Source organism: Barbus barbus, assembly GCF_936440315.1.
Source record: "Barbus barbus genome assembly, chromosome: 2".
Taxonomy (NCBI): Eukaryota; Metazoa; Chordata; class Actinopteri; order Cypriniformes; family Cyprinidae; genus Barbus; species Barbus barbus.
The window spans coordinates 22,068,946-22,141,034 of record NC_136730.1 but is presented as its reverse complement, the minus strand read 5'-3'; the positions used below and the strand labels follow the sequence as shown (position 1 = coordinate 22,141,034).

Sequence of the window (72,089 nt, the reverse complement as noted above, 5' to 3'; positions counted from 1 at the left end):
AAATAGAAGCATTTCAGTAGCACAGATATTTTCCGTTCCCATTAGTCAGCACGCTCCAGAATCACAAACAGTGGATTATATGATCTCCTAAATACTGCATACTTTTTAAAAATACATTTGAGGTTTTTAACATTATGTACAAAGAAATACAAAAAAGCAACAACCACAATGATAGCTAAATAAATAAATAGATAATAAAAAAAATATACAATTTTTTTTAATCCCCCCAAAAACATGGACTAACATAAGTCAAGCACAGACTTGAAAATAAAAGGTTCAAAAAAGGTTACAGGGAAGGTAGGCTACATTATGCATACTTGAGGAAACCCGGAAATTGCTGTCCATTTCAGACAATAATTGAGGAAGGTATGCTTGGTTGTTTAATGATTTACGGTATATACAAAAATTAAAATCTTATATTTAACTCTAAAACAAACAGGGAGCCAGCGCAAGTTTGCAAGTACTGGGGAAATAGAGTTATATTTCTTTACCCTTTTTAGAAGCCTCGCTGCCGCATTCTGGACTGATTGTAATCAAGCCAAGGATGCAGTGGAGATGCCCTCATACAGCAAATTACAAAAATCCAGACGTGATAAAACAAGTGTATGAATAACTCTTTTAAATCGGCATTTGACAAAAAATGGTTTTAGCTAAGAGGCGCAGATTATAAATGCATGCACATACTACAGAATTTATTTGCTTTTCCATTTTAAATGATCATCAATTTGAAAACCTAAATCTCTTACCAATGTTTTAAAATATGGTGCCAATGTGCTTACGTCTAAAAGTGTTTTAGTAGAGTCTTTTGGCTGGCCAATAACAATGAAGCTATATGCAAGAACGTGTTTAAATATATTTATGTATTGAAAATAATGGTAAGATATTTTAATATATATTCAAGTGTTTTTTCAAAAAATATGCAAGGAAATTATTCCAGCAATTAAAGAGAGTTTTTTTTTTTTTTGATGCGAATCGCTAGAAGACTGAATTGAGATTCATATGTGAATCAATTTTTCCCCCGCCCCTCAAAATTTCAACTCATTTCAGAACTGTTGAAGAAGGTATGTACAAAATTGATGCCTAAGAAGTGTTTCAAATATAGTATTATTTTGGGCAGTTATTTATGTAGGGTATTGAGAGGTTACTATGTAAAACATAGATAGTCTACTAAAACATTTTTTCAAACACCAGGTGACTTATTAAAGTCTTATTGCTTAAAAAAAGCAATATCACAAATATCTTATAATAATAATAATATATGAAATCTGAGGTACCATTCATGTCTGTAGCATAAATGGTGTGGGACATTTTTTGCTGTTTTGCTGTCGCTCCCTCCCTGGTCATCTGTCACGCTCTGGTGTAGCAGCATCACTTTTGTAATTTTTCAGGATTGTAGTTCCCAGAAGCAGATGGTGGGAGATTATGTAGACCAATGCACTGTGAGGTGCAGGGTCAGCACTGAGAGGTGGTACTAGGACATCACAGGTCTGTAATTGGGCTTTAGGTCAGTGTTACCTGACTGTATTACAGCCTGAGGTGATTTTTGCATATGGTGTTGAATTTGTCACATCTGTCTAACCAAAGCCATTTACAGTACTGCACAAAAATAAATAAATAAATACAATTTATTTTATTTTAGAGTTCCAAGTTTAAACATAAGAAACAAGTCTTCTTATCTTGCACAATTTTGCTTTTTAAAACAAATGTACCTTCTTCAAGGATGCCCAAGTATTTTCACTGGAAAGCCATGTGAAAATATGTATTAGGATTTTTTTTTTTTTTTTTGCAGTTTTTCAGTTTAGCAGGGAGCACTTAAAAACCCACATATGAAATGTGCTTTCACACATACTACTGCAACTATCTGAGAAAGTCTTAGAATCCTTTCATGCCTCATTTGTTTAGATGGTTTTCTCAAATTCTTGCAGATTTCCTGACTATTTTTTTCCCATGCTTTAGTGAGAGTGAAAGCTTGAAACTCAGGTGCAGGCTAAATATTTGAATTCTGGCTTTCAAAGAAAGAACAGCCTGGGAGAAAATCTATATGGAGGTAGTTTGTTTTATCTACGTGAGATCTAAACCCTAGAAGTAAATTGTATAAAACACTTGGAAATAATGGATGCCCTGTCTAACATCAACTTCAGAGGGTGAGAGTAAACGGCAAACAGGCATATTTCATTATGATTTGACATAAATCATCATCACCTCCAGGTTGTTTATAAACTCTACCCTAGATGATCCGTAGATCAGTCCAGGGTGTTGCACTTCACTGGACATTCATATTTTCTTTTGGATATGTTTTAATTAGAGAATATCGCACAAGAACGAATTCTGCACCATAAAGATAACAGTTCAATAATTAAGAATTGTGTAACCTACATTTTACACACATGATCTATTTTTGCTCTGCCAATGAAAATAGTTCTAAATGAGGCTACTACAAAATCAATCAAATCAGTGAAAAACAAAAACTAGCCTAATTTCCAATCAAAAATATCTAAAACGCCCAATGACCCTTTCCTAAATAACAAAACTCAAAATATGCCACCATCATATAAAATACTTATTTCACAGTAACTGTTAGACACAGCGAGTTATACATGATTTCAACTTAAAAATCTGTATTTTTTATTTTTTATCTTTTTTTTTTTTTTTTTTTTTTTTTTTTTTAATGATTGGTAGTAATCATAAACAGTGTATGTTTTCATAATATTTAGGCTCCCTACCAGTTCCCACCTCTGGCACAAAACTCATAATCTAGCACAGTTTATCAATGATATAATTTAAAATGGGTAAACTATTTCAATACAAGCATTTTATTCATATACAATTTATGCAATATGTCAAACCATAAATCAGCATGCAGCAACAGTTTAACAGTAATTCTGCAGGCAAACTGTGGACTCCACTTACCAAAAACTAGTATACTTCAAGTTGATTTTATTAAGTATACTTTATGTAGTAAGTATACAAATATCTTACTTACAAATATCTCAAATAGTGTACTTGTAGTATACTTGTAAGTGTACTATTTCAATACTCCTTGGGACTAAATTGGCCCACTTTCTAGTATATAAAAGTATAATTTTAAGTATACTTTAATAACAGTAGTAAACTTTGAGTACACAACTAGTTTACATCAGTGATTTTAGCTCGTACTGCAACTATACTAAAAGTGAACTTAAAAATATACCGATAGTTTAGTAATTAAATACTTGTAGTAGCATTTTAGTACACTTTGAATTGTAGTCTCAGTAAACTACTAGTTTAGTAGTTTTATACTGCAAGTATACTTGTAACTTTACATCATACTTTAAGTATACTACTATGTCCCTATTTAGGAATTAATCTGTATATATTTTGTTATATGAATACCTGAACATATAAAACATCAAAAGAAAGAACAGGGTATCCGCTTGTAAACAAAAACATTTATTGTAGCTTCATGCATTCTTTTTTAAACACTTGAATGTGGGTAAATTTCATAAATAAAAAATAAACAACATTTTGAACAAAAAGCTGAAAAAAGACTATGAATTGGATTCAGAATGATAATCAAAACTTAGACGGAGTCAATCAACACCCCAAAGCTTGACAGCCTTTATTACCTCTTCATCGGTCGACATTTTATTCCATAACGTTACACAGTTCTGATGCTGTTTTATGTCTGATGAACATGTTAGATTACATGTTGGAAGCATCTGTTGTTTCAGTTTCTTCTTCACTTTTGGAAATTCTGTAAAAAAGATGTGTACTACCATATAACAATGAAAACACGGATTCTTGGAGCACATATATTCAGACATTTTCTAAATATAAGTCAAGTATACATAAATGTAATTTTAAGTATATTTCTAAGAAGTACATAAAGGCCATTTTTGAGAAGTACAAAAAAGTAGACAAAGTATACTTTCATATGTTTAGTTTAAAAGAAGTATACTAATAGCACACTTGAATAAACTTCTTTTTCGTAAGGGCTGGCAACCATTCTCCGAGCAAACTCTTAATGAATCAGAACTTTCATGTATTTTCTGTTTCTTTAACTGACCACAAGGGCATGATGCAGCTCTCCCTGTTTCTTCACTACTGCTAATTAAAACCCTCAAGGGCAAGCAAACTTGCTACAAGTTTCTATCAAACAAAAATGATCACAGCAGGTGCTCCACTGAGGACCGCTACAGAGAAAACCGAACAAAACAATGCCAATAAACAAGTTGCTGTTTTTGTGTTTTGCATCAGCTGAGTGACAGATGTAAAGTGGTTGCAGGGGAGAGGTGCTGTGGGTTTCTCAGTGTAACCGCGCCAACTCTCTCTCATCAGATAAATGCTTTGAACTCAGCGGCCAATGAAACTGACACTAATGAATGTGATTCCCCAACACTGGCTGCCAACAGCAGGAATAAAACTAATAAAGCATGTTCAGTTCAAAGGTAGACAGCTCAATATGGACAAAATGATAGAGAGACTTGGCTCACTCGAGTCTGGACCGAAGTACATGAACGAGTAAAGATTAAACTTATGCGGACAGTAGCCTGGCAAGCACTCTCGGTCGACTACCTTTACCCACAATGCACCATGCACAACTCTCCTAGCTTCACCCTTGTCCAATTAATGTTTCCTGTTAGGGACCTTTTGAAAATCTTGTAACTCTCTGGTGTATGAACAATTTCTCAAATAAAATAGTCTGAGAGAACACTATCGTACTGTATACACCAGGGCAGAATGGGGCAAAGAGGGCCTCTCTTATTGACCACTTCTTGCATCAGCCATTGCGCATCTGTAAGCAATTGAGACATTGGTGTATGACTCAAGACCTGTGCCATCGCAGCAAATACACACCTGGAGTGCATTATTCATTGAGATGTGAGGTCAGACAGTTTGTAAATGGAATAAATGTTGTGTCAGAGAGGTAATTGGGCCACCTCTTTTACCTCCAAACTAAAACAAAGATAAATTATAGATACGACCATGTTAGTTTGCAACCTTCAATGTAAGGCAGCAAAATCAAAAACACTAATTTATGCGCTCAGTGGAGTCAGTGCACTATGAATAAAAATATGAACGTAAACACATTGCAATTCCCAGGCACAAACATATCAGGAGTTTTTTTCCCCTTCTTTTTCCTAGAAATGTATGTAAACATGCAAAATTAATAAACAGAGAGCTCCCAAATAAATGCTTGATTATTACGTGTAAAATGTTGCTGATCAGTCAGCTGAAAAACTAATTTCATTTTCTCATTAGGAGCCTGAGCCTGAGGCACATTCTCATGTCAATGTTTATTACTCTGAAAACAGAAAATTAAAATCATCAGCTTGTTTAGCTCTGGAGCAGTGAATCACCACATTTATAAGAGCATGAGGGAGAGAGAAAGAGAGAGAACAAAGCTACTGCAGAATGGAGATGATAATAGGGAACCACCTCGTTCTAACCGAAGCAATGAATTTATAGCCACTATGACCTTTTCCTTCCCTGGAGATTTGTTGCCATGCCAACTTAGATCACATTTTTCGACATGGTATGAAGTACAGACAGTGTATTTTGTCAAGGCAATTTCATTTTTTATAGTATGGAGAAGAATGGGCTGTGTGTCTGGGAACACAGTCGACCCTTGCAGCTTTCGGTTTTAAATCTGATGACTAGTCGGCACTCAAAACACAAAATTCCTCTTAATATTTACTGTTCGCTTCCATACGAGGTCTTGAAGTCCAAGGCTAGATATATTATTTATTACGCTGAACAACTCTTCAAAGCTGCATGAAATGCCAGGGCACTTTATTAAATGTGACAGCTACACAAATGTTTACCTTAATTTGGAGCTGATTTATACTGTCAGGATAACATTATTTTGCAACAATCTCCCAGCTTCTCTCTTGCTCAAAGGCAAAGCATTTTATACATCCCACAGAGAAAAATGTAGACAACATAAAAAAACAAAACAAAAAAAAACATTCCTTAAAACATTGTATTGTAAACTACAGTATATCATATATGACTCCAATGTGGTGCAGGGTGACATAAACAAAAGGAATAGATGTGACTTGTATTCCTTTAAGTTTCTCCATCAAATGTTGCAGCCTTGCCTATAAATAATCCTTGAAGATTTTAAGGATTCTTATTTATTTATTTATTCATGCAGGCTGCAAAAGATGTGATTCAGCATCAGAACCATTTAATCTGATGAAAATAAACCATGACGTTCAGGCACACAGAAGATAGTCCCTCTCCACTAATGTGCAGAGAAATCTTATTTAGAAGCAAAGAAAGGTTATTCTGCAGGTTTGAGCTAAACAGATGCTGTTTATCAACACTAATCAGTACACCACACCATCATCATCATGCACTCTCAACATTACATAATCAACATGTATGTAAGGTTGCAATCCCTGTTGTGTTTGTGCACTCTGCTGTGTCTAATGAATTACAAGATATGACAACAGCACTGCCCAAACAAAAGCCAACCGTACATCACTTCCAATGAAGCCTAATGATTTGAGTTTGCCAATCCAGTGAGGGGGAAAAAGACGGCAAAGCCAGATAACAATAACGAAAAGTTCATCAGGGCTTGGTCACTTCATTTGGCAGGCTGAGAACAGGGCAGCTGTTGAAGAGCCTCTATTGTATTAGGACTCTGGTGCTCTACAAAAGACCCTCATCCCCCAAAAACCAGGCCACTGACCCAGAAACACACAACACAACCCCAACAGTTAGTCACAGAGAGATGAGAGCCGGGTCAGATTGTGTAACTGTGAATCGTGCTGTGGTCCAGGTGAGCCAGGAGCTCTTTACAGAAAGCTTTTTTGCCCCCCACCCCACCCCAATTCAATTCAATTCAATATGTGCTTTATTGGCATGACAATTGTTACAATGTAGTGCCAAAGCATAGTGTTTACATTGAATCTACAACAGAGATGTATTAAAAAATAAATAAAGTGAAGTGAAGTGACATTCAGCCAAGTATGGTGACCCATACTCGGAATTCGTGCTCTGCATTTAACCCATCCAACGTGCACACACACACACAGCAGTGAACACACACACACACCGTGAACACACACCCGGAGCAGTGGGCAGCCATTTTATGCTGCAGCGCCCGGGGAGCAGTTGGGGGTTCGGTGCCTTGCTCAAGGGCACCTCAGTCGTGGTATTGAGGGTGGAGAGAGCGCTGGACATTCACTCCCCCCACCTACAATTCCTGCCGGCCCGAGACTCGAACCCGCAACCTTCGGATTACCAGTCCAACTCTCTGACCATTAGGCCAAGACTTCCCCCATAAATACATAAATAAATACATACATGTCTATATATAATTAAATAAAATAGAACAAATCAGTTCTATGAATTCTAGAATTCTATGAACAATTCAAAATTCAGTGTGTGTGTTTGTGGGTGTATCACTGATTTGTTGACTCCTCCCTCTTTTTGTGACAGGCATCAATGTATCTTGCTGCAAGTAAGGTTTTCCCTAATAAATATCTCTCTATATAATAATATTATATAATTAATAAATTAATTAATAATTAGTTAATATAACTGTTGTGCTGCTTGATAATTTGTTTGGAACCTGTGATACTTTTTTCTTTGATTCTTTGATGAATAAAAGTTCAAAAGAACAACATTTATTCAAAATAGAAATATTTTCTAACAATATAGGTCTTTACATTACTTTTCATCCATTAAAATATCTGAAAAAAGTAATAATTTCTTTAAAAAAAAGAAAGAAAAACAAATTACTGACCCCAAATTTTTGAATAGTGTATTGTAACACAACATTTCTATTTTGAATAAACACTGTTCTTTTTAACATTTTATTTATCAAAGAATCCTTAACAAAAAGTATCACAGGTCCCAGATATTATCAAGCAGCATAGCTGTTACACTGATTATAAATCAGCATATTATAATGATTTCTGAAGGACCACGTGACACTGAAGACTGGAGTATGATGCTGAAAATCAGCTTTGCTTCACAGGAATAAATCATATTTTAAAGTATATTCAATTGCAAAAAGTAAGTATTTTAAAGTATATTTAATTGCAAAATTATTTCACAAATTTTGTTCTTTTGTTCTGTATTTTTTTGCATGATGAACATAAGAAACTTCTTTAAAAAACATTAAAAATCTTACTGACCCCAATGTTTCTTGAGCAGCAAATTAGCATCTTAGAATGATTTCTGAAGGATCATATGACACTGAAGACTGAAGTAATGACTGCAGAAGTCTTAGCTTTGTCATGGCAGGAAGAAAAATATTTTCAAAATATATTCAAATAGAAAATAGTCCGTTTAAATTGTAAGTTTTCACAATATACACTTTTTAGAGTCATCTTTTTATATCTCACTAAAGTTTTCATTAGTTTAAAACTTGTAGGTAAAATAAAACAGAGTGTGTATTTCAGTTACAGTACATGGTTCTGTACCTTTTACACGTTTTATTTGAAGCAAATGTCTAATCAAAATCTTCTCATGCTTCTTGGTCCACCTCATCATTAAGTACAAGTCATCTGTGGTAAAGCGTTCTCAAAAGACATCTCCACTACATGTGTTCTGACCTTTCCCCACAGCCAGCCTCTCTGTTTTCATTTTCTACTGTTGGAGAGAACATCATAGAGAGCGCTGCCATTTCATTTCTGCCACCTGGATCATTTTTCTCACCTCTCATATCCCGAAGAACACGCTTGCTCACAAGCAACACAATTGAATGACTAAGTAATGTTTAATACCATCATTATCAGCATGCTTTATTAATTACAAACTCTGTTCTAATTGTGTTTTGATTGCTCAGACCTCATTATTGTTCATAGCGGCAATTAACACCGCTGGGATGTAATAGAAGAGAATATGGAACCATTCAAATAGACGGGATCAGAATTCTCTAAAACAATATCCATACTCATAAAACAACATTATTTACTAAGCCATGCATGGATGTTTAATGCACCATGCACAATGCCCAAATAAATGAGGTCACTAGATTTAGAACATCGGTTCAGCTATGTTTTTCCAAAAATATGCAATTAATTGTATACAGTGTATTTTTGTTGTGCCCTTGGCCTGCGGCTTTACACACACACACACACACACACAGAGAGAGAGAGAGAGAGAGAGAGAGAGAGAGAGAAAAGCCACAAGCCAAGGACTTATATTTCTTAGCTTTATTTGGCTTGTGTCTATTTAGTTTTCAGTACATTTCTATATATATTCATCAATAATTTAAAGAAGCCATTCATTTAATAACTAATGGCATTTTGTCTGTATAGTCTGGTACATGTTTTTATGTCATTTATCAAATGTCCTATCCAGCTTGTTTGGATTCATAAGATGGAGTGATTGTGTGAAATTTAGGACACTGATGAGGCCCATATGTTTACAGGCGGCTTTTGGGGGAGGCGGGGTTAGGGACAAGGGGGTGGGGGTGGGGTTCTGTCAACCTTATGTTGATGGATGAACCCTCTGAAGATCATGAACACAGAATTAGTGCATTAGAAGCTGTGTGATAAATAGCCCCAGTACCTCCACAGCCTCATCAACACAGTCAAACACATGACAAATTGAATGGAACCATGAACATAGAAACCAGACTCAGAGCCGGGGCGACGTACGCAAACACACATTCACACACTCACACTCACACATCACCGGGGTGGTCGAAGCAAAGGAAAACAATAGAGAACTGATTTTGATTCAAACTCATTTAATATGCGTGGTGGCTCAGTCTTTTGCAGAATAAATGCAGAGATTGTTGAAGTAGAGAGATGGTAAATACAGTATTGTTTAGTGTTCGCTGATTTTAACATTTTTTCTCATTTGAAACTTGTGACAAATCAGCATAAGAAAAATGCATTAGATGTAATAACGGTGCCATTTGGAGGTAATGTTTTATCATTATGTACATATATATTCTTGAACATCATAAAATATCAAATACTTTTTGTAGACAATATTTCACATGAGGTTCAATCGAATCTAATTTACATAAATACATATTCTTTCCATGAAATTCCATTCTGTTATGAAACAGGATAAGGATTAAGTTGATGTGTCTTTATGCTGTCTTGCTGTCTGCAGCTTCATGTGGAATTCAGTGTACACTCTGACCAAACCAAATAACTTCACTAGTGAATTCATCATTGGCTGTATTTGTTGAGTATGATTCTGAGTAATTCACAGTAGAAGCAAAAGAGCATAACCTTTGGCATGCAGGTAGATCATCATTCCTTTATTTTCATCTCTCTCTCTCTCTTTTATTTTCTCTATTTCTGAATATTTTAAGAGCATATGGTGTTTCTATTGCAAATAGTTAATGCTTATCAAAACAGACCAGAAGTTATACTCTAATCATCGTGTAAATGAATGCCAACCATGTGACAAGCAACGCCGTTTCAAACGCCTTTTTAACAACACTACTGTACTTTATTTTTGAATGTAGTGCATGATAGCCTTGAAAAAAAAAATCATTGCATTAATATTGTTTTTGTGGGTCCCTTTGTGTCTGATAAACTGCAAAAACTGTAATAAACAAGAAGCAGACTGCAAGTAATGCAAAGCTCTCCTTAATTTAATGACTGTTTCTACAAACTACTTAGATAGCGGTGCTTTTGTGAAACGTAAAGATTAAATATGACTTACATCACTTTGTCTCCAGCGTGTATTAAAGGTATGGTAGGCAGTTTCTGTGCTACTAGTGTCTCCTATGGGCAATGCAAAAATGAAGCATGTTTACAAACAATCTTTGCAAACATCCTTTAGGAATACTTCCAATTAGGAATACTTTTAACTCGGAATTTAGATACATGTCGAGAAGAAACACTGCAAGTGTGACTAATCAACTGAAACCCAAATATTTAATCAAATGCTGCCAGTATTTACTCTTGTTTTACCCCATTGCTAACTGTCTCTGTGTATTTTGGCAATTTTTCGAAGTTTGGCTTGCGCTTCCATAACGGAATCTAAATGTCTTTTTCCACTCCAGCTAAACACCCTCTGGCTCACCCTACAGTAGCCACACCCCAAACTCTCGCTATTGGCTGCGCGGAGGACCAAATGCAATGACTGAACAAAGTTTGTATTTGCGTTCAGCTCGTAAATACGATTTATCCGACATGACTTGAACATATCACACTTTGCTATCAGGATGAGAATTGGCTTTCAACCAGTATAATAAAAAATGCTACTGGGAAAAAAACTGACTGCCCATATAAATTCATGCAAAATCACCACCTCATAAAAATAGTTACATTTTCACATGAGATTAGGTTGTCTGTGCCTACTGATGTTTGGACAGACTGTACAACTCATCATCTATTCTATATGCATGGGCAAAGACAACGCTGACTCTGTAAACTAGGCCTGATTTATATTTCTTATTTTCATTTATTCTTATTTATGTTTCATTAAAAAATGTGAGAGCTGAATGATGTTTCTGACTGTTCTAAATATCAAAAACAGGTTTAGTTCAGTATATAATTAGAACCTATTTTTCCCCTCATACAGTATGTCCTCTTCTTCAAAATGTTTAAACAATCAAATAAAAAAACATGATAATAATAATACTTATTATTATTAATATTTTTAAAATCCATCCATCAATTTTCCATACCACTTAACTTCTTTAGGGCTGTGGGTGGAATTATCATATTCCTTTGATGATGCAGACAGTATTTTTCACATCATCTACAGCACATTACTGAATATTTCTAATGGCCAAATATACAAACAAACAATAATAAAAATAAATAAATAAAACGTAAAATGGTGATTTTTCAAGCATTTATATATGTTTAGCCATCCTATCTGGTTTATATTTTAAAGTGCTGTGTAATTTGAACTCTTATTCTTTAGTTGCATTAGATTAGTCTGACTCATCAGGGCCTTCAAAAGACTAAGCATAAATACTGTTTCCTCTTTCTCCATTTGACAGCCGTAATGGAATCCACCAAGCTCATAGAGACAAGATGCAAGATTTACCATCTCATATTTAACTGTTTCTACTGCACCCATTGAAAAGAGCATTCCTCCTCATAATCTGTAAAAGATTTGTTTCTGACTCCCCTTTCATCGGAGCAATGCGTTTCCACCCTTCCCTCCCTCCCTCTTTCTCTCTCTTTCAAACTTGTGTGTAACCTTTCTCTGCCCCCATTGTTTGGCTTTTGTTTGGCAACAGCTGTTGGGGTGGTTTTTTTTGGTCAGCTGTGAGAGCTCCAGGCACAACAGGAGCAGATGGCGTTTTGCCCTGCATGAATGGAGAAACGGAGGAGAGGAGCTGAATAGAGTCTCTCTGAATGGTGTCTGTACAGCACCTGCCCCTTGTAGCTCCGCACAGACATCATAGAAGCATGATCTGCTATGGCTTCCTTACTGGCGTACAGAATTAGACACAGAGAGAGAGAGACTGATGTAGAGAAGAAGTAGAGAGAAAGAGAGAGAGATGGAGCATGGCTTGTTGGTTTGTGTCCACATTTATTGATTTCTCTCAGACCACTGGAATAATGTGCCGTATAGTAAGTTTGAGTTATTGGATATGACATAGCATGCACATGTAATCTATCACTTTGCTCTCCCAATACACTTTATCAGCTTTGTTGCTATAGTAACATCTGAGCTCAGTAATAGCTTACATTAACAGCCTAAGTAAGTCACAATAAAAAGCAATTTCAGAGAGTCAGGTTTCCCAGAAGAACACAAAGTCCACAGAAAACTGAAGAGGAATTGGAAAGAGGCAACTCGGGGGAAACGAGATATGGTTTTATATTCTGCAACCGAAGGAGAAGGAATTAATTCTCTCTCTCCCAGAGACGTCTGTCAGCAACGAAGTTTAGTTCTATGTCACAGCAAAGCAAAAGTTCCTCAATCAATGCCAGCTCACAATGCGATTTTAAAATTAATCTCTAATAAATGTAACAGTAACAGTAGTGCTGAGAAATTCCAGCTATGTGCAAACTGGTTCTGAATACCAAATCGCATTGTTTGTGTTGGCCTCAGAAATACTGACTGTACAGTAAACTATGTTTGGAGATTTCCTGAGAACTGCTGGCTTTTTTTCTGCCTGCAAGGTGAAACAGAGTCGTATTTCTGGGCTCGTTCACCCCAGTGATTTTGAAGCAGGATTGTTTGTTTGATGACCTTTAACTCTCAGAGTTGGACTTTGAGAGCGGTCAAGAGAAAACTGAGGGAATAAAGTAGTTTGTGAACAACTCACAACATATCTTGACTTTGGCTGTGCTATTTTCGTTGTAGCAATTAAAAATACACAGAAAATGCAGTATTTTTATAGTGACTCAGTCCATGGACTATTTATGAGCTGCAAAGAAAAAAAAAATCTTTTGGAGTGCTGTATTGCCGTATGCAAAGGTAACCTTGGTATATTCAAAGAACAGCACATTAAAATTATTTTGGCTGTGGAGAACAATGAATGGAGGTTGAAATTATACTCACTTAAATTCAGAAAGTTCATAATATGCTATAAAATGAACTTGCTGAAGTTCAAATATTGAGGGCTTCATTGTATTCGTCGTTGAAGCGTGAAATTTAGCTTCACAGAATAATCTCGCTTGACATTAATAAGTGCGTATAAGTATCCTGCTTTAGCGAAAACTATTTTCTGGGAATTTAAACTTCAATTTAGTGCAGTTCTGCTGTTTCTGGCAGAGCTGAGAGGGCTGCTGGGAACTCATTTGATCTGTTCTTGGGAGGAATCGGGCTTTGATAAAGTGGTGTTAAAAAGCAAAGGCTGGTGCTAACTGTACTGAGTAAACATAGCTACTGTATAACCATCATCTCACCATCGAGGCAATCAACTATACAAACTAGTACTAATTGTGAAACCAACACTTGTGAAAAGAAGTATTTTTCTACAGAAAGACTGTAAAGCATGGTAACAAATAAATAGTGAGTACAAATAAACAGCTTATGTTAACTAAAATGAATCTAAATATCAGATGAAAAATATCAATTAAAAATGAGAAGTATAGACTTGGTGCTCTGTGTGGCATAGGATAAAATTATTCAAATGAAAACAAATATAAAGGAATTAAAGCAAAATAGAAACATTAACAAAAAATACTAATTAAAATTACATGAATTATATTAATATATATATATATATAATTCAAAATGGTAATAAATACTATACTAGTTAGTGTACACATTATAAAAAACCTAGAATCTATTAAATGTGTTTTACAATGTAATATAATGTAAATCTAAATAAATAAACAGTTCATACAGTACATCACAGTGTTCTAGAAGATTGCTTTAAAGGTATTTTTTAATCAAAAGAAAGTAAATAAAAGAAAGAAAAGACGTTTGAAAGTCAAGTTCTGTACTTGGCCTCAGACCCAGCTGTTAGCCTATCATTCAGTCTGGGGAATCTTTCATACAAATGTTCACAGCAGCACCAGCAGGTCAACAGCACCTAAAGAAAGCTCTCTCTCTGACTGAGAGGTCAACATTGTGCAAACAAAAACTGCCAAGGATCAACGGGATCTTGCCCAAAGCTAGTCAGCGAAACTCTTCACTCACTGCAAGGCCAGGTGTCTGAAGTCAGGTCAAAGGTTGCATCTGTTGTTTGGGAGCTGGGTGGGAAGGGCTTCGTTTTGTTAATGGAGGGCAAGCGGCATGGCCTACCAGACAGTGTTACTGATGTTCCGTGGCTAGAGATGACCTTTGCCCTATTTAAGTTCTACCCTATTTGGTTATTGTTGCTAAGCTACACCAACAATGTCCACAACTAGAAACTCTCCATCTGTCATGTAGCTGCTTTATCAGTGATTGCTTTATCAGAAGCCAATAAATTGTATCAATGATTACCTTAAATTACAGATCACAAGCATTTAGTCAAATTTCATAAGACTGACTAGACTCAGTGAGGTAGAAAATGCTTGATTGCTAACTACAAATATGAAATGGTCTTTTCACAACAGCAGGCTTACAGCTTTGAATTTGGTAAAGCACAGTATAATCAAATGTGATATAATAGAAATGATGGTCATTTCTTTTCATGCTCTGATGGAAACTAGCTAGAGACCACAAGCTACTGAGGCCTCAGGACACAGACCTTTTGTCACACCGCTCCCACTGAATCTGTGCAGACAGCAGGGTAATGAAAGACACCAATCAATCATTGATTGATATTACAAAAATGGGACATTCACAATGCATATGACCTTTTCCTCTGTCTTTAACACAGACTAAATTAAAATGCATGTCTATGCACACACACACATACACTAGGAGTGTTGAATAGCAGTTGAATATTATGTTATATCCAATAAAACTACTGTCCGATCATGTGACTGTGGTTTGAACTAGATTCTATAAATAGACATCATATGATTACTGGAGGGTAATTCTAGTCGAGGTGGAATTTGTTTGCTTTGAAGAATTTATGGTAACATTTTACTTCAAGATATATATTTATTTATAAATTCTGTAATTTATTACTTACCATCATGTCATTTCAACCTTTCTTTTGTGTAACATAGAAAATACTATGTATATTATATGGACAAAAACAGCTGAAATATTCTTCTTTATATATGTATGTCTATATATAAAATAGACATAAAAATATATAAATGTATAATATATAATTTAAATAACACTGCTTTGCTTTATGTATAAAGAAAGCAATTCATGCAGGTTTGGAATTGCATAAGTGTGTGTAAATGACGACAGAAATTTCATTTTTAGATCAACTACTAGCACTGTATGGAAAATATATTATACATATAGGCTATACAATGAAATTTAAATGAGGTCTAGATGATGGTCAGTTTTTTCTTCTGTCCCTGAAACGGCACACGATTTCATTCAAAATCACTCGTGTGCTGTTGTTCATCAGCTGTTGTTAGGACATATAATCAATTTTGAAAATGTCTGCAAACCGTTATTTATTTATTCATCACAGGGGTGTGTCAGAGTTCCAACCCTTGTTGTGAGATATTTATCCTCACTGAGACCATGCGGATAACAAGGTTTACCAAATAACAAGGTACTGCATGCATTATTGATGCTGCCCTCCATGAGACTGTTCGGAATAATAAGCGCTATTTCCCGGCCCCTCATTACCGGCTGTTTTTAAAGGATGTGTTTGGTCGCCATGGACACCACTCTTACATTCTATGCTTAGCAATCTTCGCTCTCTCCCTCCTTCTCTCTCCCCACTTCTTGCCATTGAAATTCAGGGCATGTGGGGTACTCGCTGTTTTTAATTTTCATTTCATCATAGGCGCTTTAAGACTGTTGCCAGCACTTATTTGCAGTTTTCCTGCAGACCTCTCCACTACACCCTCTGACAGAACAGATGCTGCAATTAATCAAAGAGAGAGAGTGTGGGATTCTCTGTGACACAAAACCCGACTCGAGAGCCAATCACTGCAGCCTCTCTCATGCAAATTGCACAAGCATTCTCAAAATTAACTAATTGGGTACAAAATACAGATTGAGAATTCTATTAATGTGGAACAAGATATGCGCAGACACAGATTCCTTCCCTTCTGTTGCGTTCGGGCGTCTCTGTCTGGCGTAGCGTGTAAAGACACCAGCGCCTCTCAGCAGATAAAGGCGTTCCACTGTCCTCACGTGCTTATTGTGCGTTTATGATAATTAGCCTTTTGCAAATCCTACCTTCCCCCACAAATATTTGTGTCTGGGGGCTCAGAGGTCATTTTTAAAATGTGAAACACCATGGGAAAGGAGACCGGTGTAAACAGGAAAGAAACAAAAAACAGGAACACAGAAAATATTTGCAAAAATAAATCAATAAAAATACAACTGTATATCCCAAATCAACAGAATATTTTCAGTACTGATGTCTTTATTTTAAATCTTTCATAACTAACAAGGACACATTGAGGAAATATTTTATACAAAAGTATGGCTAATATAATCTTTGAAATGAATCAGTTCCTTGAAATAAATATTTTTGATTATTTTAATTGCAAACAGAGAGACACAGAGAAATATAATACAAAATTATGGCTAGTATCATATTGATGATGATGATGATGATGGAATGCCTCTTTTTAATGTTGTTGTTTTGGATGGCAAAAATAAAACTTAATAAATGACATTTATGACGTTTAAAAACAGATGGAGTTTCCAAATGACACAAACTGTATTTATTTTACTGTCAGGTTTTTAAAAGCAATTAATTTTGAAATGTAAGCAAAAATACAAACAAATGATTTGCTGCTACTGTAACTCATAAAAAAGTAGAAAAGAGCACTATGAGATAAAGCAGGTGACAGGTCAGCTTGCCAACGTCTGCATTTAAAGCCTCACATATTAAAACTTTACAACAAATGTACAACTTCATTTTCTTTTATCTTACCACTGATTCTTTTACAGCTGGCACAAAATACTTCCATGTCCTTTCTATGATAGTAAAAAAACACATGATAAGACTCCCATTTAACGGCCCTTGTTGTGAGATGTAGGGTATTATGAAATAAAAATTACCCCAATCAGAAAACCAACAGCCTAAATTCAGTAATTTAGCTTTTTCTCCCATAAAATAAGTTTTCATTACACAAAAGAAAACAACAGAAACATAACTTATTCAATAAAACTTCTGAGGTAAAGATAATTACAGAGAAGAAGTTTTTTGGAGTGCTGTTACTACATATGTTGAAGCGAATGCGCTTTTGTCCAGAGGAGAAGAACTCCAAAAACGTTCTCTCCTCTTTCCTAAGAACACATACAGCAGGTCACAGAAGGTGTTTGGAGACGTGATGACTGAAATGATCTATGGAAGTGTGTCAAATAGTCCAGCAAAACGCAGAGTGTTTTACATCTTTCGAAAATTTCCTGTTTGATGACACGGTATGAGATGTGTCAAACACCACTTGGTTCTAAAAGCAGGATGATTTGATTGAGAGCTTCCCAACATTGACTGTTTCATCCGTGGGAATGCCAAGAAGGACGATGGAAAAGTGAAGAAGAGAGGGCAGATTTGACGATACACTGGCCAGACAGTGCAAGAGCCATACAGCATGTCTCTGATGACCAGTTTAGTAGCAGTTCAGTTCATCTCTTTTGCGAAACAGTGCCTTCTTTAGAAATCCCCATCCACAGAAATCCGGTCTTCTATTTTGTCTGGTGGTGAAAGCCAATCCAACCTCATAAATAAAGCTGTTAAATAAAACAGTCAGGTGTTTCTGTGATCGTCTCTGAATGTTCTTCCCACGCCATCATGCTCTGACAGAGTTTAAACTCCACAACAGAGAGAGAGAGAGAGAGAGAAACCAAATGAACTAAATATACATACAAATGACTACTGGGCACTCAAGTCTATCAACAGACCTCCCGGTAGCTCAGCCTATCTTATAGACAAAAAATCCAGCTAAGACGCTTCGTCCTTTTAACACATATCTTATATCCATCTAGAACAAAGGACAGTTCTTTGTAAAACATTCATATTTCTTACACACTTCTTAAGTGCAACTTAAAAAAAGCAACCTTGTAACGATGCTTTTCAATAACAACTTCCTTCCGGCTTTCTTGTAGAGTCGCGACTGTGGGTCCGAGGGCTTTTGGTTCAGTAGATGCTCACTTGCGACAGGACCTGCGCATGAGCCTGTACCTGTGAGGGGTGAGGCTGGGATGCAGGAGGGGGCGGCGGGCTGCCGAGAGAAGCCGAGTGCGGTGTGCCAGGCGAGTGCTGCACAGGCGAACACTGCGACTGTGGGAGATGCTGCTGCATTTGATGCTGCTGCATCTGCTGCATGTGCTGCATTTGCATTTGCTGCTGCTGCTGCATCTGTTGGTGCTGCTGCTGCTGCTGCATGTGGTGCTGCTGAAGCTGCTGCTGCAGGTGATGCTGGAAATGCTGCTGCTGCATTTGCTGCTGAATCTGCTGGTGGTGCATTTGCTGCTGCTGCATTTGATGGTGCTGCAAGTGCTGCTGCATCTGCTGCTGTTGCATCTGCTGCTGCATGGAAGCGTGCCGGGGCTGCATCGGCGGACTCAATTGCGACAACACGCCCGACTGCGGACCGCCCGCTCCCATCTGCCCCAGCAGCTGCGACTGAACGCCGCCGGCCGTCATGTTCTGATGAGCTACCGTGACTGAGGTGACAATCTGGCTGCTGCCAACACGCATTTGCAGAGGTTTTGGGGCGATGGCTCGAGGCAGGGCCTGCTGGAGCGCCTGTGCCACGGCTGACATCGAGGGGTGCTGGGATAGAGGGGAAGGCAGCACGAGCGCTGGCGACAAGCTGGTGGAGGCGAGGGTCTGCTGCACCGAGCGGATTGTCTGGGCCTCCGCTGACTCTGCGGCAGCCTGAGACAGAAATAGCAAGTGGTCAAATGAATTCTAGTACTCAACAGATTCTTTCTTATGTAGTGCCCTCTCCTTTATTAGTGCTGATCCGGTGACTGACTCGACAGAAAAGCTGTTCAGAGAAAATTGCTGCTGTCTTACATTCTGTGATCTAAAGAACTTGCCAAGAGGGGAATTTACATTATTTAGTAGCCTAGTAGAAAAGATCTGAAATACGTCTTGCACACTGAAAATAACAAACTTTGTGCTTCAGAATTTCTGAAAAAATCTATTTACTCAACGCAATGTGATACTGTTGTCATAAATGTAGCATAAATCTCTAGTATCGGAGTTGCTTGGACTTTAACATACAGTACCGCTAAACTGTCTGTAAAATTTTAATTTTTTAAAAGAAGCCACAAATATGCAAATGCTCCCGACTGCCTGGCTGATACAGCAAGTTAATGAGGCATGATGAATCATAAGAATATCTCATTTTAATTAATTAGCTGTATTTAATGCTATTTTTACACCTCTAGTGTGATGGAACAAACACATTCACAGTCACATTCAAGTATGCAAGATAAATTTGTTTATGGAAAATACAACTTTAAAATCCTTTCCATCTGGTTTTATAAAGTTCAGTTTGAGAAAATCAATGAATGTTAACTAATGCACAAAGAAATAAACACTTCTCCTAGTTACAGAAGAACTGCTGTTTTCAATTGCCTTTCAGCTGGCAGTTCTACATTCGGTTCTTACATTGAAAAGTTTACTGTGTATAAGGTCTTGTCTTTTAAAAGTGGTTAAGGACTCAAGGCGAAAGCTATTGAGCCTGAAAGTGAGCTGAACTATTATTCGGATACAGGTAAATAGAAATATAACAGAAAACATGAAGAATGGCAAAAATGAAGACAACACAGTGAGCGGTAGTCTGAATTGAGGAAAGGAAAAACAGACAGACAGAAAGCCGTTTAATCAGAAAACATCTTCACCTTTGACACAAGGCTAGCGCGGTACGCTGCGAGAGCTTTCAGGTACTCTTTCTTTGCTGCTTCTGTTTTGCTTTTGTAAACCTGTGGAGAACAGAATACGTGAGGTGTGATAAACAGATAATTAGCGGAACGTTGACTGGCAAGCATGCGCTTCACAACAGGGAGAGCCTGCAGGCTTCATCTCAGCCGGTAATAAAAAACTAAAGAAGGGTGGAAATATCAAACAGTCTGTTAAAATACCTGACAAAAATCATTCTGTGCAAAAATGAGAGTAGAAACTAAGAACATTTGTTATTCTAGCTCAAGTGAGAAGACTCCAAAGCTATAGATGGTGTTCTTTGTGAGGTTAAAATGATCTTTTGTTATTACACAGGATTGCCGTTTGATACCTGTTTCTGCTCCTCTCCCAATCCATCCCACATAGAAGCTACTATCTTGGACACCTCTCCGAACGTGGCGTTAGGGTTCTGGCCTTTAATGGCCGCCTGGGTATCTCTGAAGAACAGGGCGTATGCAGACACTGGCTTCTGGGGCTCATTGGGATCCTTCTTCTTCTTTTTCTTGGGCGTCTTAGGCTTCTTACCCGCATCAGGGGCGGGACGCTTTTCACCAATCACCTGAAGGCGAGAAGGCAGCTTGTTATAAGATCTCACTAATTGGATGTTGATTTCATTCTCAAATAAATGTTATGATGAAAACCACACAAATGCATGGATTAAATGGCACTCACCCTGTTTCCTTCCTCTTGATCGTCTTCATTAATAGAGCTGGAGGGAGAGGGTGTGGCAGATTTGCTGGCGGGTGGGGATGGGGATGTGTGAGCAATGTTTGATCCGGTCATATTCAGCCCCAGCTGTGTGTTGATCTGGGACTGGTTGATGGTGGTAAACTGGTTTTGTGACATCATGCCATTGGGGTTATGCATGCTAATGATGGAGCGCATCACCATGGTGGGGTTTGGAGGGTACTGACGGAGGTGGGTCTGACCGACAGCCTGCAGAGCAAACAGACAACAAAAACTTGTTTAGATATACACTACCTTACAAACGTTTAGTGTCAGTATGACTTTTTTAAGGATGTATTAAATTGATTGTTACAAAACCATATTACAAAAGATGTTTTTTTTTTGTTTTGTTGAACTTTCTATCAATCAAAAAATTCTGAAAAAATCTGTCAAACAAATTTTTGTCTATATTATAGTGCTAGACACATTGTGTGTTTTATATGTATATTTTTTTTCAGACAAAATAGTACAGAACTTGATATTGGTCATTTATCAGCCATAACAAAAAGTAATTATCAGCTTATCTGTATTAGTCAGAGGTTTAGTATATTTGCAGTTAGGGGAAAATATAATTAGCTCAATATAGAAGAAGAACTGCAGTAAAAAGAAAGTCCCAATCAAAACTAAAACAAATGTATTGGGTGTGATTGAAGGTGGGGTACACAGGAACCTGATGTGTTTTGCATCGACTGAACAAACACAGTCACCAAAAGCAGATTACAGAACAAGAATCAACAGCTAGAGAAAACCAAGAGTTCATTTGATCTCCTTTGTTCATTTTTCATTCTACATCAACTCTCTCTCTCTCTCCATCTGGTATTCAGAGACTCAAGCTCAATATCTGTATGTGTCAACACATCATAAAGCTGTGCACCTGGCCTTATTGGCCAGACCTGCTGAACCCTCTCCCTTAGTACAATATTCTAACACTTTCCCTCACACACAGATTACATTTTCTCTGTATTAATTCCCTGGGTACACGCAGCTTCATATCGAATCCGTGCCTTATCAAAAAACACAATCTACAAAACAATAGCTGTTTTCAACATCTGTTAGGCTGATGCTGGAAATTTTGCCCCTTTTTTTTTTTTTTTTAAAGAAACATACTGTAAAAAATGAAGCAAGTAAACTAGATAGTTAAATGGATAAACAAAAGAATCTAACACATAATTGCACTGCCACAGAAATAAACACATTTGCATGAGTTTCATCGCTAGAATGCAGTGACAGAGCCAGCAGCAGTCTTTGTGTCAGACCGTGTTCATTAGTCACAACCATCTGTGTCTAACTCTTCAACACTAACAGTCAGCGATGCCCTGTATGCCTTCTGTAATGTAAAGAGCGAAGGGAATCACAGAGATGTAAGATTGATTATCATCAAAGTCTCTGGCTGGGCTTTGTGTTCTGGTGAACACTTCAACATGATCAATGATGAACATGCAACATTTGTCAGACGACCATATGCTAACTTACTCTTGATTTTTTTTCCATGTACTGACTACATTTGTGAATGAGGTCTCAGAAACGGTCAGAACTGGTCTTTAGTTTCAGGAGCACTTTGATCCGGTCGCACAAAGCAGAACAGATGTGGAAATAATTCCCGAGGCGGATTATGAAAAAGAGGCTGCAATTTATCTTGAAGCATCTAATGATTTGACAACATTATCTTCCAAATTCCCAATGATTATACAACAGAAAAAGAAAACATGAGATGATTTTGTATAAAACAGATATTTATGTGTAGAATCGGTAGATGGAAAAGAAAGAAGGCTGAATGGAGCATTCAAAGTAAAGCCGCACAAACAGCAGTCAGCTTTTGCTAATAGCAGCCTTTGTAGGCAATGAAAGAAATGTGATTTCTGCTGTCAGAGAGGTTTAGCTGGTAGAATGAGTGAGTCAGTATCCGATCTGTTTATTTATGTCCCTGCTACACACCCTCCATTTGCATTTTGATTGGAACATTGTCTGCTGACACACAGCTCACATCTACACAGATGCTTTTGATAGTCTTCATAAATCTGTAAATAACTTCTTATCTGAAGAGCAAAGAGGCCAGATGTGCCCTCTCCTCTCCTCTGTGTGTTTGCGTGTGCTTGTGCAAATGTTGCTATTATTCCAGCAATCAGCCCATCTCAGCTGACTGTATCCCAGCAAAAAATAACCTTTTTCTCCTCGTATCTTTATTCCGCGACATACTTTACTACAGGCACAAAAGCTTCCGACATTAAAAGGTGCCAAAAAGAGATGCTGACCAAACAGCCACGCCACACAACGAGACCCTTGTCTGACACACTGAGACGTTTGATGGATGACTGTTTGGTTCTGCCTCAAATAGTATCCTCAACCCTTTCATCAAAAGCAGGAACCGCAACTAAACAGTCAAGAAAATATACTGGGGGAAAAAAAAACAGCCCAGACCTCTTTTTTTCCAGCATGTGTTCATAACCATAACATAACCAATACTGCTTTCAGACGATCGGGATAAGAATCTGAAGATGCCGTGTCAAAGGCTGAGAGTCTCGGGTCTGCTCTTTAAGATACCAGCCTCAGGATTCTGTGGGGGGTGGGAATGGAATTGGAGAGTTTATTAAAAGCAGCTTGGTATGAGCTGTTCCATGCTGAAAAGAATGTTAACAAGTTCAATTTCCATTCAATCTTTCCGTGGAGCTCTTGGAAATGTTCCATAACAGAAAAAGGAGTAAAATCATCTATATGGTAATTATGAGGATGAATCGTACAAGTTTGGCCAGTGTGAAAAGGTCAGCTCTATTATGAATAGTTTATCAGCCCCCGGCACATATTCACAGCTGCACTGGAACCTTAACCAACATGCTGCTTTATTTTTCAACCATTTATGGGCACCTGCATAACTGGCTCCTCGAGAAAAAAAAAGAAAATGGAATTTTGAATGCTTGCAGAGACCATGGTAGCGTGAAGATAAATTGTTTTCTACTCCTATTCCTCCTCACTCTCTTCTCTAACTCCATCTACAAAATACACACACATTCTCTCGTTTCATGCAGCTCATATACCGTTCATGCTCAATGCACCCTGTACGAATTGTCCCCTTTGAAAAAAAGGCCCACAAACATTGTTGCCTTAAAAAAAAAAGACTAGTCTAAAACCTACCTCTCTCCTCACTCTCATTTATTTTCCTTACCTCCTCCCTCCCTTCACTTCTCCCGTTGCACTATGGGTATTTAAAACTTGTTCAACATGATTTCATTTCATTTCAAATACTGGCTGAGAAAACTAAATTACAGAATCAATCACATAGAAGGTCAGGCTGAGACTTCATTACAAGTATTGCATGCCTGCATGAATATCTTTCATTTCTTACTGGCCCAATGTCACAATGGCTGTCTGACAAAAAAAAGAAGAAAAAGAAAAACATGAAGGTGAAGGGGGAGAAAAAAAAATCCACTTTCAGAGATTGATGTACAACTGATGTCACAACTACTCAGCTTGGAGATAAGATAACAGAAACGTGTAAAGAGAAAGAGTGTGGGGGGGGGGGGGGGGGGGGGGGGTGAGAGAGAAAGTGCACGTGTGTGTGTGTGTGTGTGTGTGTGTGTGTGTGTGTGTGTGTGTCTGTGTGGTATTGGAGGAGAAGAAAAATATAGTTTCTGCAACACTGGTCATATTTTCCATTTTATTCACAGACACAGCAGTCAGATCCCATGCAGTCAGTTTGTGAAAAAAACTGTTCCACTGTAGATTGCTTCGAATCCCACAAACACCTGCTCTGTATAAATACACTGCTCGTTCATTATATTTTTCATTTAGGTAAAATAATAATGTTTATTTAATAATTTCTATACATCTATATATATTCTTTAGTCTCTACAAAAAACAAATGAACATCAATGCATTACATTGCAGTGTATCAAAAGAACAAATAAACCACTTTTGTTGCTATTGCATTTTAATTCATGCACACTGCTTAAAAAATTAGATGCAGGTAAAATAGGAATGCTAAACCTGCTCTGCACAACCTCCAAGAACATCTCTTCTGAACTAAATAGGTGATCACATAATTTGCGTCTTCATCGGTTTCCGTCTACACTGAGATCCAGTCAGAACCCAGATTCCAGCGAGTCTCAAACGAAATGCAGGAGCTTGTTAGGAGAACAGATTAAATAAATAATGACTTCACATTCTGAATCCTGCCAGACTTCTTCACAGCTGAGAAATGGATTTTGCCGAGTTGGGTTTGGCCAGCAGCATCTGCGGCTAATTTTTCCTGACATACGTGGAGCATTAGAGGGAAGGAATTAGAGGAATTGTTGGCTTTAATGCAGAAACACAAAGGGCAGATGAAACTAGCACAGGTACGCTGTTCTGTTTTGATCCCTCATAGATCTCTTTAAGTTGCACTTAAGAGTTGGAATAGATTTTTTGAGGTATAAATTCTCTTGACATGCATTTTTGTTTTATTGCTGCCCATCTGTCTTAAATATTAAAATTGGATCCCGAATTGTACTTAATGGCCTGTCTTTCTGCATTACATGTACAATTCTAAAACGCATCAAAATGACTGAAGGACGACGCTGGAGGTTACAGTGCTAACTTCTGCTAACCCTTAGCGAGTCCTTTATAAATGTGAGACATTGACTCAAAGGCACGACACTGTCTGTACCAGTCCCAGAGAGTAGGACAAACTGAGATCAATTCCATTAAGAGGAGAGAGACTGAGAGTCTTTCAGGAGGACAATGAGTGATGAGCGATAGAGAAGAATCAGAGGGACATCACAATGCCACCAGGCACAGACCAGAGTGCCCTCATTCTCCCCCAAACCCGCTAATATAGTCCCCACACAATCAGAACCACTATCCACAGAAAGAGCTGCTAAAGAGGAATAATGTTGGAGAATCAAATCTAATCCCTTCACAGCACAGTGAGAACAGGCCGTATTGTAATTGTGTCAAGGTTCCGTTTTTCTTCCAGATGCATACGAGCTTAACTGACCATGAAATGAAAATTCTTTAGGCAAAAAGCCTTCCGGCGGTCACTTATGCAGCACAGATATTTTAAAAGCTGCAATTATTTTACTCGCCAGCAGCACGGATGGCCAGGAAAAGAGCAATAAAATTTGATGGTGCCTATCCATATTGGAATGTAAATAAAGATATATTATTCCACATATACATTGTCAGTTAAGGGAAAGCGAGGGACTATTCAGAATGAAAATTAAATAAAAATAAAAACAGTTCATGAAAAATCTCAAAAACTGAAACATCAAAAGCCTGCCAACGCATCATCTGCTGGCTAATGTCACTTTGTGTCCTTTTATGTATTCAAATTTCTCTGATAGCAATTTCATTTCTATAATAGCGGTTTGAAAATATCTAGTCTAGCCATTGGCATTTTCAATACTTCCTCTTCGATGAATCCACGTCTGTGGCATTTAGGAGCCATTTCTCTATCTGAATTAACAGCCATAAAAGCTTGATCATAAAACATGATTATTATGAAGCAAATGCTTGCCTAGACCTTTATTTTATCTTACATGTTATTCATCACAGCAACACAAGGTTGAAAATAAATATATTCAGCTAAGCTGACCAATTTTATTGCATGCCTTCATTGTCATCTGTTGTCTTTTCAAAATATTGTCATTTGCTAATCCTCATGTTGTTCTAAGCACTTATGACTATTTCTTCCATGGCGCACACAAATAGAAACTTTAATCAATACTAGTCGCTCTTTTCTATGAAGTCACAATGAATGAGGATTGGAGCTTATAGTCTTCAAGAAGTTTGCAAAACAACCATTAAAATACCTTTACCATAGAAAAATCATGAAAGTGGTTCACATGTCTTCTGCACTGTAATCCAAGTCTTATGAAGCCATCCAATAGCTCTCTGTGTTGTTAATTATATTTTTTTTATCTAGTAAGCTGTTAACCATTACCAGATCACAGACTTGAACCTAAGAACTAAATGAGTCACATTTTTGAATGAATCATTCAGCCCAGTTTTGCAAACTGGATGAACGGATTTAATGAACAGATGCGGCACAGTTCTGTTCAAGAACTGATTATTGTTACTTGTCTCACAAACATTGTGGTAAGGGCTAGGGCAAAAATGCATGACATATAGGGAACTTATGTGTTTTTTTTTTGGGTTTTTTTGTCATTTTGGAGTTCTCCACCAGTTCTCATTCTCTTTCATAAAAAATGGAAAGTGTGGCCAGGATATTAACTTTTGAGCTCCATGGAAGATCATAAGAAATCATGACAGAATTTATATTTATGGATGTACAAATACAAATCCAGTTTTATGACAACAGCACGTATCGTCAGCCACCTCGATTTGTTTTGCACATAACACCTTTGTCAAACATATTTGCATTTAGAGGAGCACACCTACCTGGATTTAAATCCTCACTTAAATCCAGGTGGCTCTAAAAGCTAAATGTAACTGCCAGTGAATGATTTTGTGGAAATATTTTTTGTGTAGTTTTTGACTTTGCATAACGACTGCCTTCAACATCTGCAAACATTAAGATCTTTAAAATGTTCAAGCAAATAACCAGAGAATAACCACACACTTACTCCTGGATGTCCATTGTTGATTTGTCCTTCCTGCTCCATCATATTTCTGGAGATGGTGATTGAGGGCAGCTCCAGGCTCTGGGGTGGGAACTGAGGGGTAAACGACCCCCGCTGAGAGTTGGGGTGGTCAGGTAGCCCGGGGAAAGGTGAGTCCACCTCCTGGAGGCCCATACCAGGCTCAGTCTCAGGAGGAGGGGTGATGGGGGGTATTTCGAACTCCTCATCTCCAAGACTTGGAGTATGAAACGTCTAACAAAAAGACAAAGGAGAAAATCAGCGATGAATTTTGCTCAAAATTTGGTGAGGGCCTGCAAAGTTGAAAACCTGAAAATCACTATGATGTTACACTACAGAAATGTAACACAACTTACTGACTTCTCATAACAAAAGTTGGAAACACATTTCATTTCAGAGCTAAGAAATATCTGTTGACCAGAGCAGAAGAGATAAGAAAACCTATTTAATACTTGTACAAGAAATGGATGTATATTCTGACCCAAAGCATTACATTCTCCATGAAACAGGATGTGAAAAAAGATGTCTGAATCTGAAATGCAATATTGTGTGGCTATCACACTTGCAGGAGGACAAAATAAAAGCTGCTTAATCCAAGCTGGATGATGTTGGCTGGAGGAGAAAAGAAAGTGCAGGGAGTGATGGGTTTAGAGAACGTTCACGCAGATTATTTCGGCTGTCCAGAAGTGTCGCACTTTGTTCTTCTCAGTTGCACCTCCAAATCTGCTCATCAAACGACCAAATCCCTCCGCCTGTGAATTACAGCCTATCGTCACACTTAATTTGCTTATGTTGACTACCTGCTCTGGACTCCTCTTCGAGGAATTCACTGACCTCCGCATCTCTATTTATTTCTTTATTTCTCCCTCAATTTCTTGCTGTATGTATTCAGAACTTCTCGTTTCATGTTCAAACCTGTTCTCAGTCTTCACTTTAATACTCTCAACGTGTTTCCTTCACTGCCTCGAAAAACATATCAACATCATGTCAACACATCATCCATCCTCTAAAGCTGTTTGTCTTTCTTCCTGCTATCACTCTATATCTTGTCTTTCATATTCCCACTTCCTCATTCTCAACCACCTTTCCTTCCAGTTTTATTCTTTACTCTTTTGTAAAAGCATAATGTGCACAGGGAATCTGCCGACACATTCAAACACACATACAGACACAGCATGGTGGGACTTCTCCTACATCCAAACCAAACTCTCACAAAAACATTTCTGCATTTTAGATTTTAATTTAGACATTTTTAGTATCTTTATTAAGACATTTTCTTCATAGCCATTGAATGGTCACAATGTGGGTGATTTTGGGGTTCCTTACTACCCTAATGGGGACATTTTGGTTCTCAAAATGTAGGCAAAACCATCCCCCCATCCACACCCACACACACATATACTGGGACTCAAAGCTCATTCAGTGCCTGTATGATGAGATCCAGCCGAGGGGTAAGGCTAATAATCAGCTCTTTTTCGTCACCTCTCCCTCTTATTTCATTTTTTATGTGGCTCCATTCCAGCATTTAACTTGCAGCGTTTTTTCCACAGCTGTGAGCAGCGGATCTTGTAAAGGCAGTGGTGTGTTCTGTCATAGTGAAGGCCAGGGGCTTGCAGTGCCTAACACATGTTCACATTACCTCCAACTAAAGCCATTAGTGGCCAACCCAGCTCTGTTTCCCACTTCTCCATTAACACACAAGCTACAAACTCATTTTCCCTCCCTGTGGCATTGCAGCAGTTAACAGTGTGTTAATCAAAACAGCAGCGTTGAGGCATTAATAATCAAAAAATGTGTCATGAGAGAAGAACTCTTCGTATATCATGCACATGGCAGTGATCACAAGACATCACTGACACTGAATTTAAAGGCCAACAGGGAGGTAAAAAAAAAAAAAAAACTGCGAGGGAGAAGAACTAAATAAAAAATAAATACAAGATTGACACAACAGAGGGAAACAGGACGAATGAATGATGGCACAGCAGAGAAAACAGGAAGAGAGAGGGAGAGAGTGGTGCTCTTTTCATTTACTTTGCTTCATGACCTTTCTCTATGAATAAGACCTGCAGTGCCAGCATGTTTTCACAGTACAATACCACAGAGGGAAAGAAAGAGTGAGAAGGAGAGGGAAGGAGAGAAAAAGAGAGTGGCCCGACCTAAATGTCCCAACAACACACAGCTGTGCTGTAAGATCTGATACGACATTCAAAGATCAAATGTGAGGCACATATAGTCCCTTTCTTCATCTTTTTCACATCAGAGCATAACTAAAATGACACTGACCTTTACAAATAACAAAACAAAACACTGAACACCTGACTGAACACAATGAGATGAGCGAGAGAAGGCAGAGATTAAATTAACATCTGCTCTCGGAGACAGTGAGGTGGTGTGTGTGGTATGTGTAAATGAGAATTAAGATATGGTGGTAGCATGAGTGAAGTCTACAGAAGCTGTCAGCTGTCAGTGTAGCGCTGGTGTTGTGGGATGAGGAGTGGTGAAAGCTCCGGTCAGTGTGTGTAAAGTCTCAATTTGGGAGGAGGAAAGCACAGTTTTTAAGTATCTTCGCACGTTTTTTGTTTTATGTAAGCGGTCCTGGATCACTTTCAATTGTATGAGAAATTTTTAACAAATTAATTCCACTATAAATGAGCTAAACTGACCACAAAAAGAAAAAAAAAAAAAAAAGCTAAAACTGAACTGAGGCACTTTAAAACTACAGTTACTTACAATTTCAAATGTAAATGCAAGTTCAACTAGGTTCGTTTTCATTCGGTTCACTTTTTGGTCTACTTAAAAGGTGACCCAAACTCAGATGTCTTTGTTTAATAAAACAAAGACCTTATAGATCTTTAGGCATTGATACAACATTATAATATTTAGTTTTTTATTGCTTAGAGAATATGACTCCAATAAAACAGAATAGAACAGTTCATATGAATATATGTTTTGAGGCAAATTTTGGCAAAACCAATTGTGATAAATTAATAATGTTTATTAAAAAACATCATGAGATTAATCACAATTGATTTGAATTTACAAACAGCCTTAGGTTATACATATATCATCTGTATGCACAATACAATAGTGTAATATTTCTGTCATCATTTCCTCACTTTACCTGGCACTGCAAGGCAGTCCAACCCTCAAGCATTCATTAGTGCAGAATACTAAAGCAAGACCTTTGAGAGTCTGAGTGCAGTTTACAGTAGTGCTTATTATTCTTTAATCTCTGCAATTATTTTCATTTGTATGCTAATGTGTAAAGGCCAAAATATTTTTAAATACGTGAACTAAAAGACCCAAAAATGAAAATTCTGTCATTATTTACACAAGCTCACATCGTTTCAAACCCGTATGACTTACTTTCTTCTGTGGAACGTAAAAGAACATTTAAGCCATGTTTCTTTGTTTTTTATTGTCTGTACAATGAAGGTCATTGGTAACCAGAACTGTTTGTTTACCAACATATTTTAAAATAACTCCTTTTATGTTGCATGCAGGTTTTAAACAAAATGATGGCAGAATTTTAATTCTTGGATGAACTATACCTTTAATTCAACATAATCTAACAGATCTGTTCTAAACACCCACCTTGCATTCATTCATCAGCCCCAGTATGCTAAACTGAGATGACCAAGGTAAAGCAATAGCACCGCTTATGAAGCAATACGCCTTCACTTTGTAGATTTAGTGAACTGATTCAGCAGAGACATAAGCAGCAGTTGTTAAAAGGCAGTGCATCACAATTACTGAGCATGATGGTTAGGAGGATCGATAGAGCAAAGCTCCTAACATCAGCTGAGCAGAGAGAAAAGCGCTCCTCAGATGACAGTGGCAAAGACTCTCAGAGTCCAATAGCAGCCATTCCAAATCCATTTCTACATATACAGTAGTGATTACATGTGTGTAATGAGATTGTGTGTGATAAGTGATATTACTAAGTGGAACTGAATATGGCCGTATCAGTTTCAGTTCAACAGCAGGAAGGAAGAGGTCACCTTATCAAGCACTGTGATATACTGTTTCCATATCATGTTGCATCACAACGTTCACGATAATGTGGTTTACATATATAATCATATTTGAAATATGTGAATTGTCAATTAGATAAGGTAAATTAAAATTATATCACTTAAAAAACTGGTTATAAGTTGAAAAAATAATTCAGCTTTTAAATTTAAATACACAATTAGATAATACGAATTTAGGTCAACCAATTACCAAGCAATGCTTAATTTTGTTCAGTCTGTGGTGTAAAAAGTTCGCATTAGCAATTAAAGAAAAAACACTTCAGCAAAACAATGTCAGGTCAAAGTGTTTGAATCATTTTTGGTCCAAATGTTTTTGCAGTTTTACTGGTAGCCCACTGTATGAAGAATTTTTGGTATGATATATGGCAGTTCACTTTATTTTGCTATCACTATAGTGTCCTGCACCCACTTGTAAAATAAATATATATATATATTGTGGCGGGAGGAGCAAACGACAGACAGAGTGGGCGTGGCGTCAGGCCTCGGAGAGGTTTTTTATTAAACAATAATACTCAGAATAGTGTCCAAGGGGAAAAAGTGTCCAAAATAAATAGGGGATCTGGTGTCCTCGTCGTGCTTCGGGGTACGTGAAAGAGGGCAGTGTTCAGGAGGCTGACGGGCCAGGATGCCGGGCCGTCGAGTCCCCCGGAGGAGCCGCAGCCAGCAGATGGATTACGCTGCTCAGAAGAAGCCGCCGCCACTCGCGCCCAGGCCCCCGAGAGGGGAGCGCGTGCGGCCACCGGACTACGCCCCTTGCCTGGACCCTTCCCTCCTGAACACTGCCCTCCTTCACGTACCCCGAAGCACGACGAGGACACCAGATCCCGTTTATTTTGGACACTTTTTCCCCTTGGACACTATTCTGAGTATTATTGTTTAATAAAAAACCTCTCCGAGGCCTGACGCCACGCCCACTGTGTCTGTCGTTTGCTCCTCCCGCCACTATATATATATATATATAAATTATATCTGGTGTCTGAATAATTGTTGGTTTGACTGCATATACAGGCAAAAATATGCCATTCTGTAGTACTAATCATTATCATTTTTACAGTGAATGTCTGGCAACCACAGCTGCTGTTTTTTAACCCTAAATTAAACAGGATTTATTTTTTACCATGCACATTCTAAAAAAATAAAATGATGTGTATATAAAAACCCGGTTTACATTAAATCTAATGTCAAATACAGTATATTCAGGTCCATACACAAAGTGCAGAGTGTCAGACTCTGAGATACTTAGCCTCTCTCTCCCGGTCTCCCTCTCTCTCTCGCCTAAAGATGACACATTAAGCAGATTAATGAAAGAGCTAAAGCTCATGGAAAACCCATCACACTGTGAAATTACAGCACTCACTAGGGTAAAGTCCCTTTAATTTCTCTTCAGCTTGAGTTACAAGAAACAATATCCCCCCTCCCACCGCCCTACACTTATTTCAGGTATGTGAAAAAGAGGAATTTAAATGTTAATGCTTTTAATTTCATTGTGTCATAATACCAGCTGCAGTGTGAAGGAGGAAACGTTATTTCTTAGGAAAATATTCGACTGGGGGAAATTTTCCGTCAACACTCGACAGCTCTACTTCCCCTGCAGGTGCCAACATGGAGCTTGGCCTCGGCAAAGGAACACTTTTATCAGAAGAATTCATGGAGATTGCAACCGACTGGATCAGATGTGGGTACAACTGCCTGTGACAAAGCTGTGGCTTCACTGCCTAAACTTTAAATGAAAATGAAGCCAGATGCCCACACTAACACATTACCAACAAATGTGCAACAATTGCACTTCACATGCACAGACATTATCTTTGCTTAGCCTGCATGAGTCTATCGATGCCGTTGAGATTGCGAGAAGGAGATTTGCATTGGAAATGTGATGGAAATGAGGCAGTGGCAACAGTGAGTGTAACAGTGTAACAACACATACTGTAAAGCCCCTGTATACAATCACACGCAGATAGTGAGGCCAGCCTGAGATACACAACCTGTGATTTGCAGTATATATTGTCAGTCACTGACAGGGGATAAAAAAATGATGGAGAGAAAGAGTGACTTTTGTGAGAGGCGCCACTTTTCTTTCCTTGTCTAGCTTGATGGTATCTTTAAATGATCATGGGGACAGGTGTTTACATACACACTCCTTCAGCCATCACCAGAGCCTGACGGCAGCTTTAACCTGGAGCATATCAGCAGGATGTGAGCACCTGTGGTATATCACCCTGCAAAAGCAACCCTAATCCCATCTCAACGCTCAGCGCACCCTGTGCTCCTCAACCTCCGGTCAGCACTGAGCCAGTCTCTCTGTTAACACCAAGCACTGATACATAAACATACCAGATCCACTGGAGGAATCATTCAGTCAGATTATAACATTGCGAGCGTATGTGTATGAACATGTAGCCGCTGGCGTAACAAGCTCTAAGCTTTAAGGGTTTGGGTTGTGGAAAATCTCAAAGCAGTTCAGGAAGGCCTGTAGGGAGTTAATCATGTTTTATGTAAATGCAGAAGCTGCACACCTGCCGCTGAAATTAATCATTTTATTTGAACATACAGAGGCATGCATGCTAAATTAATTGACTTTGTTTAAAACAACAAATGGTTAGACATGGAAATGACTGTTTAGTGATTCCAGAATATTATGGCTCATGGCATGAGCTAACAATCCATGGAACGGTAAAGGTTATACTCAAGCGTATACTCACATCTCCTGCTAATAGAGCTCCATTGGCATCAGCCATGTTCATGTAGTTGTTGTTATTCCCAAACTGCAAAAGAAAAAAAAAAAAAAGAATACATCAGTTATTTCAGTTGTCACCTCCTCTGTGTTTATAATTTACTGTAGTCTTATTGTGCAGTCACCATATGAGAATAACATTTTTTCCCACGCACAAAATAGCAGGGCAGGGAGTTGAATTCTAAAATAATCGATTCTTTGATTATGAGGAGTCTGGATTGGAGACTCAATTTCAAAGCTTGCAAGTAATTCAACAGAATCATTCAAAAAGTCAGATTCAATCACTTTAATGAGCCAGACCCTGACTATTTTAAATGATTTGTTTATCTTCACTTACAAAAATCTGTGTTGCTTTGGTAAATAGTGCTGTTAAAAAATATATTAAATGAATATTATCAAACGAAATGATTAAAAGTTCCTGGTTTATTTTAACTATTAGATGTTGACTTTATTTTACTTCTTGCATGATATATTTTAAGTCGAAATTGGTCGAAATAATAATAAAAAAAGTCACAATGAAAACAGAGAATACAGATTTAAAAGTATGATAAGAATGACTAAACTTAGAATTTCAGAATTGATTCCAAAATTCTGGATTCAAACAGTCAGAAAATAGTAATGTACCTGCACATAAATTTGGAAAGCGGTACATTGATTAGTTCAGCCCTCATGTAAATGGGTAATAATGACACAGGAAGTATCCCAGTTGCTAATTTGCCTCACATCATCTTGTACTGTAATGCATCAGTGGGAAAGCTAGGTGTGGCTTGCTGTCTGTCATCTAGAGACTAGCTTTGCATTACAAGAGTGGGGGAGAGTCACACAGTCGTCTTACCAAACTGAAATGCCCACACAGGCTGATGAAAGATCACGGTTTATTACAGTAGGTGCACACAGAGCAGCTTTCAAAACAACACCCACACACAAAGACAACAGAAATGCTCTGATAATGTGAAAATAATAGAAAATTTGGGTACATACAGTATATTCAGGTCATTTTTTTTAACATGTGAAAATATGATTGGGTGGTGGTGGTGTTTACTGTAGATCCATGTAGTTTTCTACAGATTTCTTTCTAAATTGAGCTCTTTTCTTTATTCTGATCCTCTAAATCACACGTGATGGCAAATTGTTGAAATGGCAGGCATCCTATTTTTTCTTCAGAGACACAAACACACTGACAGGTAGGAACAATGGAAGAGCAAAATGAGGAATTATGGGTTAGCAGCTGGAGGGCCAGCACAGAGGGCCCTCTATAACCAGACAAATCATGCATACATACACAGACACACACACATACGAGGACCATGCGCACACACACAAACATCAACCACAACAGCCTCAAGGCCCTGATTCAACGGTGCATCCAACAGCAAGCTTTTGTCTGTTTAAAATAAAGTGATTACTTCTGATGTTACACAAGCAGAAGAGTTGAAATAAGAGGGAAAAGGGCTTTCTTATCTTATTGTGGAGGGCAAACAATTGCAGGAACAAATTAAGATCAGAGCAAAATGAGAAGAGCATTAATTTATTTTTCCCTTGCTTTGTTCTCTCTCTCCCTCTCATCTTTTTGTCTGAGTGGTTAGTATGTGAATGTAATTACCGAAGGAACTGTAGCTAATCAACTGCGAATGGTATCCATTAATTAGTCTATGCCCTGGAGAGAGAGTCAGCGACAGAAAGAGTGGGGGGACAGAAAAAGAATGAGCTGATATGCTAAAAGTCTAACCAGCAAATATACATGTGTACCCGTGCACAACGCAAACACACACACGCGGGCCTCGCAGCAGCTGCAAGACTTGAAGAGCAGGTGTTTTGGGCTGAGGAGTCCTTTTGAAGCTCTCACCTGGTGCATCTACACTAAAGAGGAACACCACGCTGTCTTGCACAATACAGCACCATCATGTCAGCGGCATAATGTCTCTCTGAAAATGGAAACCCTGAAAAATTGCCTTTTTTCCATACAGTGTTTGTCCTGTAGTTTTTTGTTGTTGTTATTAAACGTTCTTCTGATCACATCAGTGAGAGTCTGCTGTCAGTGGTCCTCATTTAAGTACAGGATGGTGAATTGGTGTTGCTTGAGAGTGGTGTGAGAAAAGCAAATGCTTCTGCTTTTTTAGCATGTGTCTCTGTAGAGGAGAATGAGTTTTTGGAGCAACCAATGGGGAGAGAGACATATAGAGAAGTCTTTGACTAAACATCTCATTAAAAAGAAACGAATTAGCCTACCCCTCACTCCGAAAAATAAAGAATATGAATACAACATGAAAAATTACAACTAGAAAGTAATACAACAAAACAATGTAACTGCAGCACTTTTTAGAGTCAAAATGGGCTTGCCTACTATTTTTCTGAAAGATTCATGAATGTGTCGTTCTGAAGAAACAAATGTTTCTCCATAACCTTGAAATAAAAAAATTATTTGCTCAATGTTAATTATCACTCTTAAAAAGAAGGATTTCACAGCAATGCCATGGAAGAATAATTCAGGGTTCCCCAAAGAACCTTCCAGTTCTTAAAATAACAATTTTTTTTCTTAGTGTGAAGAACATTTTATTAATCTAAAGATCGTTTTCCAAAATAAAGATATTTTTGTGCAATGGAAAGGTTCCATGGATGTTAAAGGTTCTTTGTGAAGCCACACATACCAATACAGAACCTTTATTTGTAAGACAAAATGGTCAAATATCAATGCATGCATTGTTTTAACTCACATTGGGTCTCGTTGTATTCTGGTATTGAACATATTTTTATGATCCAATTTATTCCACCACACACTTTTTCATTATTAAATATCCAGTTTCACTTTGAAATAAGTTACATTACAGAAAATGGGTTGTGAATGGCAATTCATATTGACTTTACCAATGAAATTTGAAAATATCACTTTTTGAGAGTTAAAAAGAAGAGAGAAATTAATAGAGTGTGTGAAAGAGAGAGATTTATCAAATCGGAGACAGAGAGAGAACAAGGTGGATTCTAAGATGGAAAAAAGTTCATGCCTCATTTCATCACTAATGTGGGTCTACATAATACAAACAACAAGGGGAAAGAAAGAAGTGTGTGTGTGTATACACTAGCACTGCTCCAGGCTTTAAGTTATTCATTCACACCATCAGCATTCACCCTGTTTTAAATCCTATTACCTGCCTCTCTGCCTCGCATCACTGACACATGCAGATCCACAACTCATGAATATTAATTGAACAAATATTCCTCTCAAATGGATATCACAGAAGGACTGCTTTAAATCACCTCTCACTTGTCAGCTGTACATTTAACAACTGATGCCGATAAACAGAAATACAGTGATCTGGAGCTTTTAGGAAACAGAAGTTAGCGTGAATGGAAACGGACACAGGGGGTGTTGCTGTCGCTCTTGGCTCTCTTCAGTGAGAGAGCAGACCCTCTCATGTTCATGGCAGAGTGGGATTGAGCCAGATGCCAAATGAGATTAGCCGTGATGGGAGGATGAGACAAACAGAAAGAATGAAAGAGAGAATGCTGTAAATGGGTCAGATCAGACAATGGAGCCTCTGTAATTAACAAGATGAGAGGAGTAATGCAAATGCTACCTCTGCCTCGTTAGTGAACAGTAACGCACTCAAGACACGCCCCTGTTAGGGATAAATTACAATAGATGACTAGTCAACAACCAACTAGTTGATTGATAACATCAAGTTTTTTTCTTTAGCATCTTATATCTGTAATGTCGATCATGGATCAAATTGATCCACCATGGCAAACAGCGAAGATATCTGTGCTGTTTAATGCATTTGAGACATTGTGTTTTCCTCAGTTTTCCTCAGATGCTACACAGCAAGATGCAAACCTCTGACCAGCACCAAAAATAGAAAGGCAAGATTAGAGTTTGTAAAAAAGCACAAAGGTGAGCCAGAAGAGTTTTGGAACTGTGTTTATGGACCGATGAGCCAAAGATGAACCTTTATCTAAGTGATGGGAAACCAAAAATGTGGAGGAAAAAAGGGAACTGCAATGATCCCAAGCATACAGCCTCATCTGTAAAGCATGATGGAGGTGTTGTCATGGCATGGGCATGCATGGCTGCCTATGGAACAGGCCCTCTCAACTTTACTGATGACTTAATGTATGATGACAGTAGCAGAATGAATTTGGAAGGGTACAAAAACCATCTTTCCTACCAATATTCAAAAAAATGCCACCAGATTCATTGGGAAGTGCTTCATATTGCATCAGGACAGTGACCCAAAACACCCTGCCAGTTCAGTCAAGGAATTTATAAGTGCAAAGAAATGGAAAGTCTTAGATTGCCCAAGTCAATCTCCAGATTTAAATCCAATTGAACATGAATTTCACCAGCTGAAGAGGAGAGTAAAGGCAGAAACTCCCCAAAACAAGCAACAATTGGAATTGGCTGCATTAAAGCCTGGGAAAGGTATTTCAAAGGATGAGACCAAGAGTCTGGTGATGTCTATGGGTCACAGACTCACTGCTGTGATTGTGCGCAAGGGATCTGCAACTAAATAATAGCTTTTAATCTTTTATATCTGCCTTATGTTCAGCTGTCCCAATACTTATGCTCACATCAATGAGTGGGATGAACTCTAAAAGTGCTGTTCTTTTTATTTGGTAAAACATATATGTGTTGAAACAGATAATAATAAAATGTGACATTCTGTAGTTTTGTGTCATATTCATCTTTGCAAATGTCTCGACTCCACAGCCAACAGAGCAATTTTGTCTTTACTGTTCCAATACTTATGGAGGGCACTGTATGTATATATGTATATATACAGTCAGGTCCATAAATATTGGGACATTGACACAATTCTAACATTTTTGGCTCTATACACCACCACAATGGATTTCAAATGAAAAGAACAAGATGTGCTTTAACTGCAGACTGTCAGCTTTAATTTGAGGGTATTTACATCCAAATCAGGTGAACGGTGTAGGAATTACAACAGTTTGCATATGTGCCTCCCACTTGTTAAGGGACCAAAAGTAATGGGACAATTGGCTTCTCAGCTGTTCCATGGCCAGGTGTGTGTTATTCCCTCATTATCCCAATTACAATGAGCAGATAAAAGGTCCAAAGTTCATTTCAAGTGTGCTATTTGCATTTGGAATCTGTTGCTGTCAACTGTCAAGATGAGATCCAAAGAGCTGTCACTATCAGTGAAGCAAGCCATCATTAGGCTGAAAAAACAAAACAAACCCATCAGAGAGATTAGTCATGACCAAAACAACTGTTTGGAACATTCTTAAAAAGAAGGAACGCACCGGTGAGCTCAGCAACACCAAAAGACCCGGAAGACCACGGAAAACAACTGTGGTGGATGACCGAAGAATTCTTTCCCTGGTGAAGAAAACACCCTTCACAACAGTTGGCCAGATCAAGAACACTCTCCAGGAGGTAGGTGTATGTGTGTCAAAGTCAACAATCAAGAGAAAACTTCACCAGAGTCAATACAGAGGGTTCACCACAAGATGTAAACCATTGGTGAGCCTCAAAAACAGGAAGGCCAGATTAGAGTTTGCCAAACGACATCTAAAAAAGCCTTCACAGTTCTGGAACAACATCCTATGGACAGATGAGACCAAGATCAACTTGTACCAGAGTGATGGGAAGAGAAGAGTATGGAGAAGGAAAGGAACTGCTCATGATCCTAAGCATACCACCTCATCAGTGAAGCATGGTGGTGGTAGTGTCATGGCGTGGGCATGTATGGCTGCCAGTGGAACTGGTTCTCTTGTATTTATTGATGATGTGACTGCTGACAAAAGCAGCAGGATGAATTCTGAAGTGTTTCGGGCAATATTATCTGCTCATATTCAGTCAAATGCTTCAGAACTCACTGGACGGCAATTCACAGTGCAGATCGGACAATGACCCAAAGCATACTGCAAAAGCAACCAAAGAGTTTTTGAAGGGAAAGAAGTGGACTGTTATGCAATGGCCAAGTCAATCACTTGACCTGAATCCGATTGAGCATGCATTTCACTTGCTGAAGACAAAACTGAAGGGAAACTGCCCCAAGAACAAGCAGGAACTGAAGACGGTTGCAGTAGAGGCCTGGCAGAGCATCACCAGGGATGAAACCCAGCGTCTGGTGATGTCTATGCGTTCCAGACTTCAGGCTGTAATTGACTGCAAAGGATTTGCAACCAAGTATTAAAAAGTGAAAGTTTGATTTATGATTATTATTCTGTCCCATTACTTTTGGCCCCTTAACAAGTGGGAGGCACATATGCAAACTGTTGTAATTCCTACACCGTTCACCTGATTTGGATGTAAATACCAAATTAAAGCTGACAGTCTGCAGTTAAAGCACATCTTGCTCGTTTCATTTGAAATCCATTGTGGTGGTGTATAGAGCCAAAAATGTTAGAATTGTGTCGATGACCCAATATTTATGGACCTGACTGTATGTATGTATGTATGTATGTATGTATGTATGTATATATATATATATATATTTTTTTTTTATTATTTTTTTTTACCATTACATTTTATTCACTTTTTTGGTAAATAAGTAGTTTTACATTTAAAAATAATTAAGCTGACTAAAAACGATCCTATCAGACAATGAATCTCGTCATTGTTACACGCACAAAAATGCGAGGCTTCACTTTTATGAAGCTCCTGACTGATTTTGGACACCAGCATCCATACTGAGCCGGGTTTCATAACCTGAGTGTGTGTATATTCTTATGCAAGTGTTTCCGGAGGGAAATAAGATATTATTACAACAGAGTGAATTCAATCACCCCGGGGGAAAAAAACAATATTACAGAACTAAGACCCGACACAACCCAAACACAATCCACTTGAGAAGAATGTGACCATGACCAACAGCCTGTTTGAAGAATTACTGAGGTCACATGGTCATTATCTATGAATGGGAGAGTTGAACAAAAATACTGGAGTGTGACACATATTCAAGTTTACTTTATTATAAAAATATAACACTTTGAGAAAGGAATTATCCTTGGTATTTTAAATGAGACAGTAAATCTCAGCCTCTAGGATGGTATGAATAACACACAATATAAGCAGCACACACAAACATAAAATGACAAAAGTACACACAGTTCAGGGAGGTAAATGTGTAAACTGACATCTTTGTCCAGCAGGCCCACACAAAGAGCCTAAAGCAGGGGTGTTCTGATCCGCAGGAGAAATCGATCACTAAAAGTCAGTTTAAAGCTAAAATCATTACATGAAAGCACTGCACACAGAGAGAATACAATCACACTGACAGAGACTCTCTTTAGACAGTCACCTCTTCCTCTCATCTCTCTCTTTCATGCTCTCGTTCTCTCCCTCACTTTCCTTCTCTCTTCTGCACTTTTTGTTCTGTTATTGCATTCTGCTATACACGTTTCTTTAAAAACAAGCACATCTGGGTGTATAAAGGGCCATTTATAAATTGTATTACTTGATATTTATTGCTGTAGAAGCTGGCCTTTTACAAACATATCAGCAAGAGAGATAAAGAGAAGATCTGGACTAGTTTACCATTGCCAAAAGAGCTACAAGTGGCAACAATGAAATCTGAGAGCTACTTGAGATTTTTCCCACTAGATGAGAGATATGAAATGGATCCATATATAAGTCCTTGAGTTTCTATCCACTGAGCTTTCAGTGTGACTAGCATTATACCACTGTAATACATAACGAGGGATGGTTGAATGCAAATTAAAAGGAGTAAATTTGACATTGAAAAATATTGGTTGACTCTAGTAACCTCAGCATGTATTACAAAACACTCAAAGTAGCAGCAGTGGTAGTAGTAGTAGCAGCAGTAGTAGTAGTAATTATTATTATTAGAATAAAAGCAATGATAATGCAACATGTCCTGTTTGGATACACATCTTTATGGAAAAACATGCCTTACAACATAAGATGTCACACAAGAACACACTAGGAATTGTGACCTCCTGCCACCCCAGCATCTGTTTCTGCTGTGTAATAGAGCCGGACCTACCATGGGGCTTGTCATTAATCTGAGGTATTTAGACAAGACAAAACGGTCCTGTTTTGTCTTGTCTAAATACCTCAGATTAATGTCAACCTCTGTAACTTTCAGTGCTGGAGTTATAGGTCAGTTATTCTATTTCAGTCCTTACAGAAAACCTTTAAAGAAAGCCCTGACTAGCTGAAGCTTCATCTTTGATCTCGATTGGTACAGCACTGGCTCTGTGCCACAGTAAAGCTTACACCCTGGATATAGCTTCAGAGATTCCCACAATAGAACAGAACATCCAGTTACACACTCTCACTCTCTCTCTCACACACACACACACACACACACAACTCCCTCACATATGGAAGTGAACAGTTTATGTGTATGCTGACTTGCACCTAATTTCATTTAGGGTTTTGGAATGTACCAACAAGCCCTGTATAATAAAAAAATAATGCAATAAAAAGTGTACCCTATAAAAATGTTAAATGCATTTTCATATTACCAAGAAACTCTCTGTGAAACTTCCAAAACAGCATTTTCTATTGTATTCATCATTTCCATGACTAATTTTTCCGAATGTGTATATTTAGCCGCTACATACTGTACATTTCCTTTATTGCTGTTTGGATACATCTGCAGTGGGCGCTCTGCCTGCCAGTTGTTCAGTCTTTGTAAGTCTGCGAAACACAAACTGTTAAGAGCCGGTTCATACATCAGCTTATTATTCTAGCGAATACTCCGCCATATTAAACAAATGGATCAGCCTACAGCTGCAGAGAGAAGCCTGCATGAGGGGCCAGAGGTTATTGTCTAATTTAAATCTTGGCTGTATTCCCGGGCCAGTGCCACATTCCAATTTGTGGCTGTGTAGCCTGGCGCCACTGACAGGAGTCCTTCTGAAAACACAGTTATGGCCGCTCTCCAGAAATGTGTCGAGGAACAAAGCAATCAACAGGTTGTGGAAGATTAACAATGTGGTTGATATAAATTAGCCTGAATAATGAAAACGGTTTATAGGTTTTTTGCCACACAGACCGTTTACACCTATTGTGTGTTCACACACAGCTGTATGGAAAGAGAGGTCTTGCTCATATATGAAAGATAAACAGTATTCCAGGCTAAATAATAGAAGAAATATGAAAAACAAACCAGTAGAGGCATTCAAATGAATCAACAGGCATCCCATTTATGTGTTTTCACCTGAACTGTCATCTTTCACATTGCATTTTCAAAGGAGGGCTAAGATTACGATGGCAGTGCTCCAGAAATGACAATTTCTAATGTTCTCTATTTACTTCTGGTCATTATGGTGACATTTTGAGAGCCCAGGAACAAAAGAGCACTAAGGATTTGCACATATATGCCCTAAAATTATTCCACTATTGAAGACAGTGCAACAGCACAGAGATCAAAGAGAAACTGAAATAAAACCGTGAATTAATGAAACTGTGCCACATCGTTAAACGGGTTTCATGCGGTGTGGATGGAGAGAACTGTTCTTCAGCAACAAAGAAGTTTTTGAGAGAACAGAAGAGACTGTGGAAATAAACTTGTGAGTGATTCTGGCACTACAACAAACAAGAAACTGAATCGGAGGAATCAATATACACGCCAATCACACATTGCACATGACAAAAATCTGACCTCAACATAACTTTTTAAATGCACCCTATGATAAAATCCTAATAAATATAAATATTTCAACCATGTAGCTTAAAGGGGTCATCGGATGCAAAATTCACTTTTCAAGTTGTTTGAACATAAATGTGTGTTGGAAGAGTGTTTACACATCCATCCTACAATTATAAAAATCCACCCAATATTTTTTTTTAAAGCCCTATTTTAAAATCCCCTTTCTCAAATCAGGCTGTTCTGAGAGCCCTGTCAGAATGACATAGTTCTGCACAGACCGCTCCCAAGATAGTTGACTGACAAGGGCGTCTTACCTTACACCCCCTTAGTGAGCTGTAAACAGTCCGACTACCATTGTGTCGACTCCGGTGCAGGGGAAGACAAGATGTCTCCGATTAAGCGATTGAGGTGTTTTGTTGTTGGATGTAATAATGAATAAAGTAGTCATAATTTACTCCCGACATCTGAGCTGCTGAAGACACAGAGGATTAACGTTACTTTCGCTTAGAAGTGAATGCGCCGATCCCCGATCTGCCTAAATGCGTCTATGTTTGCGTGAATCATTCGTGATCCAAATCACCCTTTCCTAATAATGTGCTAGTTAGCCAGTTTCGCCGCTTAAGTAAACAGTACTGCTCGTCACCCCACGGAAGAGAGGGGTGGGGTCAGCAGAGCTCATTAGCATTTAAAGCAACATGGATTAAAAAACGGCTTGCTGAAAACAGAGCTGATTTTCACAGGGTAAAGAAGGTGTTTTTTACACTACCATTGAGAAATTGTAACCAAAGTATGTTATAGACTTTTAATTAAGACCCTAAAGAATCATATCAACATGTGAAAAATGGGGATCCCATGACCCCTTTAAAATAAGTAATAAAGTAGCTGACAAAATGTGTCCATTATGCACTGTCTGTGGTCCAGAAAAATTTACAGTGTTTCACCGCAAGGACAGCGTGCAATTTTGCGGTGAAAAGTCTGAAAAGGGGGGTCAATAACCGATCCTATATTTGAGTCTTGACCTCTGTTAAAGGCCAAATGGGAGAAGTACTATACTAAAATAACAGATTGGCCAAAGCACACAAAACATTCCACAGGCAGACCATCATCCACAGCACATGTAGACACTGTCCACCTCCATCTGTCTTCATTAGGTCAGTGTTTGACCAATTTCTCTGCATCTGAAGAGGTCTTCTGGGACCTTCTGTGTACTCCTAACACTGTTAGCGTGGATATTTTGAAAGCAGTAACCTCAAAACAGCACAGCCAGCCAATTTACAGCAACAGCAGGTCCGGTGAAGACAACGGCAAGTGGCTAATCCGAGCCTAAGAGAAAAGAGATAGAGGAAAGGTCTGACATGGAATGCATCTGAGGATGGTGGGAAACGAGAGATGGACTGCTTCCATACTTTCTCTTGGGTGATGAAGATTGATAAAAAAACATGATGGAAACAAATTCATTAATTTACACAAAAGAGATCAGCGATAGTTTTCTGGTTAGTCCCAAACCCAGGACAGATCATGACTAGTCAATCTGGGGTCGACAATATAATTGGCCCGGTGGCCCGGACGTACTTTTAAAACCGTCAGGGCCACCAGATCGCTCCAACCACTAGCCCGGTGGGGCCAGTAAAAATAATGCCTCGATTAAAAAAAGGCTAATTTCACATTAATTACCTGTGGTTCTGTGTTTTGATTTCTGTTAAATCGTCTCGGTAACCACCGCTAACACGTTACGTGATCCCGACAGCCTTACAGATGCGCTCCGTCTGCACCGCCGTGCTCGCTCCCGCGGTTACGCGCGCAAACTGCACAGTGCACACTGCTGCTCAGCACCTACCTATAGCTACTATTAAGCTAGGCTACATGTTTCTGAAACCCCCATCACCCGGCCAAACGCCGGGTAAAAAAAGAGAAGGCAAGGAAGAGAAAATCACCAGAGGAATTGAGGGAAAGGGAATACGAAAAGAAAAGGCAGAGAAAGTTTCAGCCCCAGTGGCGAGACCGCTGGAATTGGCTGGGCTTAGGGGTGTGCGATATGACGATTTTAGATCATGGACGATAAAAATGTCTCCACGATCTGCTTTTGAAGAAATATGGTAGTATCGTGCTACAGCACACATTATGTCAAATACAGTTCTGGTGCCTCCGTCTCTATTTACTGTACAACACGACATACAGCAGTAGAGTTACTCTGACAGGACACTGCACTTATTCGCGATCGCAAAAGTACATTATTTGCACACAAGCCTTGCTGGTTAAATGTTTAATTCGCGCACTGGTCTGACGTGCGCTCATACACCTGAAGCACGCGCATTAAAAAGCCTGTCTAACAGCACCTGATTACTCAACTAACTTATCTTTTGCGCTAATACTGTCAAAACACACAAGGTTTACATACAGACTCAGTTGGTTATCTCTAAAATGAAAGTAAATAGTTAAGAGAGAAACAGATGCGTGCCTGTATATTAGATGCGTGCAGCTCTTAAAGGGACAGGACACTAAACATGCTGTCGACTGTCATTAAAGGGATAGTTCACCCTAAAATTTAATTTCTGTCATTATTTACTCACTCACATGTTGTCCCAAACCACTATTAATTTCTTGTGCTGAACCCAAAAGAAGATATTTTGAAGAATGAGGGCAACCAAACAGTTGCTGGTCCACATTGACTTTGATAGGAAAGAACAATCCTATGGAAGTCACTGAGGACCAGCAACTGTTTGGTTTTCCACCTTCTTCAAAATAGCATTTATGTTCAGCAGAAGAAAGAAACTCATTCAGGTTTAAAACAACTTTTGAGTAAATGATGGTATACAAATAAAACATTATGACAGAATTGACATACAGATGACAATATTTATTTTTGGGGGAACTATTCATTTAACGTTAATAAAACAACAAAACGCAAAGAGAAAAATCACTCTCTATTCTTGACTGAAAAACTTTAATACAGTTGCTTTAGGAATCAGTCTATCTAGTGTTTTATTTTTATATTTGTTCATTCAATCTCATTGAATTCTCTGCTAAATACACCTATTGTACCTGAAAATAAAGCACTGTTTGTTTTATTTGTATATTATGTGTTTTTGTAATGTGTATCTTTGTTCTTATTTTTTAATAAGAAAGATAGAATGATGACAAAGATTTTTGTCTTCGCCCACTTTGGCCTAAATATCTGCCATGCCTTTTTTTTTGTTTTTTTGTTACCTTGAAAGGCTTTGTCTTTCTAGTTTGGCTGTAATGCTCAGACAACTTGTAAAACCAACATGACAAAGAATCGTGATAAAATCGTGAATCGTGATATTTCTAAAAACAAATCGTGATATGATATTTTTCCCATATCGCCCACCCCTAGCTGGGCTACGATCAAGAAAAAAAAAGAGGTTTACTGTGAGCTCTGCAGATCAATGCCCACATATGCAGACAAGTAAGTTAGAGAAAAGTTAACGTGTATGAAACCTATGGTATGAACATAATATAATGAATTGCTGTGTGACTATGGAGAATGAATCCTATGCAATAGGTTTATTTGCACTTGTTTCATGTTTTTGCACAGTTTTGCTGCACTTTGCACTAAACCTACCTTAAAAAAATAAATGTTGTTCAAGCAAACTGTTCTTTTTCGTGATTATTGGGATCAATACCCGACGCGTTGACCTGGGCCAGTGAACTTCAAAAGACACTGGCCCAGAGGGCCAGTGGCAAATTTCCCTTATTGTCTACCCCTGTCAATCACAAGACTCATTATGACTAAACAAAAAAAACTGTCCTAAAAGAAACCATTTCAAAGAGACTTGGCAAACATGCATTTTTTTTTTCATTTAAAAGGATAATGCAGGATACTCTTCTTTGTAAAGTACAAATTTCAATTCCGAGCAGTTTGAGCACAGCCACACTTAAAACCTCCAAATTGACCACAGCAAAGATGAAGACTGTTTATTTTCATTCATGTCTCCCACTCATCCTCAACCATTTAAATTAAAATCAGAGTGACTGATTGAGTATAATCGTAGCCAGAGGCATGACGTTTAAACACTGGCAAACTCGCTGTCAGTGTGGACTTGTCATGTACAACAAAGCATGTTTAAAGCATAATTGAGGCCAGATGGCTGAATCCGGTGCCAAGACAGACAAGCAGTCCATATGCATGTCCACAGAGTATCAGTATGACTGTAATCAAGAATCGCACAAGTGTCTGTCAGACAAGTCTTTTCACTCAGCGTGCAATTTTTTTTAATCCGCAGACAACATTCAGTGCACCTCCAAGGCCTGCTGCGGTAGTGCAACAGAAGCCTTCAATTGGCACTACGTGGCAATACACAGTCCTTCACTTCAGCAACATGCTCTCTGTACGTGTACATGAGAGCACTCTGCTCCTTTCTGTGGCTAAATGATGAAAGTAGTCTTTTTGCAAGGGTTCTACAATGCTGGTGACTGGTCAGTCCAGGGGTTTTCAAAGTGGGATCCAGAGGCCCCCCCTGGGAGGGTCTGCTGAAAATTTTTAAGAAAAATTTGTATGGTTTAGTCAAAGTTAATTGTAAACTTGAAAAACATTTATGCTGAAAAGTGTAAAAGAAACATATTTTAAGTGAATTAAAAATTGATTTATGAATTAACATTAATAGAGGGTAGAAAAAAAGATACACTTAACAGAATTACGTGTACATTTTTTCGAGATTATAAATTAATACTGTGCTTTGACTTCAGGGCTTCAGTACAGTAACAATATAAAGTTAATTATTTGATTTAGCCAACAACAGGTTGCCTATGTATCATCATGCTGTTTTTCACATATAAATAGCTTTTTGCATTAAAAGTTTATTACAAATGAATCCCATAATGAAGTTCTAAAAATAAAATAAAAATCCCCCCTGAAAACTGAAAGAAAAAAAAAAACTGATGAAACAGAAGACTTATCAAGTTACACAGTAATTTCCCATCAAGAGTCAAAAATTTATACTTTATTGGCTGACCACAAATATGTTGGATGCCAAATATTTTGGTCGGCCAAATTGCTGAATTATGACTGACAGCGAAGCACAACATTAAGCATCCCTTCGTATTACTCTGTGACAAGAAACATATTCTAAACGGCCTCGTAAAATCCCATAGTCCACGTAATCCCATCTGGGTAATTCTGCAGTGAACACTCTGGCATCATTTCAGTAAACTTTTCTGCCAGCAACAGCAATCCCTGCATTAATCTCTCTCATCAAATCGACAGGACCGGCAGAATGTCTGGCACGGCGCCTCTGCCATCACACTTTATGAATTATATAGAAATAGGATATAACATTGCGCACATGGTCCAAAACATACAGGCAATGCTCTGGGGCCTAATTTATCGTTGTTATTCAAGTGCTTGCTCACCTCACACTTAAAACAAAATCCTTCTAGATTCTAATTAAGCTCTAAGGTACCTCCCAAGGGCTCTGCTTTGGCAAAGAAAAGCACTTTGATTTATGTAGCACTTTGTCGTTAGCGCTTCAGGCCTGCCTGTTGCGAACACACTAGTGATAAATATGAGCATAGAGCAATTACTCATATTTGTTAATTAACTCCCGCTAACAATGTTTTCCTCCACAATGTAATGAAAACACAGCAGATTGAACACAAATATGCCCCATTATTTCATGTCTCCACCTACATGCAATTAAGATGAAAATAATTTGCTGCCACAGAGCCCTCGCTGTGAGGGGAAACTTCCACAGCATACCAAATAAAAGCCGTTTACCCAGCACAAGCAGCAATCACATGGAACTGATAGGCTTTAAATGCTGTAATTAGCTCTCAACCTTGGCTGTCCGACTGCATCCCACTAATGTGCGAACACATGCACTTGTGAATTACTTCAAATATAGCAGCTCTCCTCTGCAGCCCTTTAGCCTCAGTTAGACAGGGGCCAGGCGCTCTCTAGATTAGTGATCTTTTCGAGGAATGCCGTACAAGTATAGATCATATCCTACGGCACCCCTGGATTTGGAACAAAGAGGTCTCGCATGCCAAGGCGGTGAACACCTATATGGCTAAATCAGATCCCTATATGAACACAACACTGCCTATCATTTACAAGAGTGAGTGGCACAGAATGTTTCTATACTGAAGGGACATTGTTTATATGCTCAACCCACAAAGATTACACTGATAACAATTCACTCTCTCACTACTAGCACAGAACAGAATGGCTATTCAAACTAGGGGATGTCAAACAGCTCCGGCTCCACCCCAACGCTTAATTAGTAGCGATCGTGGCCTTTTACACCGCGGTGCTTGGTGAGGCTAGCTGAGCTCAGGAGTGCATTGAGCCCATGTGTAAACAGAGCTTTGGAGATTCCAGTCTCCGGGGCTCTGACATGTGACTCAGAGGAGCATGGGGAGATGAAAGCTCTCATACAAGCTTTATCAGGGTGAGTGAGAAGGGTAATGATCCTAAAACAATCTACCATTGGGGGGTTTACAGAGTGTAAGGCTCCAGAGCGCACTGTCCAGCGGTCCAAGCGAACAGATGCTAACGTTGCAGCAACATCTGGTGACCCCTACAGACTGTATGTTCATATAAAACTGAAGTCATGTACTGAAGCAGAAATTAAGTTTATTAAAGGTGAAGTATTTAATTTCTGCACAACTAGCAGCACAATGACTGTTTTTGGGCAGGTTTCTCCAAACACTTCACCCACCTGCCTTTGGTTGGATAAACTCTTTGTCCCGCCTCAAACTCATGCCGTCGGCTTCTATGTTGAATCACTCAAACAAATATTAAAATGAGAAGTGTAGATTTAATTAATTAAAACCATCAAAGTGCTCATAAGTGATAAGTTACACAGTAAACCATCCTGTTAAACCCCTTTGGTAGTGTGCATTTATAGGCTTCATTTCCCAGAATTTGCATCTGAGAAAAACAACAACGCTACTAAAAGCACAACTGCATCTGTATGCTAACAAGATAAGTAAACATCATGTATGAAATTAGACCACAAAACTACTTCAGTATTCAATCATACATCATGCGCATACCAAACCTAGGCTCAATGGGAAAACGTGCCCATTTTTGCCTAACTCCAAAATCACACATAAACACAATTCACTGCAGTTTCCAGCTGAAATGAACACTAGTGCCAGTAAAACATCAAGACCTTTTCACATAAATGATGATTACCTAGGGAAGATTACATCATCTCAGTTTAACAAAGACTTATTTTCATGCAAAATACTGTTATGACCTCACAACACATTAACCATGGCGCATGATTTGTAAACGAATACATTTTTACATTTACATCACATAACCAGCACCATATGTAAAGCTCATCTGACACAGTAACCTTGCTCAGTAGCTCATCTGATGCAAGAATACACTTGCGATGCAAAGCGCTCGGTTCTGGTTGCGAGTCACAATAATAAAACAGCTCAAAGACTTGAAAATGCAAGAGAAAATAGCATGATTGCTTCAGCTAATATATTTTATTTCATGCTTGCTTCAGTTAACACTATTTGTTAGGTTTAGTGTAAGTGATACATTATTCAAAAACGATAGAGCATTATCCTTTCAGTGCAATTCACCAGACATTTAAATTCCTGTCATACAAAAAACCACTGCCAGGTGGTGCATTTTTCCAGTGACTTTGGGTTGTTAGCACCCATTGCAAACCTCTACTGTTTATTCTTTGGTTTCATTGGTTTCAACCAAATGCTAAGCCTAAGACATCACTGAACCCTCTAAGGTCCTCCTTGTAGTCATCCAGCTTCTGTGGCACAAATCAACCTTGCCATCTTTTCGCATAATAACCGCAATATTCTTCTAGTCAAATTTCATTTAACAAAAATGTGCTCCATTTTTACGCCTACCTAAATATATTTAAATAAAAGTCCCTGGCCCCCCCAATATACACTCACACACAGTAAAAGCCTCTCTACAAACTCCAGATGGGAGCCAGCTGCCGAAGTCTCCAATAGAACTTTATTAGAGGCTAAATGCAACATTCAATCTCACTTTAGCAGAGAGTGCAGACTGGTGTTTCTCTCAAGGATTCCTCTGAGGCTTATAAAAGACCCATCAGCAATGAAGCAATCACTGTACAATTTTTGGAAACCGTCTACAAAGCATCCACTCTCCAGTTTTAATATGCATATGAAATAAATATCAGCAGCTGGCTCAGCAATGAGACAAACCATATGGTTGGTGGCTATGAAAAACTAACACAGTAAACTTTTTTTCCTTTTCTTTCTTTCTTTCTTTCTTTTTTCGTCATTCTTCCCTCTGGCAGAACCTTGTCTTCATTTAGCATCAAACAGAGAACATATGTCTTAATGTGTTACGATACAAGTGACAGCAAGTGAATGTCCACTGCCCTGTCTTAATGAAAAGAAGAGTTCCTCTGTATGGAGCAGATTTTTATTACAAGGGAAAATACGCTGTCATGGGCATGATAACAATTTCATGGTTGGCGAATCGGATAGGAAGAGCAAACGTGCGAGAGGTCCTTTTCTCTCTCCTCTGTCTGTGATACAGCATCATTCCACATGCTAGTCAAATGATTAATTGCCCTGGGTTGTTCTGTCAAGCACAATTTAAATGAGTCGGCATGTCAGCACAAGCTGCCAGCCTTTGGAAATCAGTGCCCTTGGAGCAACGTGCCGCTACAGAACAAAACCACGTTCCTGTTCCGCCTCAGGCATGGGAGACAACGGCAGGTCCTCCTCGGCTTTTTGTGAATCCGATTTTTGTGAAGTGCTAATGTAAACATAAGAAACCAAATCCATTCGGAAAAATAGATGAAAAAGTAATGAAAGGAGGAAAAGAGTGTAGAGCCAAAGTGTACATGGCCTAATTCCCATGAAAAACAAAGACACTTATCAGTCTAATGCACCTCTATAAAAAGATCCAATTAAAATCAAGAGAGAGTAGCTTTCAGTTTGAGAAGAACTGGATTTGAAGATATTTTAATAGGTACCCAGATACCTTGTGGGAAAGTAGGGGAGGAGTTACCCGTAGTGTCAGTAACCGATGACCTTTTTTAAGCTAATAGCAAATATCCATTGGTCCTTAATTTCCATAACACAGCTGCATAAAATCACCTTACTGGTTTTAAAATCCAACTGAATTTCATGTTAAGAGAAAGAAAGAGGAAAAAAAGACAGCAAGAAAAAAATAAAGAAAGACTAATAATGTAACAGCTGTGAAGAAAGACGAGAGAAAGAAAAGAAGAGAGACAGAAAGAAAGAAAGAAAGAAAGAAAGAAAGAAAGAAAGAAAGAAAGAAAGAAAGAAAACACTAATGTAAAAGCTCTACAGGCTGTCTTCTATGTCTATGAATGTTGTTACTCGTACGAGCCATTTCAATATGTGTTCTGTTTGCTCATTCAAATGAGTCTTTTGTTTACCCTCACTATCTGAACTCTTTGCTCAGTGAGCCTTACTAGTATTTGCACACCTGCTGTCTTTGTCAGTTCATACAGGGCAACCTGGAGCCGCAGGGCATTGTGGGTATGCGTGGCGCAACCTGACAAAGGACTAACAGAAGCTCTGCAGTATGATTTTATATTATCATCTGACACGTGGTATCTGAGGCATCATTCTTCAGTTACAATAATGAGATTCTCCCTCCTTTCATCCTCTTTTTCTGTCACTTTACTGAAAACCAGTCTTCATCAAATAAACAACTGAGACTGTACCTCTTTGTCACAAATGATTGAATATGTAGAGACTCATGTTACCTTCAGTATGAAGTAACAATCAAAAGTGTTTTAGTCTATTAGAAGAGCTCGAGTTGATTAAATGCTGAGACTATTAGATAAGATAGGGGTCTTAACCATAAATAAAGAAACCTGTTTATTGCATTGCACACTTATGGAGTGCCAAATGGATCTTTAGAAACCACCTGATTCAGAGCAAAAGCTGTTTTTAGGTCACTGAAAATATCCCTGCAACAAGCCTAAGAGGTCGATAACTTCAGAGAAGCAGGACAAAGCTTGTGAGAGCTTTGAGAGACCAAAATATACTTTGTAGGGCCATGAACATACACTTTCCAGACTGTTCTTTAAATAGTAAGTTTCCTCTATTTCCTTTTAGCTTAAATGATGTATAAAAGGTCAAAGGAAATGAGAGCAATCATTAGTGCAATTATAATCTCAGAAACACTACACTTGAAAAGCTATATAAAGCTCAATATAAATTCAGACAGATGTTCTCTTGTACAATGTGTCCTAACTCGATGCAATGAAACAACAAAAGATAAAAGCCACCTCTCAAGTATGTATCTGAGTTTTTGTCTAAACAACCACAACCATGATGAGCAAAAGGACATTTTGTTGATTACTTTAATTTATATTTTGCAGGTCAGCTCCACCCACTCCAAAATCTCATTGGTCCAAACTAGAGATCAACCGATATATTGATATTTTTCCCCGATATTTAAGTATTTAACCGTAATCGGATATGGGATTCACCGATAAACGTTTTGAGAATTGTGCGCAGGATCACCGCAGACAACAACAATGGCGTGCAGGTACTTAAATTGCTGTAGTTAGTAAACATTATTTAACATAGACATCAATGCACAAATTAGATGTATTACATAATTGCCTGATATGTAGTTTATGCAGCTTGGTGAAATAGAGACTCACTCACGGAGTCACGTAAGATGATCCGTCAGTCTGTCCCAATAAAGATGTAGCTTTGTCTGAATTAAATAATATGCAGCCATGAAAGCGCAAGTTGAAAATAAAAGTGCTGAATTGAATTCTCTCTCTCGTCTATGCTCATCTATGGGAAGCCAAACACCGAAAGTGGGAGGAAACAGCACGGTATTAAAGAGTTCGCTAAGCGCTGACCTGTCATAGGACCCACCTCTGACCTCTCAATTGACCGAGCAGCACGACCGACTCGACAGCGCAGGGAGGACGTGTTTGCTAGCGCCACCGAACTGACAGCACGGACGCTGATCAGTTAACAGCGCAACGCAAACATAAGAAGTTTGTGTTTTTCCCTGCACGTTATGAAGATCAGTATTAAGTTATTACATTTCTCTTGCTTATTATCTTTCATATTACTACATTAACAGTAGTGTTAGCTACTTTGAAGCACGTATAGGCTATATTTAGTAGCCACATGTTCAAAGCAGAAACTTCCAATGTCCTCTTAGAATTAAAATGTTTTATGGTTTCATTCATCAAAGCATATATTAAATACATTTTACATTTAAGGATATTTGTATAACTGTAGCATATGATTAGGATATACTGAAAAAAAAAAAAAAAAAAGAGTCAAATTTACTGATACTTTTCTGCCAGGACATTATCCATTAATTTTACCTTACGGAAATACGGAAATTAACAATGGTTTTACTATAGTAAAAGTGCAGTAACCATGGATTGATTTTGATGGATTGATTGTTATTTGTTTAACCACAGTTAAACTACAAATATGGTTAAATGGTTAGTGTAATAAAATCGTGGTTCATTTTCATGTTTTCTGATAACCCTAAAACACAATGCAGTGCAAAATTCAAAATACATCATATTGAATTTACATACACCGTCGCCAATTTTTCCCCAAGAGTTTTTTTTTTTAATTAATTAAATTTTATTTATTTACTTATTTAATATGGAGTGTAGAGAAAAGCCTTACAAACATAGCCATTATTTAAAATTGCATTGTTAAAGTTAAATAACATTACCTTGGACATTCTCTGGTCCTTAGAGACAAACAAAATCCTATATATGTGACCCTGGGCCACAAAAAGCATGGGTATTTTGTAGCAATAGCTAACAATACATTGTATGGGTCAAAATGATAAAAAATCATGAGAATATTACTGAAGCCTAAGTAAAGATCATCCATGAAGATATTTAGTAAATCTCCAACCGTAAATATATGAGAACTTAATTTTTTATTAGTAGGTTAATATATATTACTAAGAACTTAATTTGGACAACTTTAAAGGTGATTTTCTCAATATTTAGATTTCTTTGCACAGTCAGATTCCACATTTTCAAATAGTTTTCAAATCTCAGCCACATATTGTCCTATACTAACCATACATCAATGGAAAGCTTATTTATTCAACTTTCAGATGATGTATAAATGTACCCTTAGGACTGGTTTTGTGGTCCAGGGTCACATACCTATATCCTATTTAATAATAGGCTAGTTCAAATTTAAAATGGTAGCCTACATAATACCTGCAATTGTGTGCTAAATGTAGAACTTAACGACAACAACAATAATAACAAGGTACAAAATAAAAATATATATATACTAGAAGCTGGGTGTGCTCCTTTTGAGAGTATTAGCACAATCAGTCGCTAACTAAGATAACTAAGTAATCAGGTGCTGTTTGACCGGCCTTTTAGTGTATGCACGCAGGCTTCAGGTCAGGTGGACGTGCTCTGAATAAGGGCACGTCAGAACAGCATGCAAATGAAAAGTTTAACCGGCAAGGTTTTAAAGCACACGCAAATAATGCACTTTTGTGAATGCGAATAAGTGCAGTGTCTCGTGAGTGCAACTCTACCACTGAATTAACATTTGATGTGAATGTCGCGCGAGTTGCAGTTGGAGCTGGAGCCAAGAGACATAATAATAAATACAGTGCATTGCTTGAGGTAGATGTTGTGTTTTGTTAGTAAAGGCTTCATTGTATTACTAGTGTTGCCTCCTTTGTTCACTATTACACTACTGCATATATTGCATCTGACACTGGTGTCGCTTAGTTTTATAATGTGAGCCCACACTTTCGTTACGTTTCACCACCACTGATTACACGCAAGCACACATCGCACGTGCATGGATATCACACGCACGTCGAGCAAATGTCAGCCACATCATTCAGTGAAGAAAAATGATAAGCAGCAGCTTCCAATTCACAATTAACATTGAAGTATACAGAGATAAAACAATGCAAGTATCGATAACAGTATCGTTTGTCCTGAAGCTTATTGGTAACATGCCAGTTGAGAAATGCAATAAAATACGATGTTTTGCTTGTTATATTCCAATATGACAGAGAATATTATTCAGTGAGTAAACATTATCCAGTGCTTTATTCTTCACTCTTTAGCCTATTAAACAGCTTATAAACCTAAAACTGTCCTGTCCTCTATTTATTTTCTCCATTTGAAAACATTAGACTTTCTACATTTATTTTGCTTATTGTTAATATTAGTGTTACTGCTAGGGATGCACCGATACCACTTTTTCCAGTACTCGCCCGATACCGATAGTTTAATTTTTGTTACTTGCCAATACCGAGTGCCGATACCGATATTTTTATTGTATTTGTACATTTTTTAAATATTGGGTAAAGAAAACTAAGGAGTATGTAAAATGTTAGTTGGTTAACTTCATTTATTAAATAGATACAGTCAAACCAAAATTTATTCAGACACCTTCAACATTTCTCACATTTTATTCGCTATAGTTTAGAAAATGCTAATAAAATATTACAAGAACTCCAAGTTAAACTGTGTCAGAACAAATTTAGCTTGATAATACCTTTCTATCAATCAATCAAAATTATTCAGACAGCTGTTGGTATGACAATATTTACACAACTATCAATACTTTGTCGGGCCACCCTTAGCCTTAATGGCAGCCTGTAGTCTCCTGGGCATGCTGTCAACCAGGTTCATGAAAGCCTGAATTTCAATTTTTTTCCATTATTTGGTCTGAATAATTTTTGGTCTCACTTTTGTATCAATTTTACTGGTAGTCCACTGTATGAAGAATTTTTGGGTATAATTTGTCACAGTTTACTTTATTTTGCTATCCTCAGTTACTTAAATTAACTATAGTGTCCTGCACCCACTAGTAAAGAAAAATATCGAAAATTATATCTGGTCACTGAATAATTTTTGGTTTGACTGTATATCCTTCGGTTATTTTTCACACTTAATTATGCCCATTAAAATGTAATTTACAATTTGTTGTTACTTTCACTGTTCATTTTTTATTTTTTTTTGCTCTATGGTACATCATCTTAAATAGCATTAGAGCTGCTCCATTGCAGCGGCTCAGTGCTGTAACCACGCGTTTTGCTGTAATTATGCAGGGAACCACTCGTTATAAATCATCTAATATTTTCAGATATAGAAGATTTTTTATTTTTTTCATCTGAAACATGCCGCAATTTAGATTTCAAAGCCACTCATATAATGCACAAACATGCATGAAGCAAGGAAAACACGTGCAGCGCGCGCACTTATGTGTACCGGTGCAGAATGAAAGGGACAAGTACAGAACAGCCTAGCGCATTTAACACAGGCTGATAGTTTCACTTGTGTTTCACTCGTGTTCAGTGCTTAAGTTTAAAAATAAATGATGTTTAAAGTGAATGAATGCCTATATGTTGTCATATATTTACGATTTAGTTTTAATTCAAATGATGTGTGCTGTGCGAACATCAATAAAGATCACACCACAGAAGTGCGCGCGCGCTCTCTCTATCCCTACTGTTAAGTAACTTGTGCATTGTTTTACTTACTCGTTTTTGACATTTCCGACCGAAGTACAAACTTCCCAGTGATATCTGTGAGAAAGGGATATTCACTCGACAAGCTCGCGCATCTGCGCCGCCGCATGTACATTTTTAGACATCCTTAATCTCTAATAACTACATTCTACTGTCTGTTTTTCTGTTGTTGGTGTTTCTTTGTCTGAATATGGCACTCGTGCGTGGTATTGGCGTTTCGTATCGGGACATTTTAACGAGTACATGAGCTCAGTATCGGCCCGATACCCGAGTATCGGTATCGGTGCATCCCTAGTTACTGCTGATGCTTTTTTATATATAATTTTTTTTTTTGTTGTTGTTGTAATATGAAGATTAAATTTAACATAACTGCAAATTTTCAACACTGTTTTAGATAACTGAAAGGAGGAAACACCAAAGTAAAGTATGGACTTACTTCACTCAGTAAATAAATATTGGTTCCGCATATCGGTTATCAGGCATATAAACATGCAAATAATTGGTATCGGTATCAGTTATAAAAAAATCGATATCGGTCGATCACTAGTACATAACTGTACGTTAAACATCTTATTGGCTGAGACTGTGAAAAAAAAAATATATATATATAGTTTGTTGCTGGAAATAAATCCATTCATTTCTATTTTCTAAATGCATGTTATTGATTTTATTGAATTCATCCATGTATATTTTTTGACCTCATAATATAAATAAATTACCATAACTCGACCCTCCTGTGAAATGACAGACTCTATGGTGACATACATAGGGCCCTATGTTTTGCGAGATGCGGAAAACGCAGACGGAATCTCAGATTCCAGTCTTAAAAACAGGATTTACCGTATAATGCAGAATGTCCTGGAGTTTGACAAATTTAGGATGGATACATCAAAAGTATAACAGTACACTTAAATCAAAATGCAATATAGAGTAGTGTCTGTGAATATTAAGCCATAAAAATACCATTTAAATATGAATCCTGCATGTTCTGTGTGTCTCTATGTGAATGAATGGTGCATACGCACGGTTTCGTTTACTGCACACGTACTGAAGCACATATTAGTCGCTGTGTTTTCAGCCTCTGTCGCCTCAGTATATATGAGTACATGAACACATAAACAGTCTTCAGAACTGCTCTGAGAGTCACTTCATGAGCATTTTACCATTTCATCAAATCATATACAAACAGAAACCTCAAGGTCTTCACAGCAATCCGTCAAAACAAAAGTTCAGTTTAACTTGAAGAAACCATGACATAAATATTAGGTTAAACGTACCCATTAAGCACACTTTCATTTTTGAGCTCAGATTATAAAAAGAAAAAAAATATTTATTATCCTACTTGATGTCTTAACCAATTGATGTGTTTGTTACTACATACCTCCTGTAATTTGAAGTCAATCAGATCAATGCACACTGAGATATGGGTCTCCATGTGCTCACACTGGCTGGCGGCCATTTTGAAAGCGGTCTAAAAACGTTCACCAAAAGGGGAGCCCCTTAAATGTGTGTTTTCTAGATGTTTAAGCCTGTATTTTGGGTAAATTTCTCTACTTGTTATAAAATTAAGAGATTAATGTTCAGACTTTTGCATATTATAACCTGGAACCATTTCCATGGTAATGCAATGTCTGATTTTAAAATGGCTTTCAAAGGATGAATTTTGAGATTTTAAGTTTTCAACTGATATATAATTTCTTATGATTTCTAAAGCGTTATAGGGAAAAAGGCAACTAAGAAGACTGTCTGTGACAAAGGTCTGAACTCCTGTTATGATGTAAATTTTCAGGTGCACTCTTGTCATAAATTAATCTATTAAGTTTCCTACATAATTTTTTAACAAAAAAGGTAGAAAAATATCTATTTAGGAGTCTTAGACCTTTCCAACGATATATAGTTAGTCATGATTAGATTAGGATTTAATTGTAAAATAGTGAAATAAACTTAGACGTCTTTAAATATTAACTGATGGTTGTCACTTTAAGTTAATCTTTATAAAATGTCTAATAATTTATTTTAACAGCTTTAAGATGACAAAATCAAGACATAACTATAGTTTTTGCCCAAAGATGAGAGTCATGTCATCCATCAGAAACCTGTTGTATCTGTCCAGGAAAAAAAGCAACTAAAGGCTGGAACACACTACGCGACTTTTAAAATGTGAACAGATTTTTTAAAACACCAGGCATCATACACTTGATGAAAACTGGCCATCATACACTAAACGACTGAGGATCACACACTAGCAGACTTTAATTTCCTTCCGATCACAACAACCGCACACAGAAATGTGCACATTGTTTCTGTGTTCATCCACATGAATTAAATGTTTTATTGGTTTTGTGACGAGTTGGCTGCCTCCCCCCTTATTATCATCACCACCCCGTCCCGTATTCGCCGCCCTTCACCAGGCTCCCGACGGGAGTGGGTGTGTGAGAGAGGAGGGGCGCTGAAACAGCCAGGGCTGGCGGCGTGTGATGAGGCGCACCTGATGTGAATAGAGCCTCATCACCGCCGCTGTTTAAATGCCGAGCGCGCCTCTCCTCGAGAGACCGGTCTCTTCCCCGTGCATTCACGCTGGTGTCCTCGTGGGTCCAGGAAGGGAGCGTCGAGAAAGGATTGAGTTCCGCACCCACGAGACGGCTGACGGGCCAGGATGCCGGGCCGTATAACCCCCGGAAGCACCGTGGGCCAAAGAAGGACAAAGCCGCTAAACGAAGCCGCCGCCCCTCGCGCCCTGGTCCCGAGAGGGGAGCGCGTGCGGCCGCCGAACTCCGCCCCTTACCTGGACCCTTCCTTTCAGAACACTGCCCTCCTTCACAACCCCCGCAGCACGACGAGGAAACCAGACCCCCTGTTTATTTTTGGACACTTTATTTTATTATTTTGTTTAATAAAAGCCTCTCCGAGGCCTGACGCCACACCCTGTGTCTGTCCTTTGCTCTTCCCGCCACAGATTGTTTTATTTAATTTTTGAATGTGTTACTTAGCTGAACGTGGACTAGTCTAGATTCTGCAATGTGCTTAAATGACACTTCACTATGAATATATAACTGATCAAATTGAATGACTTGTTGCTTGATTTTAGTGTTTTTTCTTTTTTATTGACTTTGTACCTTCAAATAAAACAATTATTCTTTAAAAAGGTTTTTTAAAATAAACAATAATTTTTAATAAAACATGATGTGAGCTTAAAGGGAACAGGGGTGTGCTTAAAGGGTACACAAATGTACCCATTAAGCACAGCCAGACTTTTTGCATTTAATGATGTATATCTTAATCAAAATTCTTTTGTCATTTAAAATCAAATTAAATATTTTTATGTGAGGGATTAATATTTTATTTTAACATAACTTTTTTGTACCGAAACCAATATCTTGTGCACTAAATATGTCTCAATGTAGATTTTGGTGAGCTTAATAGGTACGTTTACCCTACTTAATGTAATGACAGTACTACTACTACTAATAAAATTATTATTAAAACATTATTTTTAATAAAATGTTTACCAGAAAAATTATTTACCTGAATTAATTTAGTATTTCTGAGGGAAAAATATAGAAATAAATAAAATAATAATAATTATTATTATTATTATTATTGAGAGAAAAAATAAGACATTTCATAGGGCCTTAAAATTTAAATTTTTGTTCAACTTTGAATACATTTCTGTTTAATATTGGTAGTTTCATGATTTTCAATAAAAGTTGTATTCAGCTCAATCAACAACTGATGAATAGAACCAAGTCACCACCCTACAATTTTTCTTTTTCGATAGTCCATTTCACTCTGATGTACTTCATTACAGAAGAAAAGAACTGCTGCTACTTCTATTTCTTTGTGACTTAACTCAGCAGTTTAGAAAAGTACATGCATAAACATACAATATACAAAGATGTCAATCAATGGCTCTGTATAAATAATACAACAATACGTGACCATTAAATATTCTTTCCACACATATAACCCCAAAAGAAGTGGAAAACTGTAGTAATACTTTCTAAGACTTGCCTTGCTCATCCTAACAGAGATGTTTGGTGACCCCATCAAGCTAAAACAATGTATGGAAAAGTTTCCTTTCTCTCTTATCAGAAGCCATTGTCATAACTGGAATATCTTCTGAGTGATCAGCATTCCAGATTGGTACCCTTTGTTTCGTAACAATAAGATTTGAGAAGTGTTTTGGAACAGGGTGAGAATCAGAATTTCAGCTGGGCCCTTAACAAAAGAAGGAGGGCATGCTAAACCCTCTCCACATAGCTGACTGGCATCAGCACAATGTGTTGTCAGATGTGCTGTGTCCTCAGCATGGGGCACATTCCTGTCTTGTAGAGGAGCCATCAAACCTTTGTTCAACACAATCTCAAGGGAAGATTTGGTGACAGTTTTCAGCAGCTCGGGATCAATGATTCCTTTCTTTTTCTCTGTCTCACCTTCCCTCTCACTCACAATCTAGTTACACACACATGTGAGTACATCACCTCAGGTTTCATTTATTATTTTACTCTGTTTCATCGAACACATTCACAAATGCCTCTCATTAGAAGCAAAAACAGACATTCATACCATCAGTTACCTCAACATATAGCAACCAGAAGCAGCACAGGTAATATCGGAGGAAATGAGATGAAGAGCATTTACAGGAAGCAGCATGTAGAGGATTAAAGACATGATTTATAGAGTGTGATCCGGCCTGGCTAATGGTGTGTGTCAGCTACACATTTACATATTTGCCCAGGCACACAACATCATATCAGCCAGCTACTAAATCAATCATAGCCACTATTAAAGAGTCTGCTGATAGGGGTTAGTGGAAATGAGCTCTTGAGCCTGGGGCTTGTACTGGCATGGTTACCTTTCTTCCATCAATCACCGATGCATCTGAGATGGCCATTGGTTACGGTTAGCTGTGAAGGACTCGAGTGAATTACATTGCTATTTACACAGAATGATGACACTCCCCACGCACAGAACGAGATACATTATGTAGGTTACACAAAATGGCCATATGTGACTAGTACGATCAAGGGACTTTTCATCCTGGAGGCGAAATCACATTAAGTCTAAGTTCACTTAAAGCAATGTTTCAACAAGTCGGAAAACAGAAACAGAGAAGAAAAGGCCGCAGAACAGAGAGAGGTCAGTACTTCTGCAAAAACGCACATGAAGGGAACACAATGTGATTGGCACGTCGTTTTGTTGAGTGTCAATACAAGATCTGAACACCCAGTAGCAGATTACACGTACCCTGCCACAAACACCAGAAGTCCAAATGACAACCTTCACATCTGTCTGCCATTTTAGGACATAATACTGGTGAAATCATATCCTGATGAAAGCTTTCCACTTTCAATAAATACATCAGTATTCCTGGCAAAAGCAATGAGAAACATTTCAGACACACTGCACACTTACATCTGCTACTGCTCTCAAAATGCTATGTTGTTTGAATGGAGATGGCAAGTGAAACTATATCATTTGCTGCGTTCGCAAATCAGCTATCAGTTGCTATTGTCTTCAGCTGTCGATCAGGTAGTTAAAGGGCTAGTTCTCCCAAAAATAAAAATTCTGTCATCATTTACTCACCCTCATGTCATACCAAACCTGTATTACTTTCTTTCTTGAAAGACATTTTTTTTCTTTTTGGACTTCACTGACTTTCACGGCATGGACAAAAACAATTGAAAGTTTCATCAACAATTAAGACTTTAAAAAAAAAAAATCTCTTATTTCTGACATTAAGCTACATTTGACAAAAAATCCTCCATTCACAAAGAATCTGCCACAAGAATCTCTACAAACACACGTATCCACTTGCCCTACAAAGAAGGATTTTGTTACATCGATTAAAACTCCTGAATCAGATCTATGCTGTTTCCTGTCCATGTGTGTAATGACACCTGCTGTGTACATTCATTGTATCACTGTACACAGATTTTAATGTAAGAATGTGTAATTTAACCCTTGCTGTATGGATCAGCACTAGGCCTGAATTGAAAAGCTATATACCTGGGGGAAGAGAGTCTACGTGTAGGTGTTAACAAGTGAATACATGCACTTGAATGTAGTCAACAGTGTCATTTTCTGTTTCCTGCTGCTGTCACCTTCGGCACAGGACCATGAAACTGCATCTATGTCCTTAAAGTTCATAAAGTCTGCTATATGAGGTTGTATTTTCACACAGTATTTTCACACGGATCAGTGCCAGCACCTGCAAACCGTTTGTGTAAAAGTGATTTCCTTCACTCATGTGGGAAACATTTCTGTCTTTATTAAGAGCATTACTCAATATGTAACTTCAGATATATAGCTTCTAATTAAAGCAACATTTCACTATATACAATTTATTATTTCAAGTCGCCAACCATCAGTATTTCTATATAATAACAACTTCAGTTTCTGCATTTAACTAAATTAATTTATTTCTGTACTTTCCCAAATGCCTTGTAATATCTTCTTCACTGATTTCACTGACAGAAAAATAAATAAATATGCATTTCCGAGAGTTCTTGAAGAAGTTATATACTAACATCTGACTGTTATGACAGATAATAATGAGTAAACACTGATAAGTTGGCTATCAAAGGAAAGTAAATGTCATTTGAAATTGCAATAACTTAGTATGTCAAAACAAACTCTGATTTGTTCTATAAACAGTCTGACTAAACCCACACAACTTGTCATTCTCTGCAGGGAGTTTGTACAATAAAAAAACCTCAGTGTTGACTATATGAACCTTTTATGACTTTGTTTTGTTTTGCTGTATAATTTGCACAACATACATGTGTCTTTTACATTTAAACAGTGAGTGAATTAGTGTGCAAAACTTTGCAGCAGTTCTACAGTGATCTGTTTATGTCCATTCATTGCATACATACACAAACATTTCCAGGACAAAGAGAATCATCCATCTCTTGCATAACTGAATGATGCTTTTCATGAGAGAGCGGGATAGAGAGAGAAAGAGAGAGAGAGTCAATAGGTTTAGGAATGCTGACAACCACCAAACGAAAGACAGACATTCCCTGCCAAAATGTGCTGTCTCATTATCCATGAAATCATTATACTATCTCCTCTGCAACAGCCTTAAATGATTTCTGTGAAAATTATCAGTCAAATGTAATGCCTTTACATAATAAAAAGGCTCCTTCTATTACACTATTAGACATCTGTAAGTGATCAGAGTAAATAGAATTCACCTAGAATGCAAATTACTCGTACCTGACATTATGTAAATACAACCACAAACTCACTAAATTACAAAGCAAGCATAGAGTTTAGTTCAGTGTGACAGATCCGTCTTTGATATTTAAGAACAGTTGATCGATACAAACCAAAACTGGACCAAACACAGAACAGAAACAGCATGTAAATGTGTCAATCAAAATTCCACAAAACTGCAAAAAAGCCAAAAATAAAATCACATTGCATTCTGCAAATGTAGGCACTGGTTTATTTAAGCCATCAGGAACACTTTTCTAGTAAACTTCACTGACTGCTACCACATGTGTTCGCTTCATAAACCCAATGCTCCTGCACAAACCACACTCATTACCCAGAATCCACTGCATACAATGTGGCTGCAGACACAAATCAAGACCCCTTATAGCTGCCTCAAGGGTACAGGCCTTTAACTGGATACCCTAAAGTTCAGTTTAAGAACTTACAGCCCCAGACACGGATCTGTTACTGCACTAAAACGATCAATTTATTAAAACTGTCGACTGGACACACCTACTTTTTTGGATGTTTTCAAATCAGTTGTGATCGTTGACCTTTCCAAAGCCCGTGGTTTCAGTTTCAAACTGTTCCGAATTTTTTTATTTTTTTTGGATACACCTGAACCTGCGTTACGATCAGGGTGGAGAACATTACAGAATCCTGTCTTTGTCTTTGGCTCTAAATTAACCAAATTAATTTTACGTCAGTCATTTTGTTTCTATTGTAGATATTAAGAAAGATGTGATACCTGAAAGCAATGTTATTGTGGATGTATAAAATTGGACTGATTTTTGAGGACGTTTGTAGAAGGAACACAACTAAGAACAAGTGTTTAGTATGGGAAGACTGTCCTTTGAAACAAAATCAAAGCTACATTGCCTACATTGAAAAAAAAAAAGTTCTCAAAACAGAATCTAAACACCTCGGACAATGTCTAAAAAAAGATAGAAACTACCACTTCGTAATAAATAAAGTAGTTATGGGTCTTTGTAGCGACATTATTATCTTTGTACTTCATATAGGCTAATTAAGAAGGCAGGAAGTTATGTAAAGGCCAGAAGGGATGGGTCAAATTTCTCCTGAAGATGCTTTAGGTTTGTCAAGCATTATACAATTATTTTGTCAGGTGGTAAAAGCTGAAGAGCAGGCAATGCTTCAACACCAACCTTAACAAAAGACCAAAGATCACTACTTATGCAAACTATGGTATATACTATATAGCAACGACATATAATTTAGTTTGAGTTGGAATAGAGAATATGGAAAAACGTGTATTTTTTACAGTAAGACACATTTCCAATCTATTACTGTCTATTAACTATTACTCTACTAAACTTTACTTAAAATTCTGACACTATTTATCAATAGGGCCAAAGTAATGCAGTGTCTGATGACAGAGCTGCCAAAACAAAGTCAAGCCCCTCTAACACAGAGAACACCTGCCAGTCTAAAACACTGTGACACGAGATTTTATAGTTCTGTGAATTACTAAACAACAACATTTGCTGGGAGGGCTAAAATCCTGGAATCGCTGAACGGTTCCCCCAGGAGCACATAAAAACATTCCTGTCATATTAAGCAGAGTCTGTAAGGCAGCACAATTCACGCATTGTCCTGTAACACTGACAGCCTTTTGTTTGAAAGTCGTCTTTAACTGCTGAAGGCATGCATCCCCCTTCTGTAGAGTCATTACTAAATCCATAGACCTATGGGGTTTTGGAAGTAACTTGCAGTCAAAAGGACATGACACAAGAAAGAGTGGGGCTGACTCTTGGTGAAATCTCTCAAAAAATGTTTATCATAGGCTGACTTAACACTGTTTAAGGAAAATAAAAGGACTAAGAAAAAGCACAGAAAGAGTGCAGAGTATGGCAAGCCATTTAAACATTTATTCATTACATCCCTAACTAATAAGTAATCTAATAATGACTAATATCGCTATCAGTTTCTTCCTTTGCTATTAGTCACAGCAGTTTTCCTAGCAGATACTGAATAGACACTAAAATGCATTTCAATTGTCACTAGTAAGATTTTGAATTCAACTGCAGACCTTCTGACAAGTCATTATATTTGACATTCCATAAATAGGTACTAGTTTCTAACATAAGTACTGGGAAAACTGTAATAAGTACCAGCTGTAATTAGAACACACTAGCGGGAGACATAATTTACAATTTGTTACTAGAAGCAATAGAATAGTTACTTTTCATTATAAGATAACAAAGGAGTAGGTATTATTATCTAATGAGTAGAATAGTTATCAGTGAAAATAAGATACTGTTAGTCACTATCAGATTTATTACTAGTTATTTAAAATAAGTACTAATACTAGTAGTAGCATTCTTTTGGAATAAATGTTAACATGGCTTGCCACATGTGAGCGTGTTTTGGCAGTAAGTTAGCTCTTCCACCTGCTCTGAATGATGGTGCTTTACAAAGTTAAATCACTGAAAACATCACGACCCTTTCATTAAACCTCTCCAAAGTTACCACATCTTACTTAAACTGCTAAAAAGCAAGTATATAGTGGTAAAAAAAGTCTACACCGCTCGCCAATTGAAATGTACTGAACCAAAGAGAATCAACTTTGCGTTGCGCTCCTAGTTTGTAAACACCAGCTCAGGGGTTCAAACTGGGTCTTTTACCTTGTTGTAGTTGTAGTATCCCAGGCAATGGGAAAAATCCAGGTTTTGTGGGTCTCCAGGAATAGAATTCCCTCCGGCAGACGGATAAAATACATCCATGTTTCCTCTCGGCGAAGTGCTGCTCTATGAAAAGGGCGCAATTTTTCTCTTACTTGTCCTTCAACAATCCAGGCGCGGTGAGTGAGGGAAGCGGTGAACAACGCGGGTTTAATGCAGCTCAAGGGGACAGAGAAAGGTTAAAAGGATGTTGTAAGGAGTTTTAGTAATCCTCTTCTATAAGCAGTGATCGCTGGCCATAGTTTTGGGATGTTGAGGAAGGCTTGGCGATGTTCAAACTGCTCCTGCGCTGCGAGGTTCAAGCATGCTTGGAGAAAAGCAACACAAAGAAAGCCGGCAAACTGCAACTCCGCTCTAATGTTCTCCGCTCGGATACACGCTCATAGACGAGCTCGGCTGCTGGATGATTTAAACACACGGTTGTTCCCGCTCTCAGTGTTTCAAAGACGCCTCTATCAATCCACAATTTACGTTTCAAATTAACCGCTGCCGGTCAGCTGGAGATCTGGAGACACTTTAGCCTCTCAAAGCTTGGCTAATTAAATGAAATTAAGCCCTCCAGATACATGAATAATACTGTCCGATGGCACCGTTAGTCCAAGAAACTTGGGAAGCAGTGTTTACATATTCATTACAGCGCTTGAGGGACTCTGGACAGCCAATGGTCTTCTGTTTACTTCAGCCAACATCAAGCTGTGATGGAGGAGTATGGGAGAGAGTGGGGGGCTCAATGCGACCACTCCCCGAGCACCCATCGCCACTCCCCTCTATCAGCCCCAGAAAGAAAGCCCCCGCGTAGCCTACATTACACGGATGGACAATATAGCCAATATATTAAACTTATTATCACTAAGCTGATTTTTATTTTTAGTTTTTTTAGTTTTCCTCACCTGAAAAAAAATAACAAGAAAAAGTAGATTTATTTAAAAAAGTAATAAATCTTTATATATAAAAAACGTTATATCAGGCATTGTACATGCCCCTGTGTGTTTTTGAATAGCCTAAGCTTGTATTGATTTTTTTTATAAGGATATATTTATTTATAATTAAAATGTGTGTGTAAAGTAAAGTCGTGACGTATTTGTAAAGTGTGTGTGTGTGTGTGTGACTGCAGTTTAAGTACTAGCTACCAAAACGTGTGCACATTAGCATGCTGAAAATACATTTATTATACTATTACTACATATATGTAGTGTATGTTGGTGGAAACGCACATACACTCTTAAAAATAAAGGGTCCAAAAGGGTGTTTTTGATGCCATAGAAGAACCATTTTTGATTCCCCAAAGAACCTTAGTTAACAGATCCTAAAAGAACCATTTTGAAGAACATTTAAAAAATCTAAAGAACCTTTTTTGACTACAAATAACCTTTTCTGCATTTGAAAGGATCATGGATGTTCAAGGTTCTTCATAGAACCATTGATGCCATTAAAGAAGCTTTATTTTTAAGAGTGTAAAAAGTGGCTGTTCACCGTATTGAGCTATTAAAACCTGGACGAATTAGCATTTTTGAGATCATGAGTTTGTGATGAGTAAAATAAAGTAGGCTGTGGTGACTATTACCTGAGGAGACTTTCTTGTTATATGACATGATGATTGATGAGTAGGGCAATCAGTTTTTATATAGCAACTTTTCTGTTTTAATAAACATAAATTGAGATTTGACTGTATATGTGATTTATGTTGGAGAACAAAACATGAAAGTCTTACAAACCACAGGCCTTATTTTACTTGTAAAAGAAAAGCACTATTCTAAAAACCCATAGGAGGTTCCCAAGGGTGAAACAGCCTTCTGAGTTGGCCTACAAATTGACGTCATGATTGTACAGCTATATTGGTATTCAGTATTTTCTCTATAAAGCAGAGCTCATGGCGGCATTCATTCCCATTAGATCATCCTCAACCTAAGCACAGACTCCAAAACTCAACATAACAGAATCTCTTGTAAATCCCAACGTAACAGAACATTAAACACTAACAAGTCTCCTCCTTTTTTTATCTTGCTCAAAACACATTAAATATACATGATGGGAACTCAAAATTCCTGCCCACTTCCAGGCTCGAACAGCAACACAAAATTGCACTTTGATCTGAAGCAAGTAGTTTAACTCAACTAAAATGGATTATGAATACAAACAAAGACATAAAACAATGTTATTGGGTCATACTCATATCAAATATAAACTATTCTTAAAAAGTAAAGACACCCTATGCATCTTAGTGCTATTCAGCAGAATTCAAAATGTGCAGATGATGTTTGAACAGAATATCCTGGGTAGATCATTTGCATGTGAAAAGGCAGCTTTCCTCTCAGCTCTTTGCTCAATCTTTTTACGGGCAAGCAATGCTTTAGGAAAAAAAAAATCATTAGTTGTGTATTTTTAACTAATGCAAGGCAAATGTGGGGTAATTGGAAAGAGAGAGGATGTGACATATATACATATGTTCCTGCAGCCAAATCAAACATTTCGTTGAAGCAGCTGGCTAACATTTCCTATTATGACCACCAGGGGCTACAGGCTACAAACACTGGGGGCATTTTACAATGATTTAGCATTTAGAACAGTAATTTGAATGTTTTGATTTTATTTTTTCACATTGAAGCTATGTCATTAGAATTACAGTATGGATTTACAACATTCAGATAATCATACAATGCAAAAGCAAAAACAAATCAAGTTTGACGACTGGGAAATAATTCTGAATTTTAACCAAATTATAATGGAGAATGTCATCATATTTAGTGCCACAAAAAACTAAAACCTTTTTATTGTTTATACTGTTCACACAAGCTGAAAGGTTGCTGAGAACTCATTTCTTTTCTTGAAAAAATTGTCACGCATGTGTAGTGCATTATGGGATGGGATGAGTTCTGTAATCCCATGGGTCTAAATCAGAGAGCTATAGATGAAAGTAACTCTACCAGCAAAACAGAGGCTCAGCTGGAAGGTAAGTGGCAATCATGATTGCATTTGCATTCACAGTGTTTCCTTTGAAAATGCTCACTCTCGTGCAATGCATAATCCTATATTACACAAAACAGACAAAAATTTAATTAAAATGTGTTTTCGCATTTAAAGTAATCTACTAGGGCAAAGGATTTTACAAAAGGAAAGAAATGCATGGAGTATATGCACATTATATGCATAACATTTCTTTCTTCCCCTCAGACAGACACTCATACATGCATGAACAGACAGACAAACACACATGCGCGCATGTTATCTACACACACACACACATGCACAGACGATCAGATAAGGAGGGTGTTCCACATTCCACGTTGTTGTTATTACATTTGATAAGTGTGGTGATGAATGCGCCCGATCTGATGTGCGCAGGAGCATCTTTCAGTCTCTGTTATTATTTATTTGTGTGTGTAATATTGTTTGCCCATGTGGCAGGAGGGAAACTGAATTAATTTCCTCTCTGTGGGTTTGGTGTCAGCGTCTGAGCACAGATGAATTATGCCGCACTCACACTTCATGTCATTTCCTCTACACCCGGCAACATTGTCACCATTTGGTAACCTGAAAACAAATTATCCCACTCTGGCACAAGTTCAAATTCAATTATAGCAGCCCATAGTAATTATGTGGAGGTATAAAAGAATCATAAATGCAAAATAATTAATTAACCTAATAATCTTTATTTATGTGCCCCTCATATTAAGCCTGTGATCTCTCCATTGTGGCAGTGTGCTCTAAATTAGACCGAACAGCTGTGGATGTAGA

The 72,089-nt window shown here is 37.9% G+C and overlaps 1 protein-coding gene across 1 annotated transcript; it reads right to left on the bottom strand.

Annotated features, from left to right (window-relative positions):
* Positions 1–16,799: 16,799 nt before the first annotated feature.
* LOC306878276 (TOX high mobility group box family member 3-like) lies at positions 16,800–69,096 on the bottom strand. The gene is made up of 7 exons (XM_079430525.1): positions 68,298–69,096; positions 34,346–34,408; positions 27,595–27,843; positions 20,984–21,247; positions 20,643–20,870; positions 20,254–20,334; positions 16,800–19,279 (listed from the first exon to the last, which is right to left on the bottom strand). Exons 1-7 carry the CDS (start codon positions 68,394–68,396, stop codon positions 18,536–18,538), a joined length of 1,728 nt encoding a protein of 575 aa, XP_079286651.1. The 5' UTR covers positions 68,397–69,096; the 3' UTR covers positions 16,800–18,535.
* Positions 69,097–72,089: the final 2,993 nt, after the last annotated feature.

What these genes read in the sequence shown, in the direction of transcription:
- LOC306878276 (XM_079430525.1), bottom strand. Translation starts at nt 68,396, where the DNA reads ATGGATGTATTTTATCCGTCTGCCGGAGGGAATTCTATTCCTGGAGAC. An exon ending in TGGGAGAGGAGCAGAAACAG is followed by an intron (nt 20,335 to 20,642) that starts GTATCAAACGGC and finishes TGTTCTCCACAG; the next exon opens with GTTTACAAAAGCAAAACAGA. An exon ending in GCGCTAGCCTTGTGTCAAAG is followed by an intron (nt 19,280 to 20,253) that starts GTGAAGATGTTT and finishes TTTCTGTCTCAG; the next exon opens with GCTGCCGCAGAGTCAGCGGA.